Genomic DNA, 59704 nt, shown 5'->3' with positions numbered 1-59704 from the left:
AGGTTCTCTAACCCCCAAAAAGCATGTTTTAACCAATATGCTACTTAGTTTGAAAAGAGCCCAAGGGGCTGTACTTATCCATTGTGGAGCCCAGTGGTGCCCATCAGCAGTGAGCTCTGCTCCTCCCCACTCTTCTTCTTTCCTCCTCCCAGCAGTGGTGACATCATCATGCTACCAGACTAAAATCTCGGGCCTCTTTAAATTTTATTTTCCGTCTTTAAACTTTGAAGAAGATTTTCATTATTCCATGCCTGTCAGATTCAGGGTTGAAAGTCCATTTGCACTAGACCTTGGTACTTGGTTGGTCAAAGCCAACTTGGATAGAATTGTCTCAAGAGGCAGGAGGCGACCAAGTATCACTTTTCTTTATTAAAACCATACGAAATCTCCCATATTAAGGTATTAACTTTACATTTGTTACATTATATCTTGCACTGATGAGTGCTACAAAAACTTGAACCAGCTGTAAGAAAACAGCAATGTCCATAAAAAGTTATATCTGTATATCTGAATTATGTACTCCTTCAAAGAAAGAAAGGCCAACTTGCGACTCTTCTCCTATCCTAACATGAGGAATAAACCCCTTATTTTTGGGAACTGGAAGCGATGACCTGTAATAACTTTCTGTTCAAGAAGATAGCGCTGTGTACTGCTATCATAGAAATCCTTGTCTTGTTCTCTAGGCACTATGCTATTACTATCATGTGGTAGGTTTTCTTCTCCAAAATAACATGTAATTATTATTTATACACAATAACTAGACCAATGTACAGGGTTCATAGTGATTAAAGGGAACAAAGACCTCCCACTGCATACCACAGGCACCAGTGTCTCATCAGAGGTGGGAGAGGGAAAGAACCCAAAGACATCTTTGACAGAGCTCTTTTCTTGGCTCCTACTCTCTACAGATTTTACAGAGCAAAGTACGAAACTGAGATTCCTTCGTCAAGTTTTATTTGTAAAATTACAGGTAAGATGTGATTATTATTAATGTCATTTTCCATTCTTAGTATATTTTGGAAGCTTTTATTTTTTTAGTGTATACACATTTAGGAAATGGTATATATATTATTACATATTCATGTGTATGACTTGATACATCTTTGCTGTTTATTATTACTATTATCATACAGGTCAGTCAATATTTTCTGTAAATATTTGTATCATTCTGATGTCAGAACCTGATGATTATACAGAGACATAATTCCTCTCTTTCTTCAGAAGTAGTTGCTTTTGGAGGAATTTTTTTCTTCTGTGCCAGCAAATCATTGGCTTACAGTAGACGTCACACTTCCTCTCTCTTTAAAAAAAAAGGAGGTTCTTCAGCAGCTGCAGCTCGGATTATACAGTTCTGTGTCCGCTGCTGCAAAACATCATAACATCAATCAAATACTGAAAACCTGCATTTTCAAAGAGATAAGCATTTTGTATTAATCACTGGTGGGCAGTGAGAAAGAGGTTATGCAGCAGCTGAGGTATGAATAATGTACTTCCCACTAGAAATGATAAAGAGTGTAAGTACTCATGTTGCAGTTCCTTAACCTGTAGATGGACTCAGCCTTCTGCGTCGTGCTTTTATATAGCCATGTAACTACTCAGTTACTTCTAATATCCTATCTTATAGTTACTGTATCTCATATTTCAATATCATTGTTATGTTACTGTTGATTGTACAAAGTTATCACTGCAAAGTCAAGCAGGGTTATTGAGTATGCCCCTTATTGACATGTAAGGCTTTTTCCTGACCAGTGGGGTCTACAAATACAGACCACAGCAGCATGGTGACGCTTTTTGGGGATGTATTTTGTGCTGGTGGTGGTATTTTGTGATGGACCGTGGTATTTGGCTCTCCTCGGGTGGTATAATGTGCCACAATATGCTACTTCTGGTCCAGCCATCCATCAATACAACCGCCATTGTAGTTATGTGCCTCACTTCTACGGTAGGTACTGCTCTGCTCTACTTACCATCAGATAAAAAGTCAGTGGATGCCGGAGACTCTGATTTTCCACCACTGTCAAATGTCAAAGAAAAATTTAAAATGATGCAGTTGACTATGAATTATTCCGTCCTAGTTGTATGTGGCCATCTTACAGCCACAGAATCTAGCTGCCTAAGGCTACTTTCACACCTGCGTTCGGGGCTCCACTTGTGAGCTCCGTTTGAAGGCTCTCACAAGCGGCCCCGAACGCATCCGTCCAGCCCTAATGCATTCTGAGTGGACGCGGATCCGCTCAGAATGCATCAGTCTGGCACCGTTTGTCCTCCGCTCCACTCAGCAAGCGGACACCTGAACGCTGCTTGCAGCGTTCGGGTATCCGCCTGGCCGTGCGGAGGCAAACGGATCCGTCCAGACTTACAATGTAAGTCAATGGGGACGGATCCGTTTGAATTTGACACAGTATGGCTCAATTTTCAAACGGATCTGTCCCCCATTGACTTTCAATGTAAAGTCTGGACGGATCCGTCTGAACAACTTTCAGACTTAGAATTTTTTCTACAATATAATGCAGATGGATCCGTTCTGAACGGATCCAAAGTCTGCATTATATGAGCGGATCCGTCTGGGCAGACCCCAGACAGATCCGCTCTGAACGGTAGTGTGAAAGTAGCCTAATTAGTTTAAAAATAAATTAAAGGTGTTGTCAGTTGCAGCTAAAATGTATCAGCTTTTTATCCGATTTTTTAGGTTACAGCACCACTCTTGTCCATAGGTTGCGTCTGATATTGCAGCTCATTGGAACTATTCTGTATAAGCTGCAGCACCAAAAGGGCTGATTCACATCTGCATTTAACTGATCCAGCAGGCTGTTCTGGCAGAGGAACACCCACTTGGAGCTCACCGGACCCAACTGACTATAATGGGATCCGGCAGTGATTATTAATGCTAGGAGCACCAAGTATTTATGGGGTATGCACTGTGGTATTTGGTCCTGCTAGAGCGGTATTTTATGCTGCACTATGGTATTACCAGACCCAACTACTTCTGTTGTCCCTGCCTTCCTATGTTGCCTGTTCTTCTGTCAATTTGGACCCACCTACAACATGAGGCCTCTTTTTGTTTTTTTTTGTTTTTCAGGCCACTTTAAGATTCCAGTACATCGCTATGTCTGGCTATGCTGGATCCCGTGAAGTTCAGCAGACTGTTCCACTGCCAGATCAGTTAAACACAGATGTGAATCAGCACATATAGCCCATCAATAACAGCTGATTCTGGGGGGGACCTTTTTGTTATCATAGAAAACCCTTTAAACCAGTTTCTCAACTCCGGCCCTTGGGATCCACCTACCAGTCATGTTTTCAGGATTTCCTTACTATTGAGCAGGTGATATGATTAGTGTCCATGCATCAGAACTTACCACAGGTATTCATTCTGTGGGATATTCTCAAATCATGACCGGTAGGTGGGTCCCAAGGACTGGAGTTGAAAAACCCTGCTTTAGGGCTCATGCACACGGCTGTTACGTGCCTTGGGGACCGCAATTTGCAGTCCCCAATGCATGGGCAACATCCGTGCGGCAGCCGGGACGGATCGAGACTCATTCAACTTGAATGTGTCCGTGATCCGTCCGCACCGTAAAAAAAATGGAACATGCAAAATTGTTTTGTGGTGCGGAGGCACGGAGAGAAACACCACGGAAGCACTCCGTAGTGCTTCCGTGGGCTTCCGATCCGTGCTTCCGTTCCACACCGCACCGCATCTCCCGGATTGTGGACCCATTCAAGTGAACGGGTCCGCATCCGTGATGAGGGGTGCACACGGCCGTTGCCCGTGCATTGCGAACCCGCTGTATGCGGGCCGCAATACGTCCACGGGCGGGCAACGGCCGTGTGCATGAGCCCTTAAAATAGTCATTGCTACAATATAGAGATCACAGAATGTTTTGTATTTTAGAATAAAATGCACCAGTTTTATTGTTACACCCACAAATGTCCTGCTCCAGCGGTGTACTGTAGCTATGTGCAGGTGTCCACAACGGGACAGAGAACAGGAAGGTCATGTTCATGCTCATCCAGAAATAAGATTAAATCTTCCAGAATCTTACTGATGCGGGGCAAATAAATCAAATGCATCTTGTACGTGGGCTGGCGCTCTGCTCCAGTGAATAATACGCTTCAGGTATTTCTGAAGATCGTCTTTATATATAACTTATTAGAGATGTATATGGTACTGTAATATCGTGCCACAAATACATTATTATTATACGTGTTTAAAGGGTCACTGAACCTTCCAAAAGACGTTTACTATGTCAAAGTGACATATTAATGGATTTGATCAGAGGGAGTCTGAGTGCTGAGACCCCCGGGATCGCTAGAACGAGGAGAGAGAAGTGTTCTCTTCCCGCTGAAGGAGACGAGCTCAGGAGAAAGTCTATGAGCCCGTCTAGATTCCATCTCCTGCAGCGAGGAGAGACAGCACCTTATGTGAGCTCTTCACTCTCCTTGTTCTAGCAATTGGCGGGGGTCTCAGCACTCAGATCCGCATCCACACTGATCAAATCCTGTAATATGTCGCTATGACATATCAAAGGTTTTTGAAAGTTCAGTACCCCTTTAACGCCTTAAAGGGGTTGTCCCAAGACTGGATACATTTTTAATTGATGGGGTCTGACTGCTGGGACAGTGATCGCAAGAGTGGAGGTCCCCGATCCCCATATTTGAATGGAGCAGTACTTGAGCATTAGGGAACGGCCAGAGGTAGGCAAATGCTGTACTCTGCTTCATTCATACAGGGGGGAGGACTTCCATTCCGGAAACTTGTCCCAGTGGTCAGAAGTGATACTCTCCACAGGATGGGGGGTACGTTCCAATCTTGGGACAACCCATTTCATGATGCAGCTGCTTTGTGCATTACAGAGAACCTTTCAGCAGAGAACCTAACTGCCGGTTAGGCCTCTTTCACACGAGCGTGGCGGATTGGCTCCAGATGCGTTCAGGGAAACCCGCACCATTTTGCAAGCAAGTTCAGTCGGTTTTGTCTGCGATTGTGTTCAGTTGTTCAGTTTTTTTTCCGCGCGGGTGCAATGCGTTTTTTACTGAAGCCCCATTCACTTCTATGGGGCCAGGGCTGCGTGAAAAAACAGAATATACAAACCGGATTCTAAAAAAGTTGGGACACTATCCAAATCGTGAATAAAAACTGAATGCAATGATGTGGAGGTGCGAACTTCTAATATTTTATTCAGAATAGAACATAAATCATGGAACAAAAGTTTAAACTGAGAAAATTTACCATTTTAAGGGAAAAATATGTTGAATCAGAATTTCATGGTGTCAACAAATCCCCAAAAAGTTGGGACAAGGCCATTTTCACCACTGTGTGGCATCTCCCCTTCTTCTTACAACACTCAACAGACGTCTGGGGACCGAGGAGACCAGTTTCTCAAAGTTTAGAAATAGGAATGCTCTCCCATTCTTGTCTAATACAGGCCTCTAACTGTTCAATCGTCTTGGGCCTTCTTTGTTGCACCTTCCTCTTTATGATGCGCCAAATGTTCTCTATAGGTGAAAGATCTGGACTGCAGACTGGCCATTTCAGTACCCGGATCCTTCTCCTACGCAGCCATGATGTTGTGATTGATGCAGAATGTGGTCTGGCATTATCTTGTTGAAAAATGCAGGGTCTTCCCTGAAAGAGATGACGTCTGGATGGGAGCATATGTTGTTCTAGAACCTGAATATATTTTTCTGCATTGATGGTGCCTTTCCAGACATGCAAGCTGCCCATGCCACACGCACTCATGCAACCACATACCATCAGAGATGCAGGCTTCTGAACTGAGCGTTGATAACAACTTGGGTTGTCCTTGTCCTCTTTGGTCCGGATGACATGGCGTCCCAGATTTCCAAAAAGAACTTCGAATCGTGACTCGTCTGACCACAGAACAGTTTTCCATTTTGCCACACTCCATTTTAAATGATCTCTGGCCCAGTGAAAACGCCTGAGCTTGTGGATCTTGCTTAGAAATGGCTTCTTCTTTGCACTGTAGAGTTTCAGCTGGCAACGGCGGATGGCACGGTGGATTGTGTTCACTGACAATGGTTTCTGGAAGTATTCCTGAGCCCATTCTGTGATTTCCTTTACAGTAGCATTCCTGTTTGTGGTGCAGTGTCATTTAAGGGCCTGGAGATCATGGGCATCCAGTATGGTTTTACGGCCTTGACCCTTACGCACAGAGATTGTTCCAGATTCTCTGAATCTTCGGATGATGTTATGCACAGTTGATGATGATAGATGCAAAGTCTTTGCAATTTTTTGCTGGGTAACACCTTTCTGATATTGCTCCACTATCTTTCTGCGCAACATTGTGGGAATTGGTGATCCTCTACCCATCTTGGCTTCTGAGAGACACTGCCACTCTGAGAAGCTATTTTTATACCCAATCATGTTGCCAATTGACCTAATTAGTGTTAATTGGTCTTCCAGCTCTTCGTTATGCTCAAATTTACTTTTTCCAGCCTCTTATTGCTACTTGTCCCAACTTTTTTGGGATTTGTTGACACCGTGAAAATTGGAATCAACGTATTTTTCCTTTAAAATGATACATTTAGGCCTCCTGCACACGACCGTTGTGTGCACCCGTGGCCGTTGTGCCGTTTTCCGTTTTTTTTTTCGCGGACCCATTGACTTTCAATGGGTCCGTGGAAAAATCGGAAAATGCACCGTTTTGCAGCCGCATCCGTGATCCGTGTTTCCTGGCCGTGAAAAAAATATGACCTGTCCTATTTTTTTCACGGCCAACGGTTCACGGACCCATTCAAGTCAATGGGTCCGTGAAAGAACACGGATGCACACAAGATTGGCATCCGTGTCCGTGATACGTGGCCGTAGGTTACTTTTTATACAGACGGATCCGAAGATCCGTCTGCATAAAAGCTTTTTCAAAGCTGAGTTTTCACTTCGTGAAAACTCAGAACCGACAGTATATTCTAACACAGAAGCGTTCCCATGGTGATGGGGACGCTTCTAGTTGGAATACACTACAAACTGTGTACAAGACTGCCCCCTACTGCCTGGCAGCACCCGATCTCTTACAGGGGGCCGTGATCAGTACAATTAACCCCTTCAGGTTAATTGTGCTGATCACGGCCCCCTGTAAGAGATCAGGGCTGCCAGGCAGCAGGGGGCAGACCCTCCCCCCCTCCCCAGTTTGAATATCATTGGTGGCCAGTGCGGCCCCCTCCCCCCTCTATTGTAATAATAGGTTGGTGGCCAGTGCGGCCCCCCCCTCCCTCTATTGAAATAATTCGTTGGTGGCACATTGTGCGCTCCCCCCCTCCCTCCCTCTATTGTAATAATTCGTTGGTGGCACAGTGTGCGCCCCCCATCGCCCCCCCCCCCCTCTATAGCATTAACAACATTGGTGGCCAGTGTGCGGCCTCCCATCTCCCCTCTCCCCTCTCCCCCCCCCCCCCCATCATTGGTGGCAGCGGAGTTCCGATCGGAGTCCCAGTTTAATCGCTGGGGCTCCGATCGGTAACCATGGCAACTAGGACGCTACTACAGTCTTGGTTGCCATGGTTACTTAGCAATAGTACAATAGTAGAAGATTCATACTTACCTGCTGCTGGCTGCTGCTGCGATGTTCGTGTCCGGCCGGGAGCTCCACCTACTGGTAAGTGTCATTGCTAAATGAACTGTCACTTACCAGTAGGAGGAGCTCCCGGCCGGACACAGACATCGCAGCTCCCAGGTAAGTATAAATCTTTTACTATTGTACTATTGCTAGTAACCCGCTGCCACCAATGATCAAGGGGGGGGGGGGTAGATGGGAGGCCGCACACTGGCCACCAATGTTGTTAATGCTATAGAGGGAGGGGGGGCCAATGGGGGCGCACACTGTGCCACCAACGATTTATTACAATAGAGGGAGGAGGGGGGGACGCACACTGTGCCACCAACGATTTATTACAATAGAGGGAGGAAGGGGGGGGGGGCGCACACTGTGCCACCAACGATTTATTACAATAGAGGGAGGAAGGGGGGGGGCCGCACTGGCCACCAATGATATTCAAACTGGGGAGGGGGGGGGGGTCGGGGGGGGTCTGCCCCCTGCTGCCTGGCAGCCCTGATCTCTTACAGGGGGATATGATAGTACAATTAACCCCTTCAGGTGCGGCACCTGAGGGGTTAATTGTGCTGATCACGGCCCCCTGTAAGAGATCGGATGCTGCTAGGCAGCAGGGGGCAGTCATGTACACAGTTTGTAGTATATTCTAACTAGAAGCGTCCCCATCACCATGGGAACGCCTCTGTGTTAGAATATGCTGTCGGAAATGAGGTTTCACGATTACTCATATCCGACAGTATATTCTAACATAGAGGCGTTCCCATGGTGATGGGGACGCTTCAAGTTAAAATATACCATCGGATTGGAGAAAACTACGATCCGATGGTATAAAAGGGACTCCAGACTTTACATTGAAAGTCAATGGGGACGGATCCGTTTGAAATGGCACCATATTGTGTCAACGTCAAACGGATCCGTCCCCATTGACTTGCATTGTAATTCAGGACGGATCCGTTTGGCTCTGCACGGCCAGGCGGACACCAAAACGACTTTTTTTTCATGTCCGTGGATCCTCCAAAAATCAAAGAAGACCCACGGACGAAAAAACGGTCACGGATCACGGAAAAACGGGACCCGTTTTTGCGGACCGCAAAAAAATACGTTTGTGTGCAGGAGGCCTTACTCGGATTAAACGTTTGATCTGTCATCTACGTTCTATTACAAATAAAATATTGACATTTGCCATCTCCACATCATTGCATTCAGTTTTTATTCACAATTTGTTTAGTGTCCCAACTTTTTTGGAATCCGGTTTGTAGAACATGCTGCATTTTTCACGCAATGCAGAACTGATGCATGAAAAAAAACGGTCATGTACACAGGCCCATTGAAATGAATAGGTCAGGATTCAGTGCGGGTGCTATGCGTTCACATCACACATCGCACCCGCACGGAAAACTCGCTCGTGTTAAAGGGGCCTTAGAGCAGTGCTCCAGACTAAAAAAAATATCAAGGAGCCATTGGCTCCTAACCTAAAAAATTTAGGAGCCGGTATCTTCATATTTTCGGCTCAACTGGGTGGAGCCTGCCGGCGTCTCCATCTCCCAGGCTGTAGCGCTGGCCAATCGCAGCGCTTAGCTCATAGCCTGAGAGGAAAAAAAACCTCTGGCCAGCGCTACAGCCTGGGAGAAGGAGACGCCGGCAGGCTCCACCCAGTTGAGCAGAAAATATGAAGATACCGGAGCCTATACCGGGAGAACAGAGCGGCGCCCGGGGATAACAGTAAGTGCAGGGAGATCCCTGGGCGCCGCCCTACATGTCTGTATGCTTAGTTTAGATTTTTTATTGTAGTGAAAGGTCCTCTTTAACCCCTTAAGGACCGGGCTCATTTTCACCTTAAGGACCAGGCCATTTTTTGGAAATCTGACCAGTGTCACTTTAAGTGCTAATAACTTTAAAACGCTTTGACTTATCCAGGCCATTCTGAGATTGTTTTTTCGTCACATATTGTACTTCATGACACTGGTAAAATGAAGTCAAAAAAAATATTTTTTTTGCACAAAAAAATACCTAATTTACCAAAAATTTGGAAAAATTAGCAAATTTCAAAGTTTCAGTTTCTCTACTTCTGTAATACATAGTAATACCCCAAAAAATTGTGATGACTTTACATTCCCCATATGTCTACTTCATGTGTGAATTGTTTTGGGAATGATATTTTATTTTTTGGGGATGTTATAAGGCTTAGAAGTTTAGAAGCAAATCTTGAAATTTTTCAGAAATTTACAAAAACTAAATTTTTAGGGACCAGTTCAGGTCTGAAGTCGATTTGCGAGGCTTACATAATAGAAACCACCCAAAAATGACCCCATCTAAGAAACTACACCCCTCAAGGTATTCAAAACTGATTTTGCATACATTATTAACCCTTTAGGTGTTGCACAAGAGTTATTGGCAAATGGGGAGGAAATTTGAGAATTTAATTTTTTTGTCTAATTTTTCATTTGAACCCATTTTTTCCACTAACAAAGCAAGGGTTAACAGCCAAACAAGATTGTATCTTTATTGCCCTGACTCTGCCGTTTACAGAAACACCCAATATGTGGCCGTAAACTACTGTACGGCCACACAGCGGGGCGTAGAGGGAAAGGTGCGCCGTATGGTTTTTGGAAGGCTGATTTTTATGGACTGGTTTTTTGACACCATGTCCCATTTGAAGCCCCCTGATGCACCCCTAGAGGAGAAACTCCCTAAAAGTGACCCCATCTAAGAAACTACACCCCTCAAGGTATTCAAAACTGATTTTACATACGTCGTTAACCCTTTAGGTGTTGCACAAGAGTTATTGGCAAATGGGGATGAAATTTGAGAATTTCATTTTTTTGCCTAATTTTCAATTTTAACCCATTTTTTCCACTAACAAAGCAAGGGTTAACAGCCAAACAAGACTGTATCTTTATTGCCCTGACTCTGCTGTTTACAGAAACACCCCATATGTGGCCGTAAACGACTGTACGGGCACACAGTAGGGCTTAGAGTGAAAGGTGCGCCGTTTGGTTTTTGGAAGGCTGATTTTGCTGGACTGTTTTTTTGACACCATGTCCCATTTGAAGCCCCCCTGATGCACCCCTAGAGTAGAAACTCCATAAAAGTGACCCCATCTAAGAAACTACACCCCTCAAGGTATTCAAAACTGATTTTACAAACGTTGTTAACCCTTTAGGTGTTGCACAAGATTTAATGGAAAATAGAGACACAATTTCAAAATTTCAAATTTTTGGCAGATTTTCCATTTTAATATTTTTTTTCCAGTTACAAAGCAAGGGTTAACAGCCAAACAAAACTCATTATTTATGGCCCTGATTCTGTAGTTTACAGAAACACCCCATATGTGGTCGTAAACAGCTGTACAGGCAAACGGCAGGGCGCAGAAGGAAAGGAATGCCATAAGGTTTTTGGAAGGCAGATTTTGCTGGACTGGTTTTTTTGACACCATGTCCCATTTGAAGCCCCCCTGATGCACCCCTAGAGTGGAAACTCCAAAAAAGTGACTCCATTTTAGAAACTACGGGATAGGGTGGCAGTTTTGTTGGTACTAGTTTAGGGTACATATGATTTTTGGTTGCTCTATATTACACTTTTTGTGCAGCAAGGTAACAAGAAATAGCTTTTTTGGCACGTTTTTTTTTTTTGTTATTTACAACATTCATCTGACAGGTTAGATCATGGGGTAATTTTATAGAGCAGGTTGTCACGGACGCGGCGATACCTAATATGTATACATTTTTTTTTTATTTATGTAAGTTTTATACAATAACTTCTTTTTTAAAACCAAAAAAATGTTTTAGTGTCTCCATAGTCTAAGAGCCATAGTTTTTTCAGTTTTTGGGCGATTATCTTGAGTAGGGTCTCATTTTTTGCGGGATGAGATGACGGTTTGATTGGCACTATTTTGGGGTGCATATGATTTTTTGATCGCTTGCTATTACACTTTTTGTGACGTAAGATGGCAAAAAATGGCTTTTTTTACACTGTTTTTTTTTTTATTTTTTTACGGTGGTCATCTGAGGGGTTAGGTCATGTGATATTTTTATAGAGCCGGTCGATACGGACGCGGCGATACCTAATATGTATACTTTTTTTTTATTTATGTAAGTTTTACACAATGATTTCATTTTTGAAACAAAAAAAAATCATGTTTTAGTGTTTCCATAGTCTAAGAGCCATAGTTTTTTCAGCTTTTGGGCGATTATCTTGAGTAGGGTCTCATTTTTTGCGGGATGAGATGACGGTTTGATTGGTACTATTTTGGCGTACATGCGACTTTTCTGATCACTTTTATTACCTTTTTTGGGAAGTAAGGTGGGCAAAATTTCAATTTTCTCATAGTTTTTATTTTTTTATTTTTATGGCGTTCACCGTGCGGGGAAAGTAACATGACCATTTTATAGATCAGGTCGTTACGGACGCGGAGATACCTAATATGTGTAGTTTATTTTATTTTTTTAATTTTTATTCAGTGATGAATGTTTTTTTTTTATCTTAACTTTTTTCACTTTTTTTAAAAAAAAATTTGACCCAGACCCGCTTGGTTCTTGAAGATCCAGTGGGTCTGATGTCTGTATAATACAGTACAGTACAATATATATTGTTCTGTACTGTATTTTACTTACACTGAACAGATCTATGCTTTCAGCATAGATCTGTTCAGCACCATGGACAGCAGGACGCCTGAGCAGGCGTCCTGTTGCCATGGGAACCCTCCCCGTCTGCTCAGAACTTCGCAGACGGGGAAGGGTAAGCACGGGGCTAAGGGGGGCTCTCTGGGGGCTCTCTCCCTCTCCATCGGGGGGCTGCAAAGGCACAGCAGCCCCCCGATGGAGAGGGAGGGAGCTCCCTGACCGATGACAGATAACTTTTTCCATACAGCGGTCCGTACGGACCGCGGTATGGAAAGGGTTAAACGGCTGACATCTGCACAGATGTCAGCCGTTTATACCAGGGTGCCAGCAATGTGCTGGCACCCTGGTATAACCACTAGAAGCCAACGATCATTCATGGGGAGGCGGGCGGGGGATCGCGATCCCGCCTGCCGCACCGCCCGCCTCCCGCAACGCCCCCACCGCATGCGACACCCCCCCGCACCACCCGCCGGCATCAAATCATGCAGGGGTGCAGGGGGGGTGAAAAATATAGATTATAGGCACTCAAAAGTTTCTGATCCCCGCGGTCAGGGACCGCGGGCATCAGAAACTGCAAAAAGCGCAGCAAACCGCAGGTCTGAATTGACCTGCGGTTTGCTGCGATCGCCGACACGGGGGGGTCACATCACCCCCCCTGGCGTTGTCACAGGATGCCGGCTGAAGGATTTCAGCCGAAATCCCGTTCCGTTTAACCCCTCGGGCGCCGGAATCCCGATTTAAAAGTTAGGACGTACCGGTACGTCCTTGGTCCTTAAGGACTCGGGAAATAGGGCGTACCGGTACGTCCTATGTCCTTAAGGGGTTAAATGGGGTTGTACACTCATTTCCATGACCTATCAGACTAGCCAGATTCGCGTTGGTAATCCCTAGGTGCTGGGTCCTGGCTCATTCGCTTCCAGGCCTCCGCTGCTTGCCTTGAATTTCTCCATGAAAATGTTTGGCTGCAGTGGCATCAAGACAATCACTGGCCACAGTGTGAGGGGCGGATCTGCACGCAGCAGACGTCAGCAGCGTATGTCTGCTGGATGAAAGCCTTTTTTTCTTAAAGAGGCAGAGCAGAGGGTCTAGGCGCAAATGGCGACAAGACAACAAAGTCTTGTCGCCATTTTGCAATTATAAGCCGCATTGGCGACCATTTTGGTCGCCCTCTGGAGCACTGGCGTCCGCAAATTGCAGCTCCGCAAAACAAAACGGATGACTTCTGAATGGCATCCGTTATTTTTGACGGATCCATTGTAACAATGTCTATCCTTGTCCGCAAAACGGACAATTTCGATCTTTTTTGCGGGACTACGTAACAGACATACAGACACGGAAACAAAATACGTTCATGTAGCCTAAAGGTGTATTTACACGTAGCAGATTTGTTATAGAAATTTCTGTGACCGAAAAGCACTTCACAATCATCTGAATGGGGTTGTTCCTGCAGCAGGTGCATAGTTTACTGCCTTCAGTTGAATGGGACAGTCACAGAAATGTCTCCAATAAATCTGCCATGTGTGAACACACCCGTAGACACCAGAATTACTGTAAAGGATTTACTAAGAATTAAGGGGGTTCATCAAACTGGTGTAAAGTAGAACTGGCTGAGTTGCCCATAGCAGCCAATCAGATTCTACCTTTCATTTTTTAGAGCTCCTTTGGAAAATGAAAGGTGGAATCTGATTGGTTGCTGTGGGCAACTAAGCCATTTTTCCTTTACACCAGTTTTAATAAATCTCCCCCAAAGACTTTTTTCCTGCAGATAAGGGCTTCAGTGCACTGTGGGGTGGGGCCAACTCCAGCAATGTTTTTGGGGTTTATTTTTAATGATTTATTTTATGGATCAGTACAATTTCAGCAAGAGCATATTTATACAGCTTTTTTAGGGCACGTTCACATTAAATTTAAACTGCATAAAAAAAAACAAGGGGTTGACTCGCAATGGCGATTCCTGACTATATATCCTATTGTTCCCCCGTTCATCAGAGCAAAGCGCTAACAAAAAAGAGCGTTTCCCGCTCTTCATTACATGGTTACCCATTCATGTACCATCTACAAGAGAACTGCGTGCTCAGCGCCAACTTTCCGCAACACAGACCTTTCTGTTGATGAGAGTGAAAAAAATGCTGAATGCACACAGAGGTACATATTTTGCGGATCAGTGGTTTGCGGAACGAAATATGGATGTGGTTATGTGCATGAAGCCTAAGGCCCTTTCACATGAACGATACAGATTGGGACAGGATCTGTTCAGGGAAAAACCGATGGTTTTGCATGCAAGTTAGGCCTCATGCACACGACCGTTGTTTTGGTCCGCATCCGAGATGCACTTCAATGGGGCCGCAAAAAATGCGGACAGCACTCCGTGTGCTGTCCGCAATCGTTGCTCCATTCCGTGGCCCCGCAAAAAAAATATAACATGTCCTATTCTTGTCCGTTTTGCAGACAAGAATAGGCATTACTACAATGGGCCGCCAGTTCCGTTCCACAAATTGCGGAAGGTACACAGGCAGCTTCCGTTTTTTGCGGATTGGACAGCAAAAAATGGAACGGTCGTGTGCACAGACCCATTGAAATGAATGGGTCAGGATTCAGTCCGGATGTTATGCATTCACTACATAATTAAAGGGGTTGTCCATACTCTTCCGCCTTATCTGACATTGAGTATGGAGAGACACAATTGCACGTTGGGCAGTCAGGTTGCAAACCTGACTGCCTTAGCATGCAGTTGAATCACTCCATGCTCAATGACAGAAAAAGCGAAGGAGTATGTATGGACAACCCCTTTAAAGAGCACCTGTCAGCAGGATCAACAAGATTAAACCAGGCTTACTCTGGTGGGGTTGATCTTTCTGATTAGAATGATACCTTTCTTGTGAAAATTGGTTGAGATGTTCCCAAGAAAATAAATGGGGGCTTTGGTGCAGCAAGGGACAGGCCCAAGCTCCTCAGTGCATCTAAGCTCCTCAGCTTTTGAGGGCTGGCCAAACCTCTTGGTCCACCCCAGATCCTTGGTTTTTCAGGGCTGGCCACATCCCTTGGTGCACTGAAGTCCTCATTTCCATAAAGAACTCTTTTTTCTCAGGAATGTCGCCACTGATTTTCACAGGACAGGTATCATATTAATCAGCAGAGTCAACCCTATCTTGGTCGGCTCTGCCAACGGGTCTTCTTTAATAAGCCCGGACAACCCATTTAAAGGGAACCTGTCACCCAGACAGAAAACCCGCTCGTGTGAAAGAGGCCTAATGGTGAGTTTACACAGCCAGAGGAGCAGCCGATTATCGGGAAGGTGGTGAAGCGCTACCTATACATACAGCTGCATCGTTTCTGGGCAGTAGAGTGCCGTTTAGACCGCGCAATCTGCTGCCCAGAAACCATCATTTACTTGCGTGCACGAAAAACTGTTTCACTCATTCATCGAGTGATCGGCTACACCTTTAGACGGGCAGATTGTCGGGAATAAGCATTCGTAGGAACGTTCATCCTCAATAATCTGCCTGACAATCAGCCATGATTGATGAGAGTTTAGGGGCTAGCCACACAGCAGTCACTGTGTGAAGATACTTCTTATCGCAGTGGCTTCTGTGAGGAATGATACATTTGGCGCATCTGTGTCCTGTCCAGGCTTATACTCCCTCTTAGCTGACTACTTTACACTAGAATTTTGCAGAAATATTTTGGCGTACATTGTTGCATCTTGAGCCATGCCCCATTTTACGATAAACCATGACTGCAGGGAGCGACCCACTATCTTACAATGAAACCATCCAGGCTCAACCAAACCTTGTAAATAAAACCATCCCACTCTTATTGGGCAGAATTGTGGGGTGGCCACGGCTTTATTTAACCACATCTAACAATGTGAGCCCTGAAAACAGTCATTTAACGCAACCCAACTTTCTGTTTTCCAAAGACACATAACCTCCTATTATGCCGACCGCTGTAGGCAGCGACGCGTGTAGGATTTCCCACTTGTTTCAGGGCTACCTTTCGCCAGCTGTGACAATTCTGAAAGAAAAAACCACCACAAAAACCACCAACAAAATCAATTGATATTCCCAAACCAAATCCAGGCGGGCAGGCGGGCAGGCGGGCAGGTCCTGTCTGCCCCTGGTGAGCTCTGCCTTAGCCCCTCCTGCTCTTTTATATCTCCCTCCAGGCACTCCTCTGGTTGTGCATTAATCAACCCTTTGCCTGGATTTTCCCGCCAGAGCATCAACCCCTTTGTCGCCACATGCTCCCTTGTCAAAAAAGAATTACTTAATGTGATGCAAGGTATGTTACACCAACTTTCTGGATCCTTTTGATTAGTAAATTTCCCCCATTTTTAAAAGTGGAAATGTCGTCTCTCTGTCCATCTCTGTTGTATTCGTCATAACAGCTGATTCTATTGTAGGAACTCTGGAGGGAATTTATCATTTGAGGTGTTTTTGGTGTCAGCTTTAAAGTGGTTCTTCGGCTTTTACTATTGATGACCTATCCTCGACGGGGGCAGAACACCGGCCAGCCTCAATGATCGGCTGTATCACCAGTGCGCATATGCCATCTCCCATCGTTCTTCCTGTTCACCACTGCTGTCTATGGCAAATACATAGACGTACAGCAGCGGAGAGGAACAGAGAAGGGAAACGGCAAATGCACACTGCACCCGCCTTCTCCTCATACAACTGGTCAGCAGGGGTGCCGGGTGTCGGGCCCCCGCCGATCTGATATTGATGACCTATCCTGAGGATAAGTCATCAATAGCATAAGCCCGGACAACCCATTTTAGGCTACTTTCACACCTGCGTTCAGGTGTCCGCTCGTGAGCTCCGTTTGAAGGGGCTCACAAGCGGCACCGAACGCAGCCGTCCGGCCCTAATGCATTCTCAGTGGAGGCGGATCCACTGAGAATGCATCCGTCTGCCAGCGTTCAGCCTCCGCTCCGCTCAGCGAGCGGACACCTGAACGCTGCTTGCAGCGTTCGGGTGTCCGCCTGGCCGTGCGGAGGCGAGCGGATCCGTCCAGACTTACGATGTAAGTCAATGGGGACGGATCCGTTTGAAGATGACACTATATGGCTCAATCTTCAAACGGATCCGCCCCCATTGACTTTCAATGTAAAGTCTGGACGGATCCGCTCAGGCTACTTTCACACTTAGAAATTTTTCTAAGTTTGTAATGCAGACGGATCCGTTCTGAACGGATGCAAACGTCTGCATTATAGGAGCGGATCCGTCTGATGAAACATCAGACCGACCTGCTCCGAACGCTAGTGTGAAAGTAGCCTAAAGGGAACCTGTCATGTGGATATTTGATTATAATCTAACTAATTATATACAATCATTAACTACTAAAAAGTGCCTTATATGTATTCACTTACTGGTGTGACAGATGGTTACCTCATAATATACACACAAAGATGCCGCATGCCAATGAGCTGATTTGAGTCCAGCGTGATGTCATTGAGTCCAGCGTATATTTAATTCAGAGCTATAGCCACTCCCCTGCCCACCTGCTGCTGATTCATATGGAAAATAACTGTCATTCAGCAGCAGGTGGGCGGGGAGAGTCAGGAGCTCATGAATATTCAGGACTCATGATTATGAGCTGGAGCTTTTCAATACAAGATGTTGGCAGATTGACTGGATCAATTAAAGAAAGTGACCCAGCATTGTGCTAAGAGAATGTGTCACTTATTTTTGTTGCCCTTAGGACACCATAAAACTGGTGACAGGTTCCCTTTAAGTCTGTCTTTGGTTTGTGTTGCTGCACCAAGTTTATAAAGTGGCGCTCAGTCTTATAAAATTTTGGCGCAAGTGCTATGTCGTTTCACAACTGTCAATGAAAGTACACCAGGGGGTTGACTGGCGTGGAGGTGCGACTTTTTTTAAGACTTTTTAAATAGTCACACAGTATAAATGAAACATAACACTTTTTCTAATCTCTAACCCTGACCAACTTTTCACTTCACTTGTGAAAGTGGCGAGGCTCACCAAATGTCGCAAAAATAAGCACAAAATGTTGCACATGACATAGCTTGCAACATTTTTATGCCACTGGCTAGCAGATTTGATAAATGTCCCCCTCTATGTTGTCCTGTTCTTCTGTTATTCCACCTACAAATGAATAAATAAATTGACAACTGGGCATTTTCATTATCTTTGTCAACACCTATAGTCTTCAACATAAATATTCTGCAGTTTGTGTATACAGTGTCTATGCAGACCTACACATCTCCATGGTCAGACTAAGATTAAAACCATATGTGCAGTCTGATCCTGCAGTCATATGTTACTTCTTTCTATCTGCCCTCCTCTAATACTGACTAAAACAGAAGGTGCAGATGGAAGGCCACTGTAATGCCGTCATAGCTGGGTCTGTTCCACTTATTTTTCTAATTCGACAAACCTCTTACAAATGGATAAATCCAAATTTCTAATAACAAATTTTTTATTACAAAATTGAGGAGAGTAAGAATATGGGAGAGGATAACTTGAATATCCCAGCCACACAGGTGTATAGATTAGTAAAGACTTGTGATTATAGCAGCCTCTGCACTGTTTCGGGCAGACAGACTCTGCTGTGTAAAGAAAAAAGTGTACTAACAGCGGAAAGAGGAGTGACGAGTCTACTGTGAGTTAGCATGTTTGTACAAATAGGGAACGGCGGCTGGACTGCAGCAACACTGTGTTTATAACATGGAAGACAATCATACAATCGAATTAGGAAGGGGCAGTCTTCAGCTCAAATGGGTGAACTTAGATGAAAAGGGCTCCACAAGGTACTACATATCTGGATCTAAGACCACTATAAAGTTTTTTTTTCACTATAAGTACTGTTTAAATAAATGTAATAATGTTTTTTTAATTTTTTTTTATTTTGCTTTTGCAGGTTTGCATTTAATTTATTGGCAACCCCCGGAAAATGTTCACCTTGCTGCTGCTTTTGATTAAGATGGGGGGATTAGTGGCTCTTCTCAACAGCACAGACCAAACAGTTACCGTCTCCAAAAATCTAGCAGAACAAGTAAATATTACCGACCCTGGGGAGCAATGCAATGTCAAATGTCACCTACGGAATCTAAATTTAGATGCGTTTCCAGCATGTCTTTCTCAAACGATAGAGGAGTTGGATTTGAGCTTCAACAGCATAACTGTAATTGAGGACCATGACGTGGTTGACCTTTCCAAGCTCCGCATCTTGTCTTTAGCACACAACCAAATCAAAGAGATTCACTGGGGAATTCATGTCCTGCCTGAACTGGAGTCACTGGACCTAAGCAATAACTTGTTAAAAGTTGTACCAAAGTGTCTAATGTTGAAGAATCTCAGAAAGCTATCCCTTGCTGAAAATCTCATATTTCACATCCAACCATTTGCCTTTTCCTGTTTCCCAAATCTGATGTCACTTAATTTATCATTCACGTTGATTGGAGCCATTCGGAGCACAATGGGAGACATTGCCGAGTCAGCTTTTGCACTTAATGCAACACAAGCCCAAGAGGATTCCTTAAAGTCACTCCAGTTACTTGATCTAAGTGGTACAGACATTAGAAGTGGTGAGTCAAAATGATAAGGGGAAAAACAAGAATAATTCAGGCTTCAGAAACTTTATACTATTAAAAGAACTTTAGTGTTCACCGTGGGTAATAAGCTGACAAGAGTAATTAATACCTGCAAAAAGTTTGCATTTTCTCCTTTATTTCTATTACTTTGTTTTTGCGCTAAGTGATCATGCTTAAAGGGGTTGTCCATACTCTTCCGCCTTATCTGACATTGAGTATGGAGAGACACAATTGCACGTTGGGCAGTCAGGTTGCCAACCTGACTGCCTAAGCATGCAGTTGAATCACTCCATGCTCAATGACAGAAAAAGCGAAGGAGTATGTATGGACAACCCCTTTAAAGAGCACCTGTCAGCAGGATCAACAAGATTAAACCAGGCTTACTCTGGTGGGGTTGATCTTGCTGATTAGAATGATACCTTTCTTGTGAAAATTGGTTGCGATGTTCCCAAGAAAAAAAATGGGGGCTTTGGTGCAGCAAGGGACAGGCCCAAGCTCCTCAGTGCATCTAAGCTCCTCAGCTTTTGAGGGCTGGCCAAACCTCTTGGTCCACCCCAGATCCTTGGTTTTTCAGGGCTGGCCACATCCCTTGGTGCACTGAAGTCCTCATTTCCATAAAGAACTATTTTTTTCTCAGGAATGTCGCCACTGATTTTCACAGGACAGGTATCCTATTAATCAGCAGAGTCAACCCTATCTTGGTCGGCTCTGCCAACGGGTCTTCTTTAATTTAACTTAGGAAACTGAACCCACATGTGCTTGCCTGGAGCACGGAAATAAGACCAGGAGCCTCACTGAGAACAGGTACGAATGGAGGGCATATACAGTGTGTATCATATTTGGAACACATTGATGTAACATAGGATAATGTATGCCCTGTATAACTCTCTGCTCACAGTGGCCCAGAATTACTAACGTGTCTGAGCCAAAAAGTAGCGCAAATTGGCACATCGACAGTTTGTACACTTTTTTCCGATATGCTCAACAAGAGGATGGAGCTGAGCAGAAAGGAGTAAAAGGGGCGAGCCATAAGTTGTGCTATTTTGTGCCAAAATTGGGCCACAATACTAGCATAAAGGTCTGTCTTAGGCGTCTTTCACACGTGGCCGATTGCGGTCCACAATGCACGGGCACCGACCGTGGGCTATCCGCATACGGATCGCGGACCCATTCACTAGAATGGGGTCCGCGATCCGTCTGTTCCGCAAAAAGATAGAACAAGTTATATCTTTTTGCGGAATAGAAGCACGGAACGGAGCCCCACGAAAGCACTCCATAGTGCTTTCGTTTCGTGGTTCCGTTCCGCACCGCATCTCCGGATTTGCGGACCCATTCAAGTGATCGCTAACAAATTGCGGAACGGATGCGGACTCATTCATATGGTCGTGTGAATGAACCCTTCTGTATATTGTGTGGTTTAAGTGGTTTACCTGTATATTGTCTGGCCGATGTGATGACTAGGGTTGAGCAAATACAAGTATCTGAAGAGGACTTCAATCCGAATTTCAGGGAAAATTCAATTTGCTGACGAATTTCGAACTTCCTTGTGCTTCGTGGTTTCGAATAAATTTTCCCTGAAATGGTATTAAAAAAAATAATAAAAAAAAATACACACTCACCTCATTTGAGTGCGCCACGGCCATCTTCATTGAAGATCCCAAGCAAAGTATGACGTCACCACGCCGACCAGTGTGAGGACGTCATCACGCACCGAATGGATAAGGTAAGTTTTTTTAACTGATTAACCCCTGAAGTCCTTATTTTTTAATCTCAGATGCTATCAGTGATGAATGCAGTTCAATAACAGGAATGGGGGGGGGGAGAGGGGTGCATCATTGCGCCCGCTACTTTCAAATAAATGCACTTTGTGATGAAGTAATTCGTCCCGAAGAGAATTTCTTTGTGAAATTTGGTGAAGCAGCCAAATAGAATTTTCGTAAACTTCTCTCAACACTAGTGATGACGTCAATTTCGCGCAGTTTCTTTAATCAAGATGGCCGCCTCAGACTCTCCGCGAACAAACGGATAAGGTAAGGTGAATATATATATATATATATATATATATATATTTTTTTTTTTTATTATTATTTTTTTAACCCTGATTAACCCCTGAAAGGCTTCAATTTTAATATCAGATGCCGCGATCAGCTATGAACGTGGCATCTGAGGGAGTCAATGACGGGGCGGTGCAATCGCAGTTTTCTGTCATTGCGCATGCAATGGAATGGGATTCTTGACAAAGTCAATTGTTACAAATCTAATTTCTTTGTGAAATTCTGCTAAGTAGCAAATCCAGTTTTGCTCATCACTAGCAGTGACATTCAGGTTTACGACACGTGACCACTGCAAGCAATCACTGCTGGAATCGAAGGTATCTCTGATTCCGGCAGTGAGAGCTGGGTGCCTGCTGTATAATACAACTGGCACCCACAAGTAATGGTGCGATGGTATAGCAAAAGACTGTGATTGGCTGCAGTGGTCATTTTGGTAATTAACTTGGATAACCACTTTAAGAAGGTTACAAAAAGGATGAAATAACAATGACATTCATATATGAGCAAAACAGATCGAGTAATAAAAAGGGATAAAATAAAAGAATAACAGACCTCTCACTTATAAGCTAGATCTGCAGTGAACAGTCGCTGGAAGTTGGACAGATCTGCAAAGCTGGGTCGCATCTCTCGAGTTTCACAGTATGAGCTTTTTAACCCATTGCCACTCTCTGATGTGCCATAATAGTGTGTCACAGTGATGGTGCAGGCTCAGGAGCTGGGCCGACACCATCGCTTGTGGTTGCCAACTGTATAATACAGCAGCCAGTCACCCAGCTCTCACTGCCGGGATCGGAGATAACCCGATTCCATAAACACAAAAGAAGTGTCTAGGTTCCCCGATCATAGGCAGATCATAATAGGTCTCTTAGGGCTACATAGCAAAATTTTGCATAGGGCCCACGTCTTTATCCCATGAGATTTCTAAAAAATGTTTGCGTTCACCCGGCTTCTATGTCAGAAAAAGCGGAACACCATATTTCTCAATGTAGTTACACCAGACAACTGGTATAAACACGTAAATCTCAGCAGCTCTTTGTCTCCTTCTTTCCCTCATATAGTATATTATAAAACTGTCTGCCTGCAGCCACCACTAGGGGGAGATCAGTTCATAGGAATATAGCTGCCACTGAAATTAATGGAGGCTCTCTTTGCACTGAGCTGCCTCTAGTTGTAGCTACTGTAAGCTGTTGTTTTATAGCTCCCCTCCACCTGGAGCCCATAGCAGTCGCATGGTCTGCGTCCATGGTAGTTACGCTACTTACATAAAGTTCATTTATTTTATTTTTTTATTATTTTATGACAGGGCTTTCTTTGGAGGATGTATTTTCCTTGACTTTGACTCCAGCCATTTTTACTAGTATTGAATGGCCAACGAGCTGTGTAAGATACTCATCAGTGTTATATAAGACACAGAGAGGAACAAACCTATACACAAAGTCACCACGCACAAGACAGGTGCACAACAATTTAACCCCTTCTTGACACAACTTTCCTGCATCAAGAAGGGGTTAAATTGTTGTGCACCTGTCTTTCCTTTTTACTCCTTGCCTCACTCCTTGTAGTGAGAAGCTAGAAAAAATATTCTAAATGCATGCAGTGGAACTAGGAAAAAAAATGCAATTCTGCCATTGTTATATGGGTTTCGTTTACGGCATTCCCTATGCGGTAAAAAATGACTACTCATCTTGATAAGTTTTACTGCTCAACAGACTGAACTAGCCTTACATATATTTTTTAGCATTACCAAAATCTGACCCCCATAACATTTAGTTTATGACTACGGAGCAGCGTGAGGGCTAATTTTTGATTTTTGGGGAGGGGCGTATCAACCAAACAACAAATCAGCCATTTTGATTTTTTTTACTAAAAATGTTTTCAAATTTATTTATTTTATGCTTTTATATAGCGCTACTATATTCCACAGCGCTTTACAGATGTTATCATCAAGCTGTCCCTAATGGGGTTCACAATTAGAGATGAGCGAATCGAAGCTGACATGGAATTCGATCCGAATTTCAGGAAAAATTTGATTCGCACCAAAGCGGAATTTTCTCATGTTTCATGGTAACGAATCGCATTTTTTCCTAAAATGGCTGCTGCATGTGTGAGGACATGGAGCAAAGAACTCTGGGAACGCGGGATCAACCATAATGCCATGCATGCAGCCAATCAGCAGCCAGCCAGCCCTGTGATGTCACAGCCCTATAAATAGCCTCAGCCATCTTGGATTCTGCCATTTAGCAGTGTACTTAGTGCAGGGAGAGAGGTCAGCAGGCGCTAGGGACAGTGCTAGAAAAAACTTCATTGTGCTAAAAAAAACGATTTACAAGTTCAGGGAAAGATTATTCAAGGTGTAGGGAAAGGATAGGGAGGAATCATTCCATAGCATTTATGTAGAACAGGGTTCAGTCGGGGAGGTTACAGTCTGGATAATAGGAACAATCCTATTACACCTTGCTGCACTGACTGCGGATACAAATTGCCATTATATAGCTCTGTAATTCCAGCAAACCGTTCTTGTTATCGGGGTGCAAGTGCTGTTTGATACAGGCATTAACAGGGTTTATTACAAGGAAATATTTCTACGTCTTATTTGCCCTTGTGCAGTTATATGTTCTAAAGCATTTTTTGGCTTTTATTAGTGGGAAAAAAAGGGGCTTATTAGCCGTTGTATGGTGAAGTCAGAAAATTACAGCGCTTTTTGTCATGTATTTGTGGCAAAAGAAAAATATATTTGCCGTTCAGCTGTGCAGTTATATATTCTAAAGGCGGATGCTCAACAGACAGGATCAGTTTTTTGTGGGCTATTGTTCTGACGGATCAGAGGAAGGGCAAAATAATCAGTGACGTCAACACAAACTTACTGCTGACACCCTCTCCACAGTCGGGGGGCTCTACTTGTATAAGCGTTTACTAGAACAGGTTCTGTTTACATCTATGTGGAATCAGCTGCCGGCGGTGTAAAAGGAGTCTGCTTCATCTTGACGCTAACATCGACCTGTAAGGCTGAGTTCATACTTGAGTTATTTGGTAAGATTTGGCCCCGTAACTGCCCAAATAAGTGAAGTGTGCTGTGATTCTAAGAACAACGCCTGTCATCTCCATGTCATACGGACTCACAATATTGTTTCACTACCACAGCAGACTCCCTATGTGTGTTACTGCAAGGCTCAGTGTTCTACACCACTAGAAAGGCTCTCTGCAGCCAGGAAATAGCTGTTTTTTAACTAAATTCACATCGAACCAAATTTTTTCCCAAAAATTTGGTTAACCGGGTTTTATGAAAAATTCGCTCATCTCTACTCACAATCTAAGGTCCCTATCATTATATCTTTGGCGTGTGGGAGGAAACCCACACAAACACGGGAGGGTATATATACGCAGATGCACATGCTGTCTTTGGTTGGATTTGAACCGAGGACCCCAACACTGCAAGGCACAAGTGATAACCACTGAGCCACCGTGCTGTATAGGTATTCATAGAGGTGCCATTACTAGTGATGTAAAATGGGGAAAGGGGCTAATTAGAATTTTTTTTTTTCTATTTTTCTAAACTTTTTTTTACACATACATTTTAGTTCCCCTAGGCGCTAACCATAGACTGAAATGATTTACTACTGCAGTCTATGTAAGACTTCACTATGGCAGGCCTCGGAGCCTTCAGAAGGCCCAAGTTAACCAAACGTCTCCCGCAATCTCGCCATGGGGGAGCAATTCAAACGCCAGAGCGTAATTGACCACTCAGGTGCTGTGGTCACAACTGACCACAGCATCTAAAGGGCTAAAAGTCCATAATCAGCATGATCGCAGAATCACTGACTATGCCACCAAGTGTCTGCTGAGTGCCATCTCCTGAGCTGGTGCCATCCAAAGACCTTGCATCTGGGGCAAATGAACACCTGATGTCATGAAGGGTGTTCTGATTAAAAGGTAAGGAAAAAAGCTTCTGGTGGGAACGCACACACGGGATGCATTAAATCATCTGGAAGTCTGCAGCAGCAAAAGGATGAAGATTTTGTTGCAGAATACATAACCAAAATGCTGCAGGTTTATGGTTGATTTCACTCTCTGCATTGCAAAGTGTAAAATCTGTGGCGAAAATTTAAAATCCACACGCACATCAAGTTATGTGCGGGATCCATTTTTAAAAATCTCATACAAGTTGCTGCTACTATAAATGCTGCAGATTTTCAACACACATGCGAGGCTGTACCCTAAGGCTGAGTTCACACGGGCGTGACGGATTTGTTCAGGATGCGCCCCGGGTGTACTGCGGCAAACCTGCGCGAGTAGGTACCCAATTGCAGTCAGTTTTGACTGCGATTGCGTTCCGTTGTCCGTTGTTGTGCAATGCGTTTTGCACGCGCGTGATAAAAACCTGAATGTGGTACCCAGACCCGAACTTCTTCACTGAAGTTCAGGTTTGGGTTCGGTGGTGTGTAGATGTAATTATTTTCCCTTATAACATGGTTAAGGGAAAATAATAGCATTCTTTAATACAGAATGCTTAGTAGAAGGTCAATTGAGGGTTAAAAAATAAAAAAAAATTAACTCTCCTCCAATTGATCGCATAGCTGCCGGTCTCCTGTTCTTTCTTCAGGACCTGTCAAAGGACCTGTGGTGACGTCACTGAGATCATCACATGGTCCAATCACATGGTCCATCACCACGGTGATGGACCATGTGATTGTACTATGTGATGTGACGTCACCACAGGTCCTTTAGCCAGCAGCTCATGATTAAAGAAGAAAGAAGAGATCGGCAACTATGCGATCAAGAGGAGGAGGTGAGTTAATTTTTTTTATTTTTTAACCCTCAATTGACCTTCTACTATGCATTCTGTATTAAAGAATGCTATTATTTTCCCTTATAACCATGTTATAAGGGAAAATAATACAGTGAATAGACTGTCATCTTAGCAACCATGCGTAAAAATCGCACCGATTCACTTCTATGGGGCCTGCGTTGCGTGATAAACGCACTATATAGAGCATGCTGCGATTTTCACGCAACGCATAAGTAATGCGTGAAAATCACCGCTCATGTGCACAGCCCCATAGAAGTGAATGAGTCCGGATTCAGTGCGGGTGCAATGCGTTCACCTCACGCATTGCACCCGCGCGAAAATCTCGCCCATGTGAACTCAGCCTAAGGGCGCTGGTCATATGGTACATGTAGTGCACCGTGCTGGCTAGTAGCCTATCGGGCAGTCATATAATGTTAGATAAGACAAGATGCTCAGCATTGTGGGCACTCTACACAGAGTACTGGTAAATATGGCCTTTGTTTTTTATGATTTGTGCATTTATAGCCTTTGTAGTCTTCACTTTCATGGTTGTCCTTCAAAACCTGAAAAATGATCCGTTAATTTTTCGCAATTATACGTTTTGCACCCATCTGTATTTCAGAGAAGGAAATAATGATTGGGTCAACAGTTAAAGGAGTTGTCCCATTATGAAGACTTATCTCTTATCTACAGGATAGGAGATAATTGAATGATCTGCAGGTGTCTGACTGATGGGGCTCCTGCCGATCCCAAGAATGGTGACCCAGTGTTCCCCTTTTGAATGCAGCGGCAGTCAGCATGTGCTCTGCCACCCCATTCAGCTCTGTCGGACTGCCAGAGATAGCTGAGTACAAGCATTCTGATTTCTACCAGTCCCAAACAGAATAAGGGCTCATGCACACAAACATATTTTTTCTCCATTTCTGTTCCATTTTTTACAGGTCCGTATACAGAACCATTCATTTTAATAGGGCTTGAAAAAAATATAAATAATTCTGTGTGCATTCCGTGTCCGTATGTTGGTTCTTCGAAAAAAATTTATATGTTATATTCTTGTCAGTTTTGTGGACAAGGACGGGCATTGTTACAATGGATCCGGGAAAAAAATGGATACAACACGGATGTCATCGTTTTTTTTTTTGCATATCCATGTTTTGCACACCTCCAAATACATACAGTCGTGTGCATGAGCCCTAATAGAGCGGTGCTGCACACGCCTGACCATTGCTCCATTCAGACATTGAAGACTGGGTCGCTGTGATCGGTGGATGCCCCAGCAGTCTGACCTCCACCAACCAGATACATCCCAAGAGCTGCCGTAGATTTGTACTTAGGTGCACAGACTGCCTGAGTATGCACCTAATATATGACGAGGCATGCGCCTTGTCATAAATTGGACACATCCTCAGGCAGCGCTGGGGATATCACTGGCGCAGAAGGCGCCAGCCTTTATATATCTCCTGCATGGTGATTTTTATCTTTGCATTTTAGTGAATCATTTATGGAGCAAAGATCTACCAAACCTGAGGGAGCTTCGCATGAAGGAGATGACTGTCATGGAAGTTCTAGAAGATGATCTGATCACATCATTTCCACACTTGACTCTTCTAAACTGCGCCAATTCAAAGGGAATCCATGACATCAGAACAGAAATATTTGAAAATGCAGCAAATCTCAAGTATCTTAATTTTCAAAAGTAAGTGTTTGTAAAAATAAAAGTGTAATGTCTGTATAGACAGTGCAGCACAATGTGTGCGCTTAGAGTAACCATAAAATGCAGTATAATCTACAGGCAGCATGTTATAGAGCAGGAGGAGCTGAGCAGATTGATACAGGTATATAGTTTTATGGGAAAAGATGCAGCAAAACTTGTAATTTATTCAATTCAATCTCTACTCTTTTTATGGGTCATTTTGGCAGTCCTACTTTTGGCAGTCCTACTTTTGGCAGTCCTATACACTGATTGACAGCAATCTCTGCAGGGGTGTAGATAAAGGCTAATGGGTCCTTCCCTCAGTGTTTTGTGGCAAGGGGTAGGTGAGCACCTAGCCTTTCTGCTGCCTAAGGTGAAAAATTAAAACAGCACCTCACCATGCCAAATTCTACCAAAACCTAACCCCTTCCCTCCTAACATTACATACAGCACTATAAAACATGCAAGGTATTACAGTGCCACATACTACTCTGAGCTAGATGTTTTCTTTCCTTGTCTTCTCCATTCAAAACAGACCACCATGATGATTTCTTCCACCCATCTCATGTCTCTGCAGAGTTTGACAAACAGACTGTCACGGCTGAGGATGGGGGAAACTCTCAGCCGTGCGATGCCAGAAGATGTTTAGTCGCTGCTCGGCCAGGACAACAGAATTAGGGAGCAGGTCACCTCCTATCGCGTCCCTAATACTGACCCTGACTCCTAACCGTATGAGCCGACCCTGATGGTAGGAGGGCTCATACTCTGAAACCTTGGGGTGCCTACTAGCCCTCAGGGTGGCCCTGAACTAGGAGCAGGGTAGGACAACCTGTTCCTCCTAGGCACGGACGAACAGGAGTCTCACTGGCCAAGCTGCAAGGAGAAGGGGAACATAAACAGACATGGATATGACAGGTGAACCAAGCAGTTCCACACTAACCTGCCACAGCCTTGCTGACTGGAACCCGTGCTCAAATACGCTGTCCACACAAACACTAGGGAGACAGCACACACATCAAAACACACAGGTAACCAGGACATCCATAGCTGCAATAAATATCAAGAGCATAAAAACATCAACTTAACATCAGACATACTTTTTATGACCGCAAGGGTGGCCCTTACTGGAAAGATGGTATATGAACCAGGAGGATGACTCCAGCAAACCACATGGCTGAAGTACCCCTTACTACTGCCTTCCAGCAGGAAGCTAAATAGCCCAAGCGGCTACACCCACACACACACACACACACACACACACTAGGAAAGGGGTTAACCCTTCCATCACCAAACAAGGTAAGTGTAACTTAAAGGGGAAGTGTACAATAAACCATTACACTGCAGCTGTTACCGCAGGCAACGACATGCGTGGCAACCATGTCCTGGGAGTCAGCCAGAAGGCCGAGACACTGCCACCACATGTACACAATACCAAACGTTGCCACGGGCAGCCACAAGTGAAGGGAAGTGTCACAGTGCACACCTACATAAACTTCGTGCACACCAGACATAGAAAGTGAACACTAAAACCACACTTTACCAAAGGAAACCGTATGCCGTGACAGCGAGCGCCTAGCAAGCGCTCAGGCCGCTCCACTGCCAACAACCTTATATTGCCAACGGCAACCACACGCGAGGCAAGATACAGAGCCCACACCTGTGGTTGAGAACATACAACAAACCGCTGACAACAGCATGCGAACCAAGGAGTCACGACCACAACCATGGTCGTGACACAGACATCTTAGTTTCCTACTTTTCCATCGTCCTCCCATTTTCTGAACACCTCATCCTGCCACCCCCAAGACTGTGCCCACTGTGCTCCCCAATACTATACTGTAGAAAGAGCCCCCCTGAAAATACTCGTACCACGCAGATAGTGCCCCCTTCAAAAATTATTGGCACTCGGTGCCCTAAAAAATAACTTCATCCAGCAAATAGTGTCCCTGGCACTAATAGTGTAAACATATCCCCCAAAAATAATTGTGCTACGCTGATACTGTACAAGGATGCCCCCACAGTAATAGAAGACCCCAAAAGTGGTCACCAATAGAAATAACTATCTCCCAGAGTGCATAGTGTTAACAGTGCTCCCAATGTCCCATTGTGCATATGCCCTTACTATGTGTGTCAGTACAAAAAAACTCCCTTATATTGTGCGTCAGTACAAAAAATACCCCTTTACCTTTCAGATCAGACCCCCATATCAGACCTTAGATTAGATCCCCATATCACACCTCAGATCAGACCTCCATACCAAATCCTCAATCAGACCCCCATATCAGATCCTCAGACCCCTAATATCAGATCCTCAGATCAGACCCCCATATTAAACCTCAGATCAGACCCCCATGAGACCTTCATGTTAGACGTTCATGTCATACCCCCATATCAGAACTCAGATCAGACCCTAGTTTCTGATCACAGATCAGACCCCATTAGACCTCCATGTCAACCCCCCCCCCCCCCAATATTAGACCTCAGAGCAGACTCCCTTTAGAGCTCCATGTGAGATCTTCATATCAGACCTCAGATCAGACCCCCTTTAGACATCTATGTCAGACTCCCACATCAGATAGATCAGGACTCCATGTCAGACCCCCTTCCCCCGTATCAGACCTTAGATCAGAACCCCATTAGACCTTCATGTCAGACCCCCAAAGCATCAGATCTCAGATCAGGCCTCCATTTCAGATTATCCCATATCAGACCCCCATTAGACCTCCATGTCAGACCCCCCCCAAGTATCAGACCTTAGATCAGACCTTAAAATAAATAAATTAACTTACCTCTCCTGCTCCGCCACTCATCTACAGGTCTAGCTGTCTCCCTGCATTCTCAGCTCCCAGTCTTATTCTGCAGCGTCAGGCCATAGTGCATGCCTACAGTATTTCCTGATGCTGTACAGGGTCAGGACAGTGCAGCGTGGCCTGCAGGAGACCAGGGAGGACCAGAGGTGACCAGCAGCGCTTCACTCCCCCCACGTCCTGCAGACTAGTGTGCGCTTCCATAATGGAAGCGCTCACTATTAACTGCTTTGCATCCTATAAAGTGAAAAATACAGTGCCACTGGCAAGGGGGCCCTATGGGTCCCCCTGGCTTAGGGGCCTGATCGCAACTGTGACCCCTATAGCTACGCCACTGTATATCTGTATGCCTAGTTAATTACTGATCAGAATCAGGACCACCCACATGGCTCCTAAGCCCAGAATGAGCAGAGGTGGGAATGAATAGGTTACAAGTTACACTGAATCTTTTCCCACATCAATCTTCTCAGCTCTTCCTGCTCTACAACATGCTGCCTGCACAATGCACAACATTTCACTGGTTCTCTTTAATGGGCAAAGAAATAATGCCATGCAAAGTCCAGGAGGTGATGGAGTACAGTTCTCTGTGAAGTGACAAGGAAGATGCATACAAAAACGTATCCATAGGACAGAGCTGCCATTAAAGAGTTATTTCCATCTCAGCCATCTCAGTTTTTCACATCTGAGACTGGAGAAACCTTAGTGAACGTCAGCCGGGGTTTGCTGCCATTATGGAACATCCCAACTGACTGCGCTCCATTGCTTCTGATAGCTGTGAATAAGCAAACAGTGTAGAACAGTGAGTTATACTGGTCCTGTTAACTCAGGAGTTATAGAAGCAGTCCACTGCTATGGGAGGTACGGAAATATCGGGGCACAGCCTACTCAGCCATTTTTCAAACTCTGCCCAAGCCTGGCTGGGGCTCACTAAAGTTAAAAGAATGCAAATGTGCAGAGAAAACAGGGTGCAGCACTGCTGGAGCCCACAAGGATTGGAAGCTTTTATTGTTGCAAGAGGAACAAAGCGTTTCAGGAACAAACTGTCTCCTTCACCAGGAGAAAAAAGAAAAGCCTTGTTCCTCTTGCAACAATAAAGACTTCCAATCCTTTACCATCCTGGTGGGTTCCAGCAGAGCTGCACCCTGTTTTCTCTGCACATTCTTTGTACGGACATAGGCTGTTGTCCAGACTTGGAAGAAAGGTGTGCAACACTCTATAAGGTGAGCAGTTGACCACCTACTGAAGTCCTCCACAATATGCGCTTCTCTTTCTTGCTCTGAGTGCTCACTAAGGTTATCCAGATATCAGCCATGATTGCGGCAATGGGAACAACCATTTAAATACCTACCATCTGCTTATTCTGTCCCAGTCTATAGAGGAAAGCCGTTGTAAGAATAAAACATTGAGTTTGCTCTTGAGGCCAATGTGAAAACTGGATATTTTACAGTTCAGTACTGCATTATTTGTAATGACAAGGAGTTGACTGTTTTAGACAATCCCGTGTGCGGTGAACTAACATGCACACTGTAGCTCTATTCAGAGAGGGGAATCAGGGACCCTCATTCTTTGGATCATGGGTGGTCCAACCACTGGGACCTTTGGATTGGTGATTATCTTTGTGGGATAATCTCCTTTAAATAACTTATTGAAGGGGAATGTACAGAAAAACGTAGCAGCTTATTTCCCAAAACAGTACTACACCTGTCCACAATTTACCAGTCCTCTAATACTGACAAATTATTTTTTTCATTTTTATACAAATAAGGTTTTGGTGCACTGTGGGCAGGGCTGCTCTGTTTAGTGCACCATCACTCTGACATAACGCCGCCCAGCACCTCCCCTTCTTATTTGATTGCCAGTCCACGAGATTTCAGAGCTGGTAGCGATGCCACAGGGGAAGCCAGGTGCACCAAACAAAGTGGCCCTGCCCTCCATGCACCGAAAACCCCAAAGAAGCATTTCTTAGGATTAGAACACTGGATGTTCACAAGAAAGATATGGTTATGTTTTGGGGCACCTATGCTTACTTTGAAATTGATTTTGCAGGTGACAAACGAAATATGGATGCAGTCTGTGTGCAGTCAGCTTTTTATTTGTGGACCCATTGTTTTCAACGGGTCCGTGGTCAGCATTTTGTGGAACAGACATACACATGCAAAAAGCACACGGATCATCCATGTGCTCTGCATCCATATGTCCGTTCTGCAAAAAGATAGAACATGCAGACCGCATGAATGGGTCCGCAAAATATAAATGCGGGCCGTGTTGCATTTTGTGGACCCATTGATTTTAATGGGTCCATGGTCTGCATTTTGAGTTTGCAGTTTGATTTACGGACCTCAAAATGGATATGGTCGCGTAAATGGGGCCTAAGTCTTCCTGTCTTAGGCCAGTGGACAGGAGGGACCCCACTGACATATATGGCCGAGTTTTCTAGGCATGCTCTGTGACCTGCGATATGAGCTGTAATATCATCTATTGTAAATGGTGGATCCTATGTTATCTATATAGACGTGTTACTTGTCTTTGTAATTCTACCTGTGATGATAATGATAAAGGCCACTTAGAATTTACCTGTACAGTACAGAAAAACATGACCTTATATTAGGCCTAGTGGCCAGTGTGAAAATTGCAGGATTATATACATTCTTTTAAATATAGTGACGTAGAAAAATAAAAAATAATTCTAAAAAAAAATATGTTTCACATTAAAAAAAATGTGATTTAAACAATAGGTCATTTTTGATGACAGATTCCCTTTAAAGCATACACGTGTACTGAGGTGATGGAGTGGTATTCCTGATTAGGTCCTATGCATTAACTGAAGCTGAAACAGCTTTATATTTTAGCTTTCATTCACTACACTGGATTCTTCATGCTAATTGTGTGGTGCTGAAATAACTTCCTATGGCCTCTTTCACACGACCGTTGTGTGCACCCGTGGCCGTTGTGCCGTTTTCCGTTTTTTTTCGCGGACTCCATGACTTTCAATGGGTCCGTGGAAAAAACGGAAAATGCACCGTTTTGCAGCCGCATCCGAGATCCGTGTTTCCTGGCCGTGAAAAAAATATGACCTGTCCTATTTTTTTCACGGCCAACGGTTCACGGACCCATTCAAGTCAATGGGTTCGTGAAAGAACACGGATGCACACAAGATTGGCATCCGTGTCCGTGATCCGTGGCCGTAGGTTACTTTTTATACAGACGGATCCGAAGATCCGTCTGCATAAAAGCTTTTTCATAGCTGAGTTTTCACTTCGTGAAAACTCAGAACCGACAGTATATTCTAACACAGAAGCGTTCCCATGGTGATGGGGACGCTTCTAGTTAGAATACACTACAAACTGTGTACAAGACTGCCCCCTGCTGCCTGGAAGCACTCGATCTCTTACATGGGCCGTGATCAGCACAATTAACCCCTTCAGGTGCGGCACCTGAATGGGTTAATTGTACTATCATATCCCCCTGTAAGAGATCAGGGCTGCCAGGCAGCAGGGGGCAGACCCCCCCCCCCCCCCCCCAGTTTGAATATCATTGGTGGCCAGTGCGGCCCCCCCCCCCTCTATTGTAATAATAGGTTGGTGGCCAGTGCGGCCCCCCCCCCCCTCTATTGTAATAATTCGTTGGTGGCACAGTGTGGCCCCCCCCCTCCCTCCCTCTATTGTAATAATTCGTTGGTGGCACAGTGTGCGCCCCCCATCGGCCCCCCCTCCCTCTATAGCATTAACAACATTGGTGGCCAGTGTGCGGCCTCCCATCTCCCCCCCCCCCCCCCATCATTGGTGGCAGCGGAGTTCCGATCGGAGTCCCAGTTTAATCGCTGGGGCTCCGATCGGTAACCATGGCAACCAGGACGCTACTACAGTCCTGGTTGCCATGGTTACTTAGCAATAGTACAATAGTAGAAGATTCATACTTACCTGCTGCTGGCTGCTGCTGCGATGTTCGTGTCCGGCCGGGAGCTCCACCTACTGGTAAGTGACAGGTCTGTGCGGCGCATTGCTAAATGAACTGTCACTTACCAGTAGGAGGAGCCCCCGGCCGGACACGAACATCGCAGCTCCCAGATAAGTATGAATCTTTTACTATTGTACTATTGCTAGTAACCCGCTGCCACCAATGATCGGGGGGGGGGGGGGGAGATGGGAGGCCGCACACTGGCCACCAATGTTGTTAATGCTATAGAGGGAGGGGGGGCCGATGGGGGGCGCACACTGTGCCACCAACGATTTATTACAATAGAGGGAGGAAGGGTGGGGGGGCGCACACTGTGCCACCAACGATTTATTACAATAGAGGGAGGAAGGGGGGGGCCGCACTGGCCACCAATGATATTCAAACTGGGGGGGGGGGGGGTCTGCCCCCTGCTGCCTGGCAGCCCTGATCTCTTACAGGGGGATATGATAGTACAATTAACCCCTTCAGGTGCGGCACCTGAGGGGTTAATTGTGCTGATCACGGCCCCCTGTAAGAGATCGGATACTGCCAGGCAGCAGGGGGCAGTCATGTACACAGTTTGTAGTATATTCTAACTAGAAGCGTCCCCATCACCATGGGAACGCCTCTGTGTTAGAATATACTGTCGGAAATGAGGTTTCACGATCTAACTCATATCCGACAGTATATTCTAACATAGAGGCGTTCCCATGGTGATGGGGACGCTTCAAGTTAAAATATACCATCGGATTGGAGAAAACTCTGATCCGATGGTATAAAAGGGATTCCAGACTTTACATTGAAAGTCAATGGGGACGGATCAGTTTGAAATGGCACCATATTGTGTCAACGTCAAACGGATCCGTCCCCATTGACTTGCATTGTAATTCAGGACGGATCCGTTTGGCTCCGCACGGCCAGGCGGACACCAAAACGACTTTTTTTTCATGTCCGAGGATCCTCCAAAAATCAAGGAAGACCCACGGACGAAAAAATGGTCACGGATCACGGAAAAACGGGACCCCGTTTTGCGGACCGTGAAAATATACTGTCGTGTGCAATAAGCCTATATGTAATAAAATCATGGTAATGGAATAATCATTTTTCTTTTACTTTTGCAGCTGCAACCTCAAAGATCTCTCTCCTTGGAATATCACTTCAGAGTCTTTAACTATTGACCTTCGTGGCAATCCATTAACGTGCGACTGTAAACTCCAATGGCTGCTTTCAGACCAAAGAAATCTCTCCTTGATAAGGTAATGTGAAATCTAGAGATGAGCAAAAAATTTGATTTGGCAGCTTCGCCGAAGTTCGACAAGAAATTTGATTTGTTATGAATTGATTTGTCATGAATTGCTATAAATCAGGTATACCCAGGCCAATCTAGCTAAAAGTAACAGTGGCCTGTAATGCTGATGCACAGTAATTATACAGCTAACAGAAAAGATTAACTATGAATATTGGTGCACTGCACACTTATGTACACGGCGAGAAATTAGACCTGCCTGTAATACTGACGGCACAGTAATGCCTCATTCACACATCACGCTGGACCCACAGGGAAGAAGGCAACAGCAGGCAGGTACAGACCGCCGGGAGAGGTTATGTAAGCTGTGTACCGGGGTGGTCTCCCCAGGATACAGCGACGTCACGAACGAGAAAAGCAACTCTGACCAGGGCCGGACTGGGACAAAAAATAGGCCCGGGCATTTTTGACTGAGCAGCCCAATCACATGACCCCCAACAGGCCACACCCCCTTGCAGTCTAGGGGTGGAGCCAAAACCGGAAGCACAATTGAGAGGCAGGGCCAGTCACCAGTAAGATAGGAAGGCTTCAGCCAACACACAAGCTTCTTTGGGGGTCCCCAGGTGACATTAGGGGTCTTAGTACGATCCGGCCACCTAATCCGGCAGAAAATGAAAGGAATCGACTGGACACAAAGCGCAGCATGCAGCGGTTTATGTACCGCTGATTCTCTGCATTTTTCCCAGATTGTGGCCGGATCTCTGCCGTACCCCATTATAGTTACTGGGGCCGGCGGGCATTCTGTCTGCATCCAGCAGTGCCGGATCCAGTGAATTCTCAGCTGGAACAGCCGCCAGGATCACTAACGCAGATGTGAAGGTAGCCTAATACAGCGCCACATACCTCTTATATCCAGTGACGTCTCCTCTGATGTAGATGTTCTCTTTCCTTATCTTCTCCATTCAGACCAGACCACCGTGATAATTTCTTTCAGCCATCTCACGTCTCTGCAGAGTTTGACAGACATCTTAGTTTCCTACTTTTCCATCATCCTCCAATTAACATCCCATCATGCACCCCCAATACTGAGAAGCTGTGCTCCCCAAAACTATACTGCAAAAAGAACTGTGCTAAGCTGATGCTGTGCCAGGGTGCCCCCAAAGTAATGGTGCTCCCAAAGTCCCAACAATAGTAATTATTTCTTTGCCAGAGTGCATTTAGTAGTAATAGTGCTCCTACAGTGCCCCCAACAGTAATTGTGTCCCACAAGTAATAATGCTCCCATAGTCCCCCAGTTGTAATTAAGCCCACCATAATGCCCCGATAGTAATAATTCTCTTTATAATGTGTGACAGTAGAACCCCCCCCCCCTTATAATGTGCAGTAAAAAAAGAAATACCTCCTCTTAGTGCCCCCAGTAGAGCCAATGTCCCCAGAGTGCCCTTATGTGTTCTAATGACCCTTACTGTGTGCCACTACAAAAAAACACTTAGTGCCACCAGTTGAGCTTAGGTGCCCATAGTGACCTTATAATTTGTGCCAGTATAAAATACTCCTATATAGTCCCCCCAGAAGATGCCCCCATAGTGCTCCTTCCCTGTCTCCATAGTGCCCTCCATAATGTGGCACTATAAAATGCCCCTATAGGCTGCCCCACATAGATACCCCCATAATGCTCCTTTCCTCCCTTCCCCATAGTGGCATCAAAATGGGTGCCAGTATTAAATGCCCCTATATAATGCTCTCATAGCGCTCTTGTCCCCCACTTCTCCATAGTGCCCACCTATAATGCGTGCCAGTATATAGGGCCCCCAGTAGATGCCCCCATAGTGCTCCTTCCCCTCTTCTCCATAGTGCCCCCCCATAATGTGCCAGTATATAGGGCCCCCATAGTGCTTCCCCTCTTCTCCATAGTGCCCCCGTATTGTGCCAGTATATAGGCCCCCCCATATTGTGCCAGTATATATGGCCCCATAGTGCTTCCCCTCTTCTCCATAGTGCTGACCCCCCCCATATTGTGCCAGTATATAGGGTCCCATAGTGCTTCCCCTCTTCTGCATAGTGTCCCCCCCATATTGTGCCAGTATATAGGGCCCCATATTGTGCCAGTATATAGGGCCCCATAGTACTTCCCCTCTTCTCCATAGTGCCCCCTCCATGTTGTGCCAGTATATAGGGCCCCATAGTGCTTCCCCTTTTCTCCATAGTGCCCCCCCATGTTGTGCCAGTATATAGGCCCCCCATATTGTGCCAGTATATATGGCCCCATAGTGCTTCCCCTCTTCTCCATAGTGCCGACCCCCCCATATTGTGCCAGTATATAGGGCCCCATAGTGCCTCCCCTCTTCTGCATAGTGTCCCCCCCATATTGTGCCAGTATATAGGGCCCCATAGTGCCCCCCCATATTGTGCCAATATATATGACCCCATAGTGCTTCCCCTCTTCTCCATAGTGCCGACCCCCCCTATATTGTGCCAGTATATAGGGCCCCCACCCCCCTTCTTGCCACAGTATAGTATAAAATTAAATAATAAAAACAATAAACTCATATACTTACCTCCATGCTGCTGTCAGCGATGCGATGCAGGCCTCTTCCGGCCTGTGTCCCGCGCTGTACGGCTCGGGCGGCGCGCGCGATGACGTCATTGCTCCGCCTGCAACGGCCTCTGATAGGCTACAGGCACTAGGCCTGTAGCCTATCAGAGGAATGGGCAAGGGAGACGCCTCTCCCCTGCTCCATTCATCTGTATCGCTGTCCTGAGGACGGCGATACAGATGAATATGGAGATGAGCGCTTCCACATCTCCACTCCTGCCCGGCTGCTGCCACATTAATAAAAAAATAAAAAAACTCAGCTGGCGGCCCGGCTGATTGTGTTCGGCCCGGCCCACCAGGCAAATGCCCGGTCTGCCCTATGGCCAGTCCGGCCCTGCTAATACCGTGTACCTGAATTGAGGGGAACTATATCCCTAACTCACTATATTAACACGATCCTGCTATTAACCATCTTTGCTGTCCACCTATTACCATTTGGATTCTATTTATGGGACACAGCAGGTCTGTGTAATCTGTGAACTATACCCTGCCATCTTATATAATTGTGGATTTATCAGTTACACTATTGTTTTCTATGGAAAGTGTGGACCTCTAATTCAGCTTTTGTCTGGATCCTATTCAGCGGGTCGTGTATCATTAGGTTTGTGCAATCATCAGGCAGCGTATTTAAGATTGCGCATACATTTGTTTTCATGTCTGGTGTTTGATATTGTTGCGCCATTATATTATATTATTTTATCATCATCATTGTTTTATCTTATTGTTCAAGTGGATATTTCTATGCAATTTTATAATTTTTCCCATTTAGTGAGTGCCCTTCCACATTCCAATGAATTTTTTAGCTTCTCTTGGGACGGGCGAGTCCAGTGAAGTGTGCACCCATTTTATTGTACCCAATTGGTGAGCCACCGAACACACATAACCTATAAAAAAAATATGATGTTTTATTTAGTGTCTCCATATTCTGAGAGCCATAGTTTTTTCAGTTTTTGGGCGATAGGGTCTCATTTTTTGCAGGATGACTGTTTGATTGGCACTAATTTGGGGTGCATATGACTTTTTGATCGCTTGCTATTACACTTTTTGTGATGTAAGGTGACAAAAAATGGTTTAATTAGCACAGTTTTTATTTTTATTTTTTTACGGTGTTTATCTGAGGGGTTAGGTCATGGCCTATGTTTATAGATCCGGTCGATACGGACGCGGCGATACCTAATATGTCTACTCCCCCCCCCCTATTTTTTACCAATTTTTTTTAACTTTATTTGGGAAAAATGACGTTTTTGTTTATTTTTACTTGAAACTTTTAATTTTGGGGGGGGACTTTATTTTTTCAACTTTATTTTTACTTTATTTTTTGTCCCACTTTGGGACTTCAACTTTTGGGAGTCTAATCCCTTTTACAATGCATTCCAATACTTCTATATTGGAATGCATTGGCTGTATGAGTAATACTGTGTGTATTACTCATACAGCTTGCGGCCTGTGAGATCCAGGGGCCTGGATCTCACAGGCTCGTCACCGGAAGGCAGCGCAGATGCCTAAGGAAGGCATCGCGCTGCCTTCCATGCCATCGGGTCCCCCCTACAGCCGCATGGGGACCCGATGGCACCTCCAATCACAGCCGTCGCATAAGGTAAAAGCTGCAGGTCTGAATTGACCTGCGGTTTGCGGCGATCGCCGACACGGGGTGGTCACGGGACCCCCCTCCGGCGTTGTGACAGGATGCCCCCTGAATGATTTCAGCGGACATCCTGTTCCGATCACCGCCCGCAGCGCCGCAATCTAGTTTTAAACTTAGGACGTACCGGTACGCCCTGAGTCCTTAAGACAAACATGGTGTACCGGTACGTCCTAAGTCCTTAAGGGGTTAAGGGGAACCTGTCACCGGGATTTTGGGTATAGAGCTGAGGACATGGGTTGCTAGATGGCCGCTAGCACGTCCGCAATACCCAGTCCCCATAGTTCTCTGTGCTTTTATTGTGTAAAAAAACGATTTGATACATATGCAAATTAACATAAAAGAGTCATATCTTACTTGTGTGACCAGAGAAGAGTCATATTTTCAAGCTCTGACTCATCTCAGGTTAATTAGCATATGTATCAAATCGTGTTTTTTTTTTCACAATAAAAGCACACAGAGCTATGGGGACTGGATATTGCGGATGTGCTAGCGGCCATCTAGCAACCCATGTCCTCAGCTCTATACCCAAAATCCAGGTGACAAGTTCCCTTTAAGGCAATGCAAGCCCAGGAGGGGACAAGCAACCAAAATGCACTTTAGAGGCAGGGCCTCTGGAGCTAGCAGAGCAGGCAGCGCTCTGCTAGCCAACATAGAACCTTTCCCCAGGAGGGGGTAGGCTAGACTGACTCACCAACACTAAACTCCCCCTCTCTCTCAGAGAGGGTTAGAGACTGGAAGGAAAAGTTCCAGACTCTGCTAAGGCTCTGCAAAGTGTTTGCTTCCACCTGCTGGCTGGCCAGGCACATTACATGAACTATAACAGTTACATGGAAAAAATATGCACATTATTCTGAGATGACATAAAATACATTAGATGACAGGTATTAGCACATAGGAGACAGTAGCAAGGTGTCCAAAGGAGTGGTAGTGGCACTCCGGGACATTACATATATACTACAGAGGACAGTATACTGTATATTTAGGTATATATATATATATATACACTCACCTAAAGAATTATTAAGAACACCTGTTCTATTTCTCATTAATGCAATTATCTAGTCAACCAATCACATGGCAGTTGCTTCAATGCATTTAGGGGTGTGGTCCTGGTCAAGACAATCTCCTGAACTCCAAACTGAATGTCAGAATGGGAAAGAAAGGTGATTTAAGCAATTTTGAGCGTTGCATGGTTGTTGGTGCCAGACGGGCCGGTCTGAGTATTTCACAATCTGCTCAGTTACTGGGATTTTCACGCACAACCATTTCTAGGGTTTACAAAGAATGGTGTGAAAAGGGAAAAACATCCAGTATGCGGCAGTCCTGTGGGCAAAAATGCCTTGTGGATGCTAGAGGTCAGAGGAGAATGGGCCGACTGATTCAAGCTGATAGAAGAGCAACGTTGACTGAAATAACCACTCGTTACAACCGAGGTATGCAGCAAAGCATTTGTAAAGTCACAACACGCACAACCTTGAGGCGGATGGGCTACAACAGCAGAAGACCCCACCGGGTACCACTCATCTCCACTACACGAGCTCACCAAAATTGGACTGTTGAAGACTGGAAAAATGTTGCTTGGTCTGATGAGTCTCGATTTCTGTTGAGACATTCAAATAGTAGAGTCCGAATTTGGCGTAAACAGAATGAGAACATGTATCCATCCTCTGATGGCTACTTCCAGCAGGATAATGCACCATGTCACAAAGCTCGAATCATTTCAAATTGGTTTCTTGAACATGACAATGAGTTCACTGTACTAAAATGGCCCCCACAGTCACCAGATCTCAACCCAATAGAGCATCTTTGGGATGTGGTGGAACGGGAGCTTCGTGCCCTGGATGTGCATCCCTCAAATCTCCATCAACTGCAAGATGCTATCCTATCAATATGGGCCAACATTTCTAAAGAATGCTATCAGCACCTTGTTCAATCAATACCACGTAGAATTAAGGCAGTTCTGAAGGCAAAAGGGGTCCAACATCGTATTAGTATGGTGTTCCTAATAATTCTTTAGGTGAGTGTATATATACTACAGAGGACAGTATACTATATGCATAATACAGAGGACAGTTTACTGTATATACTGTAAATATATCACAGAGGACGGTATACTGTATTTTATACTACAGATGACAGTATACTGTATATATATGTACTACATAGGACAGTATACTGTATATATACTACAGAGGACAGTATACTGCTACAGATGGATCTGGATAGTTTGGACTATTGGGCAGAGAAGTGGCAGATGAGGTTTAACACAGACAAATGTAAGGTTATGCACATGGAAAGGAATAATGCAAGTCACCCGTACATACTAAATGATAAAACACTGGGTAAGGCCTAGTTCACATGAACGTTTTTTTTGCGGGTGTACGGGCCGTTTTTTTGTGTTCCGTATACGGTCCGTATACGGAACCATTCATTTCAATGGTTCCGCAAAAAAAACGGAATGTGTTCCGTATGCATTCCGTTTCCGTATTTCCGTTCCGTTGAAAGATAGAGCTTGTCCTATATTTGGCCGTAAATCACGGGTCGTGGCTCCATTCAAGTCAATAGGTCCGCAAAAAAAATGGAACACATACGGAAATGCATCCGTATGTCTTCCGTTTCCGTTCCGTTTTTTCGGAGCCATCTATTGAAAATGTTATGGCCAGCACAATTTTTTCTATGTAATTACTGTATACTGTATATGCCATACGTAAAAACGGAACAGAAAAACGGAAAGGAAACGGAAACACAACGGAACTCAAAAACGGAACAACGGATCCGTGAAAAACGGACCGCAAAAACAATAAAAGCCATACGGTCGTGTGAACTAGGCCTAACACTGACATGGAAAAGGACTTAGGAATTTTAGTGGACAGCTTTCCGTTTGTGAGATCCGTCATGGGCTCTCAGAAGCGATCCAAATCGGATCAGTTTTGCCCTAATGCATTCTGCATGGAAAAGGATCTGCTCAGAATGCATCAGTTCGCCTCCGTTCAGTCACCATTCCACTCTAGAGGCGGACACCAAAACACTGCCTGCAGCGTTTTTCTGTCCGCCATGTGGTGTGGAGCGAGATAGATCATGACACACAATGCAAGTCAATGGGGACGGATCCGTTTTCTCTGACACAATAGAAAACGGATCCATCCCCCATTGACATTCAATGGTGTTCAAGACGGATCCCTCATGGCTAGAGTTGAGCGAACTCTGCGAGTTCGAGTATCCAGACCCGAACCCGGACTTTTTCACGGAGGTTCGGGTTCGGTGTTCGGGTGATTTTATTATTTTCCGTTATAACATGGTTATAACGGAAAATAATAGCATTTTTAAAACAGAATGCTAAATAAAATGTCTACTGAGGGGTTATAAAAAAAAAAAACTCACATCATCCACTTGATCACGCAGCCGGTATCTTCTTTTCTTCAGGACCTGCAAAAAAACCTGCGGTGACATCACCGCGCTCACCAGGTGACGTCACCGCAGGTCCTGCTGAATGAAGATAGAAGGACCTTCAGTGATGTCACCGCGCTCTACATGGGAAAATAATAAAGTGAAGTTCGGGTCCTCATTGACTTAAATAAGGTCCGGGTTTGGGGTGAAGTTAGGGTCCCGAACACGGCAAACCCGAACTTCCACGGGTTCGCTCAACCCTAGTCATGGCTATAGAAGACATAATAAACTGGATCCATTCATGATGGATGCATGCGGTTGTATTATTGTAATGGAAGCGTTTTTGCAGATCCATGACGGATCCGGAAAAATGCTAATGTAAAAGTAGCGCTATTCAGTTTAAAAAAGATGACTGAGGGGAGATCTAATAACTATGTATAAATATATCAGGGGTCAGTACAGAGATCTCTCCCATCATCTATTTATCCCCAGGACCAGAGAAGGAAAGAAGGTTTGTACACAAACATAGAAGAGGATTCTTTACGGTAAGAGCAGTGAGACTATGGAACTCTCTGCCTGAGGAGGTGGTGATGGTGGAGTCACTAAAAGAGTTCAGGAGGGGCCTGGATGTATTTCTGGAGTGTAATAAAATTATAGGCTATAGATACTAGAGGGGGGTCGTTGATCCAGGGAGTTATTCTGATTGCCTGATTGGAAGGAATTTTCCCCCCTAAAATAAAGAAAATTTGTTTTCACCTTGTAGTTTTTTTTGTCTTTCTGTGGATCAACTTGCAGGATAACAGGCTGAACCAGATGGACGTATGTAGCACATGGCCGATGCCAGGCGTGACCTTTTATCGCGGCCCACAAACAGCAGGTCCGCAATATGCGGGCCCCGGCCATGTGCTCACCGCATCACGGATGCAGACTCATTCACTTGAATGGGTCCACAATCCGGAAGGTGTGGTGCGTAACGGAACCCCATGGAAGCACTATGGGTTTTCTGTCCGTGCCTCTGCGCCGCATAAAAATAGAACTTGTTCTATGTTTTTATGGAGTGGACAGATCACGGACCCAATTAATTTGAATGGGTCTGAATCCATCTCGGGAGTCGCGCGGATAGTGCCCATGTCTTGGGGACCTCAAATTGCGGTCCCCAATGCATGGAACGGCCGTGTGCATGAGGCCTTAGGCTGTGGCTACACTGCAACTTTTTGTTGCGCGACTAATTGATTTTAACTATTGAACTACAGCTGCAATCTAAATGAATGCATTCAGTTGAATACAATCTTGTGGACTGCAGCTGTCATTCAATAGTTAAAATCAATCAGTCGCGCTACAAAAAGTCGCAGTGTAGCCCTAGCCGTACACACTATATTACTATGTTATTAATATATGGGGGTAATACTGATCTTCCTACAGTGGTCTGTTAGTAACAGTACGGTGGTAATATTCAGTCACTATTTAGCTGTATTACTAGTAGTCATAGTGCGGCATTATCTGGATTGGGGGCCAGTTCAGGTGACGGGTGCTGACCCCCTATCTATGCCCCGCAGTCATGCCACTGATTATGACACTCAGACTCTCTAGCCGATGACATCACAGATAGTGTTTCTAAGGAAAAAAGAAGCGTTATCGTGCCAGGATTCTAATGTTGACGTCACAAAAAGTGTAACCATGCCAGGATTCTAATGATGACATCACAAAGGATGGCTTAGCATCAGAGCAGCCATCTTGAATGTAATGGGCTCACAGTTTATTAACATACCCTTAATTAATGGAGATAAAACTAGTGGATGGAGTATTACCTGGGGGGATCAGTTATTTTGAGACTTGTACTAGTTTTCCGGCTATAATAAAAGTCACAAACTTTAGCACTTGCAGATTGTGTGCAAAAATGTGTGACTTTAAATATAACGCTTTTAAATATTGGTAGCTCACCTCTTCAGGATCCAGCTCTGAGCCTACTTAATATACCCTTAGGATACCCATAGAAAATAGATGCTGAGTACGATTTATGCAATTTGATAATTAAGAAATAAAACACAATTTTTTCTTTAAAAAAAAACACTATTTTTATTTGTAAAAGGTTTTAGGTTTTAAATTATTCTTTTGCGGCTCTGGCTCCGTCTTCAGCATTGGCTGGATTCAGGTCCGCTAACTTGTAGAGAGGAGGTCGGAGGTCGCACCTCTGGCAGATTTTCAGGGACAGAATATTGTCACCAGAGGTTCCTGATGTTATTTTGTAATCGGATCCTAGAAGAGAAAATACCCAAATAAAAAAACGGTTTACAAAAACACAAGGAGAAGACGGAGGGAAGCGGCCAAACTTACCGGACCTGGTTGTGCTCTGCTCGTCTTCACTGGAATTTCAGATGGTTTGGATGGCAGAAACCATCTATAGATGGTAAGTGGGCCCCAAGGGCTAGATAGTAAGTGGGCCCCAAGGGGTAGATGGTAAGTGGGCCCCAAGGGGTAGATGGCAAGTGGGCCCCAAGGGGTAGATGGTAAATCCCCCCAAGGGGTAGATGGTAAGTGGGCCAAAAGGTGTAGATGGTAAGTGGGCCCCAAGCTGCAGATGGTAAATGGCCCCAAGCCGCAGATGGTAAATGGCCACAGGCGGCAGATGGTAAGTGGGGGCAAGCAGCAGATGTTATATGGTGGCCAAGGGGCAGATGGTATAGTAAGGGCCTATCGGCAGATGTTATAGCCGGCGGCAGATGATACAGCTTGGCCGCTTTCTCTTCCGGGTACTTAAGGCCCTGATGTTGGTGGTACTCCTCGGAAGGTCCTCCATCTCCACATCGTCTGGATATTGGCGAGGGCCAACATCCATTTTCTCATCATCACCGTGATCAGACTTCATATCCACATCATCGGGATACTGTCGAGGGCCGACATCCATTTTCTCTACAGCATTCACCACAGGAATCGTCTTTGGCACCAACCTACTCTTCTTCCAGGACTTCCCCATGGTGAGAGACAGCTAGAGATACTGACACTGCTGTCAGGGCGTGACCCCAATTTATAGGATTAGACCACACCCCCTGATTATTATGTCATAAGTAAATGAGTCATGCCCCATTATGACATCACAAGTAAAAAGGTCATGTCAGAGGAGGGGGGGCCAGGGGGACAAGCATCTATTGATGACATCACAAGAAGTGCCTTAGCATGAGAGCGGCCATATTGGATGCACTGGACTCACACTTTTTTTAATATCATATCATGTACATACATGTTCTTGTCTAAAATTTTCTTCATGTTTTTTCATTCTTTTCACATAGAATTTGGGATGAGGGGTGGGATATATGACTCCAGAGGACTTTGGTCCCTGTAGCAGCCAATCACAGTGCAGATTTCATTTTGTATTCTGCTCTTGGAAATTGATCTATGGGCAACAATAACTGTTTTTCTTATTGACCATTTCACCACATCTGTCCCATCTCCATCTAAATCTCTCAACCTCTCAGTTTTCACTAATAAAATTGCTTTGGACAAATAAAAGCAGCGCTGTGATTGGTTGCTAGGGACTGTTTTACTGTTAATCTGACCCGATTTGTGAGATGATGGGAGTAATAGATTGTGTGAGATGATAGGAGTAATACATTGTGAGATGATGGGAGTGATATATTGTGTATGAGAAATAGATGACGGGAGTGATACATTGTGAGATGGTGGGAGTGATAAATTACATACAAGATGATGGGTGTGACATACATTGTGTGTGAGATGATTACAGATATTTAACTATAATGTAACATCTGATGTAGATGTTCTCTTTCTTCATCTTCTCCATTCAGACCAGACCACCGTGATAATTTCTTTCAGACATCTCACGTCTCTGCAGAGTTTGACAGACATCTTAGTTTCCTACTTTTCCATCATCCTCCAATTAACATCCCATCATGCACCCCCAATACTGAGAAGCTGTGCTCCCCAAAACTATACTGCAAAAAGAACTGTGCTAAGCTGATGCTGTGCCAGGGTGCCCCCAAAGTAATGGTGCTCCCAAAGTCCCAACAATAGTAATTATTTCTTTGCCAGAGTGCATTTAGTAGTAATAGTGCTCCTACAGTGCCCCCAACAGTAATTGTGTCCCACAAGTAATAATTCTCCCATAGTCCCCCTGTAATAAAGCCCACCATAATGCCCCGATAGTAATAATTCTCTTTATAATGTTTGACAGTAGAACCCCCCCCCCTTATAATGTGCACCAGTACAAAAAATGCCCCGTTGTGTGGCAGTAAAAAAAGAAATACCTCCTCTTAGTGCCCCCAGTAGAGCCAATGTCCCCAGAGTGCCCTCATGTGTTCCACTACAAAAAACACTTAGTGCCACCAGTTGAGCTTAGGTGCCCATAGTGACCTTATAATTTGTGCCAGTATAAAATACTCCTATATAGTCCCCCCAGAAGATGCCCCCATAGTGCTCCTTCCCCGTCTCCATAGTGCCCTCCATAATGTGGCACTATAAAATGCCCCTATAGACTGCCCCACATAGATACCCCCATAATGCTCCTCTCCTCCCTTCCCCATAGTGGCATCAAAATAGGTGCCAGTATTAAATGCCCCTATATAATGTCCTCATAGTGCTCTTGTCCCCCACTTCTCCATAGTGCCCACCTATAATGCGTGCCAGTATATAGGGCCCCCAGTAGATGCCCCCATAGTTCTTCTTCCCCTCTTCTCCATAGTGCCCCCCCATAATGTGCCAGTATATAGGGCCCCCATAGTGCTTCCCCTCTTCTCCATAGTGCCCCCGTATTGTGCCAGTATATAGGCCCCCCATATTGTGCCAGTATATATGGCCCCACAATGCTTCCCCTCTTCTCCATAGTGCCGACCCCCCCCCATATTGTGCCAGTATATAGGGCCCCATAGTGCTTCCCCTCTTCTGCATAGTGTCCCCCCCATATTGTGCCAGTATATAGGGCCCCATAGTGCTTCCCCTCTTCTCCATAGTGCCGACTCCCCCCCATATTGTGCCAGTATATAGGGCCCCATAGTGCTTCCCCTCTTCTGCATAGTGTCCCCCCTATATTGTGCCAGTATATAGGGCCCCCACCCCCCTTCTTGCCACAGTATAGTATAAAATTAAATAATAAAAACAATAGACTCATATACTTACCTCCATGCTGCTGTCAGCGATGAGATGCAGGCCTCTTCCGGCCTGTGTCCCGCTCTGTACGGCTCCATTTCACAATGGAAGCGCTCATCTCCACTCCTGCCTGGCTGCTGCCACATTAATTAAAAAAACTCAGCCGGCGGCCCGGCTGATTGTGTTCGGCCCGGCCCACCGGGCAAATGCCCGGTCTGCCCTATGGCCAGTCTGGCCCTGACTCTGACACCAGCTTTTGCAAAATAGGCTTTTTACTGCAATATGACACTAAAGCAAACCCCAACCTCTGGAAACATAAAATAGATTCCATACATTCAGTTCACAGGCCGAAACCCTTTTGCTGCACAGCACGGCGCCCTGCAATGTATGGCAGAAAGAATTGCACTAGTTTGCCTACCGGCCGGCACAAATAAAGCAGCCTCACCGTACCTGTTATTGCCCTAGAAATGACACGACTGATTAGGTGGGTGTATGATATGGGCTGGCCTGCGGTGCAGCACCAAAGTTCACAATCTTATAATAAACTACTATATTCCCCCTCCCGTAACTGGTCCTATGGCACATGCCTGCTTATTACTCCTGCAGAACACGCTGAGCTGGATTGAGACGGTAAGACGTCTATCAGTTCTCAACTGTGCAATGTCTCTTTTTATCATGGGGTCCTATTGTGAACCGTAAAAAAACTTTTTGGCCTGACACAGGAAACAGAGACCCTAACTAGCTAACTACAGGCCAGGTCTAGTCTCTAGGCGCCAATATTGCAATGAGATGCGAGCACAATCTTACCGACCCGGGTCTGCTCTGTCTCCGCCGATGATTCTGAACCGAACAAACAGTCTATTCAACAAACATGCGGTACCTCAGAGCAAGCAGTTTGTTCCTCAGCTCTCATCAGCACTCCTGGCAGAAGTCCTTGGTCCCCTGGACAGAATCCGGGTCCTGAACAGCGATCAGCTTAACTTGACTGTAGCTGTGGTTGCACAATGTTGATCCCACGCTTGGATGTGACTGGATTCACTCCTCTCTGTGTCCTCTCAAAATGGCGACTTCCTCTTTCTCCTTCAGCCTGGCAACTCCACCTCTCATGAATATGGAAATATATATATCCAGTCAGTAGCTGTGCCTGGGAAACGGCGACATCTTGTGGCTAAACAGCATAACGTCAGTCCAGAACATTTAATTCAATCCACATAAACAGTGTTCAACAATAATAGCTGTTTCCCCATCTCACAGTTAGAAGAGCAGCAGCGTCTCACAGCCACTACTGTAAAACTTAGTTTCAGTTCTTTACTATTTTCAACATATTTTTGGCCACACAGATGCAGACAGCACATGGATTAGATATTTTTTGCAGTTTTATAGAAATAAATGGGTCTGTGTGTGATCTGCAAAAAAAAGTGCATTAGACGCTGACCCAAAATACCATCATGTGCATGTGGCCTTACAATAATCCATCAGAGAACAGAGACGGCTCCATGTCTAGCCCTTATCTCTGATCTTCTGACAGCTCATACATACTCAATATATCTATACTGTTATCAAATTGATAATGGATCCCACAACAGTTTGTAGGCTAAATGCAAAGTTTTTAAACTTTAATGCTTGCTTGTTTCTGCTCCATTTTTGCAGGCAAAACAGTAGTTTTAAATGATGCATAGCTTATAAATTGCAAACAGATCCCTGTTTAGTGTTTGTTTCCAATAGCCAAGGCCACTTACAGCACCCACTTAAATTCCTATTCTGTCACGTTCGGGTGTGGGAGGAAAACACCACACCAAACATAGGAGGGAAAGGGGTGAGGGAATAAGACCTGGAAACTAGGGAAAGGAGAAGGACACCTCCTATTAAAACCCTAATCAAAGTCCTGACTAACTACGAGTATGAACAGACCCAAGAGGTAGGTGAGTTTATACACAGGAATACCTAATGTCCTAACTCACCCTATAGGACCCTGGTACTAATGTCAGAACTGAGACAACCTGTTCCTCCAAAAGGAAGGACGAACAGGAGTCTTCCTCATGCCTTAATACAGTGGTCGGCAAAGTGCGGCTCGCGAGCCACAAGCGGCTCTTTAGACCCTTCAATGCGGCTCTTTGGTGCGGGCTCCCACGCAGTGGCGTACATACAGGGGTCGCAGTTGCGACCGGGCCGCCTGTGGACCCCCCTGGCCCCTGCAGTCAGTGTTCCCTTACGTCTAAGTGGCGCGGGAGGGCGGCCGCGCAGCCATATGGCGCCGCTCAAGCTGCTTGCAAAATGTCCATCATGCGCCTCCTGCCCCGTCTGTCTGCTCCTTCCACTTTATGAATGAAGCAGGCAGGCGGGGCAGGAGGCGCATGACGGAGGGAGAGATGTCACGCTGCGCACAGCAGCAGAAGGGCGGGCAGCGGCGCTCTAGTTCGGCTGCCCACTGCCGGCCATGTGAGGAGTGGTGGAGTGGTGAAGAGGCCGCCGCTCAGGAGACTTGGAACGAAATGTCCTGCAGCAGAAAGGTAGGAGCTGCCCCCGGTGTGTGCACAGCGCCGGGCACTGCACCGGCCCCGCCGCAATGTCCCTGCCTCCTCCCTTCCCCCCACTAATACATTACTTTACTTACTAGAAGGCACTTATGGGGGATATCTGTGGAGGGCACTTATGGGGGATATCTGTGGATGACACATATATAGCATCTTATGCTATATATGTGTCATCCACAGATATCCCCCATAAGTGCGTCATCCACAGATATCCCCCATAAGTGCGTCATCCACAGATATCCCCCATAAGTGCGTCATCCACAGATATCCCCCATAAGTGCATCATCCACAGATATCCCCCATAAGTGCGTCATCCACAGATATCCCCCATAAGTGCGTCATCCACAGATATCCCCCATAAGTGCGTCATCCACATTACATCCACATCTGTCTGCAGACAAGTTTAATAAAAGTAAAAAATGATAAAGATAAAATGAAATAATAATCAAGATCCAAATAAAAGAAAGTACATATAAAAGTATGTAAAAACACACTCTGGGCTCATGCCCACGAATGTAAGGGTGCCGTGCCTGTGCTGCGGACCGCAAATAGCGGGAATCTATCAACTTGGTTTTCTGGCATACAAAAGTTGCAAATGTTTCCTCAAGTATCACTTTGCACCAGAATTTGCAACTTTTTGCCTTCCTCCTCCATCCTTGCCACTTTTAAAAAATGTGAACAGGTTGAGGGTGAGAGGAGTGGATGGGACCTCTGATGACCAACTCATTTAACAAAAAATATCTGGCGCACATTAGACCAGAAATTTACCCTAGCTTCCTTGCTCTTTCTGCCATATGGATCTCCCGACAATGCGCCAGAGTCATCAACTCTTAATAATTCTGGCACATTGCATGCCAGTGAAGTAGGCTGTTAAGACTGGCACAAGATCCGCCAGTCATAATATATTCTCCCCACAGTTTGCCAAAATTGTGGTGCAAAGTAAAGCTTCTTTCACACCTGTGGCGGGTGTTCCATCCGGCCGTCATTGCTGGGAATCAGCCGAACAAAAAACACTGTGTGCAGCGTTATCTGTCTGGCCGAATTCCAGCATATTTGCCGGGTAGCAGCTACATCTCTGCCAGAACCCATTATATTACGGTACAGTTTGGCAATGTCAGATCCAGAAAGCCCTAGCAGGCTTTTCTCTGCCAGAACAGCCTGCCTGAACTCCTGCTGGCAGTGTGAAAGTAGCCTAAGCCAACTAATAGGTGGTATAACAGTGTAAAGATGCACCAAATGTATCATCAAGCATCAGTCACTAAAAATCTTGCCCATGTTTAGACTATCCAAATCTTCTACAGGATTACAGCATATATTAATCCATCAGAAACAAATTCTCCTTATGCCTCTGTAGAAAATCTGAGGAATGCCAAGATACGGTATGGCCAAGGTACAGACCTGATACAGAGCTCCAAATACCTGACATATACATGGATTTAAAGTTTAAATCTTGGCTGCCTGCAGCCTCCACTAGAGGGAGCTTACCCGCTTGTCATTGAGTTCACTGTATAACAGAATGCAGTGAGCTTCTATGCTCCCTCTAGTGGCGGTGTACATTTCAGTAATTAATGTATTATACTATATCCTATTTTATTTTTTATCACATCTACACCTTCTTGTTTTTTTTATCATTTAGACCAAATGAAACTTTCTGCAGTTACCTGAAAGGAGACGTATCAAGCATTTCATTACTTGAGCTACACAAGCAATGCAAGTTAATGCAGACTGAGCCCAATATTGAAACTCAGGACTCGGTGACCTCCAATACTGCAGTAACGGAATCCGATTTTCTACCAGGAACAACAGAAGACTCATTGACCTCCCCAATAACACCACCTACAATAGGACAAAAGTATTTTCTCTTAGAAAACACTACGGATTTTACGGCCACTGTTTCTGAAAATAACTCAGCAACTTCCTTCCCCATAACACAATCTGGTATGAACACCCCAGGAACAAGTGAAAGCGATTACTTACCTAAAGAAATCACATTGCCCATTAATGCCACCGACAGAACATTAACTGAACACAAGTTTCCAGAAAGTGGAAGTTCCAATGGGGAACACTTGGACATCCCAAGAGACTACCCAGAGGAATATGAAGAAGAAGAGACTGTGACAACAGTAGAAACCAAAATGACTGCATGTGACTACAACCATTGCAGACATCTTCAAACACCTTGCTCTGAGCTTCAACTGCTAAGCCCATGTTTGTGTCCAGGTCTTTCGAGCAATAATATCATTCCAGATCCACCTTATGTACAAGGAGTATTTGAGATAACAGACACCTCAGCTCAGATTCTTTGGTGTTCCCCAAATTCTGTAGTGGAAAAGTACCAGCTAGTTTATCAGCCCAAAAGTGGCGCTAGTGAAACGGTTGATAACATTTACATGACAATGAGACAGTACACGCTATATAACTTAGTGCCCTATACGACATATAAGGTTTGTGTGTTGGCTTTTAATAAGAAGGGGCATAGTGTGCCGATAAACACCACATCAAGCACTTCATGTACTGAATTCGAGACCAGACCCAGCTACATTCTCATACTTTCCATAGTGAGCACGCTAGCTGGGCTCTTTTTAGTCACCATTGCTGTGCTTTCTACTTGTCTATACAAAGCTTGTAAAAATAACATGGTCGGCAAATATGATACGCGACTCGTGTCCTATAAGAACCCTGCTTTTGAATATCAATGCACTATCCCATCATATCATTAAAATATTGTTACAAATCCTGTTCTCTGGAGCAACTCCTTTGGTAATCCCTATATGATCATGTGTGGATATCAGGTCCTCAGAAAACCAATCTGAATGATAGCATTCTGCAAAAAGTAGGGGGGAACAGCACCACATCTACAGTATATAGCGGTTGTGTCTGTTTTTCCAGCACATCCTCGTTCAAACGAGTCCATGAACAAACACTGCTACATTTCTGGTAAAAAAACAAACAAAAACAAACTATAGGATTCTTTTTTCTTTAAAGGCTACGCACATTTTGAGGGCAATTTTTTTGCACTGTATTTTACTCATTTTGGGCTGAAAAGGCATTTTGCTCAGTTGGTGTTAGGTCTGCAGTTCGTGTCTGCCACCCTCTTGCTGTCCCTTGTGAGTGTGGACTCTTCATCATTTACCATTCTGCCTGTGTACTCCTGATCTCACAGTTCAGATTTCAGTTAAAGTTCTCCTAGTCTGTCTGCCCTGTCTCCAGTTCTGTGTTATTTTTATCTGCAGTTCCAGTATTGTGACTGTCCAAACTGCTTCTACGATTTTGGTGCAGTTTCCCTGTGTCTCTGCCATCCAGCCACATTTCCTACAGTCAAGTTCTGCCAAAAAACATGTAATCTGTATAAGTGACTGTTTAGACTTTACCGGTGGTTTTAATGGTTTAGCCCTACACCAAAACAGTTAGTTGGCGCAGTGGGTTCATACCCCCCTGATCAGTAACAATTGCTCTTTATTAACAAAATATTGGATTACACTTACCGGCAATCGGTTTTCTTTGAGCCTATGACAGCACCCCTGGAGAGGCTGCCTCCACCTCCTCAGGACAGGAAACCAGAACTAGAACTGACTTTTAAAAGAGGGACCATCCCCTCTACCTCCAGTCCATTTCCAAGAACTAAGAAACATAACATCTTAAACCTTAACATTATATATTTGTCTTTTTTTTGGGGGGGGAGGGAATTATTTGGGTGCTGTCATAGGCCCAAAGAAAACCGATTACGGGTAAGTGTAATCCAATATTTCTCTTTTGCCTATGACAGCACCCCTGGAGAATAGGCAAGATACTCTATCTAGGGTGGGACAACAGCATGAAGCACCTTACGGCCAAAGGTAAGGCCCTCATTAGAAGGTATCTGAAGTCTATAGTGCCTAAAAAAAGTATGTGGAGAGCTCCAGGTGGCCGCTCTACAAATCTGCTGTATGGAAGCAGAAGATCTCTCTGCCCATGAAGTGAAGACCGATCTAGTAGAGTGAGCCCCAAATCCCGAGGGCGGAACAACCCCCCTAGAAGAGTAACTAAGGAGATAGCCTGCTTAATCCACCTAGCAATAGTCTGAGAAGAAGCCGCAGATCCTTTCTTTGCTCCCTGAAACGAAAGCAGCAGACGTGAGCAGGACCTCCTAGGCTGAGTGAACTGTAGATATTGCATAATATACCTCCTAACATCTAAACAATGGAATTCCGATTCCTTCTTATTTTTAGGAGAGGCACAGAAGGAAGGTAACACTACACCTTCTTGTTTTTTTTATCATTTAGACCAAATGAAACTTTCTGCAGTTACCTGAAAGGAGACGTATCAAGCATTTCATTACTTGAGCTACACAAGCAATGCAAGTTAATGCAGACTGAGCCCAATATTGAAACTCAGGACTCGGTGACCTCCAATACTGCAGTAACGGAATCCGATTTTCTACCAGGAACAACAGAAGACTCATTGACCTCCCCAATAACACCACCTACAATAGGACAAAAGTATTTTCTCTTAGAAAACACTACGGATTTTACGGCCACTGTTTCTGAAAATAACTCAGCAACTTCCTTCCCCATAACACAATCTGGTATGAACACCCCAGGAACAAGTGAAAGCGATTACTTACCTAAAGAAATCACATTGCCCATTAATGCCACCGACAGAACATTAACTGAACACAAGTTTCCAGAAAGTGGAAGTTCCAATGGGGAACACTTGGACATCCCAAGAGACTACCCAGAGGAATATGAAGAAGAAGAGACTGTGACAACAGTAGAAACCAAAATGACTGCATGTGACTACAACCATTGCAGACATCTTCAAACACCTTGCTCTGAGCTTCAACTGCTAAGCCCATGTTTGTGTCCAGGTCTTTCGAGCAATAATATCATTCCAGATCCACCTTATGTACAAGGAGTATTTGAGATAACAGACACCTCAGCTCAGATTCTTTGGTGTTCCCCAAATTCTGTAGTGGAAAAGTACCAGCTAGTTTATCAGCCCAAAAGTGGCGCTAGTGAAACGGTTGATAACATTTACATGACAATGAGACAGTACACGCTATATAACTTAGTGCCCTATACGACATATAAGGTTTGTGTGTTGGCTTTTAATAAGAAGGGGCATAGTGTGCCGATAAACACCACATCAAGCACTTCATGTACTGAATTCGAGACCAGACCCAGCTACATTCTCATACTTTCCATAGTGAGCACGCTAGCTGGGCTCTTTTTAGTCACCATTGCTGTGCTTTCTACTTGTCTATACAAAGCTTGTAAAAATAACATGGTCGGCAAATATGATACGCGACTCGTGTCCTATAAGAACCCTGCTTTTGAATATCAATGCACTATCCCATCATATCATTAAAATATTGTTACAAATCCTGTTCTCTGGAGCAACTCCTTTGGTAATCCCTATATGATCATGTGTGGATATCAGGTCCTCAGAAAACCAATCTGAATGATAGCATTCTGCAAAAAGTAGGGGGGAACAGCACCACATCTACAGTATATAGCGGTTGTGTCTGTTTTTCCAGCACATCCTCGTTCAAACGAGTCCATGAACAAACACTGCTACATTTCTGGTAAAAAAACAAACAAAAACAAACTATAGGATTCTTTTTTCTTTAAAGGCTACGCACATTTTGAGGGCAATTTTTTTGCACTGTATTTTACTCATTTTGGGCTGAAAAGGCATTTTGCTCAGTTGGTGTTAGGTCTGCAGTTCGTGTCTGCCACCCTCTTGCTGTCCCTTGTGAGTGTGGACTCTTCATCATTTACCATTCTGCCTGTGTACTCCTGATCTCACAGTTCAGATTTCAGTTAAAGTTCTCCTAGTCTGTCTGCCCTGTCTCCAGTTCTGTGTTATTTTTATCTGCAGTTCCAGTATTGTGACTGTCCAAACTGCTTCTACGATTTTGGTGCAGTTTCCCTGTGTCTCTGCCATCCAGCCACATTTCCTACAGTCAAGTTCTGCCAAAAAACATGTAATCTGTATAAGTGACTGTTTAGACTTTACCGGTGGTTTTAATGGTTTAGCCCTACACCAAAACAGTTAGTTGGCGCAGTGGGTTCATACCCCCCTGATCAGTAACAATTGCTCTTTATTAACAAAATATTGGATTACACTTACCGGCAATCGGTTTTCTTTGAGCCTATGACAGCACCCCTGGAGAGGCTGCCTCCACCTCCTCAGGACAGGAAACCAGAACTAGAACTGACTTTTAAAAGAGGGACCATCCCCTCTACCTCCAGTCCATTTCCAAGAACTAAGAAACATAACATCTTAAACCTTAACATTATATATTTGTCTTTTTTTTGGGGGGGGAGGGAATTATTTGGGTGCTGTCATAGGCCCAAAGAAAACCGATTACGGGTAAGTGTAATCCAATATTTCTCTTTTGCCTATGACAGCACCCCTGGAGAATAGGCAAGATACTCTATCTAGGGTGGGACAACAGCATGAAGCACCTTACGGCCAAAGGTAAGGCCCTCATTAGAAGGTATCTGAAGTCTATAGTGCCTAAAAAAAGTATGTGGAGAGCTCCAGGTGGCCGCTCTACAAATCTGCTGTATGGAAGCAGAAGATCTCTCTGCCCATGAAGTGAAGACCGATCTAGTAGAGTGAGCCCCAAATCCCGAGGGCGGAACAACCCCCCTAGAAGAGTAACTAAGGAGATAGCCTGCTTAATCCACCTAGCAATAGTCTGAGAAGAAGCCGCAGATCCTTTCTTTGCTCCCTGAAACGAAAGCAGCAGACGTGAGCAGGACCTCCTAGGCTGAGTGAACTGTAGATATTGCATAATATACCTCCTAACATCTAAACAATGGAATTCCGATTCCTTCTTATTTTTAGGAGAGGCACAGAAGGAAGGTAACACTATCTCTTGGGAACTGTGAAAATGGGAAGAGACCTTTGGCAAAAAAGGATTAGGAGAAATCACCAACCGATCCTTCAAGATTACCAAGTAGGGAGGGTTAATGGAGAGCGCAGCGATCTCACTCACCCTCCTAGCAGAGGTAATGGCCAGAAGGAATGCAATTTTAAGGGAGAGCATTTTTGGGGAGATCTTATCAATAGGCTCAAAAGGATCAGAAGTGAGAGCTGAGAGGAACAAATTTAAATCCCAGGGAGGAACTCTACTTTTACAGACAAGGGACAACTTGGATACAGCTGTCACAAACCTCTTAACCCAAGGATGTTCGGCTAACTTAAACTCAAATAAAGCGCTTAATGCTAGGCCTAAGCTTTTTCTTCCATCCCTCTTGTAAAAACTCTAATACAAGCGGAATGTCAGGAACATCTAGCACATCCACAGGTCTATTGGCGAATCTGTAAAAGGCCTTCCAAACTCTTAGATAGATATCAGAAGTGACCTTCTTATGACTGGCCCAAAGGGTAAGGCCTGGAACTGAAGATGAAGAACTTCCACTTCTAGCTGGACTGCTACCCTTAGAAACCTCTGGTGGCTGGGATGGATAGGGACATGATAGTACGCATCCCTCAGGTCTACTGTAAAGAAAAAGGGGGTTAGTCAGCACACAGACGGGCCCAAATAATTTTGTACAAAATGTATTTGCCAAGTATCTCAAATTTACTAAATAAGCGTAGCATTAGCACAAGAATATTTTCTTTTACTATGACATTATTGTAGTTTATTTGGTTTGCAGAGTGCTGTTGCATTGTGTTTTTTTTCCTCAGGTCTACTGTGGCCATAAAGCAGTCTGGGAAGAGATTGTTTACAGCCGACCTGATGGATTCCATTCGAAATCTCTTGTACAGCAGATACCGGTTCCAGCACTTTAAGTTTATTATAGTTCGAAACGAGCCATTCGTTTTTTTGACCAGAAAAAGGTCGAGTAAAATCCCTCTGTCACTTCCTGCTCTGGAACCTTTACCAACACCTTTTTTTCTAATAGGGAAAAAACCTCTGAGATGATGTTCGACTGCTTTGTGGGATCTGAACGGTAATCACAAACTGTTATCACAAATCTCCCTCCTGGAATACATTGAAACCTTAGTTTTAAGCCCTCCCTTATCATAGAATTTATCCAAGGGCTGTTGGAGATCTTCTGCCACTGATGAGAAAAGAGAGACAGACGACCTTCAACTGGGGGCTGGCGTCATTGGGACTGCTTTTTTGAGGCATCAGACCCGGAAAAAAGAAACCCCTTAGACTTCCTAGCAGCTCCTGTA

General features: G+C 44.8%; 2 protein-coding genes across 2 annotated transcripts; both read left to right on the top strand.

The window, feature by feature from the left end:
• The first annotated feature begins 845 nt into the window (after nt 1-845).
• LOC120998896 (leucine-rich repeat neuronal protein 4-like) lies at nt 846-54263 on the top strand. The gene is made up of 5 exons (XM_040429775.1): nt 846-970; nt 19073-19739; nt 28077-28281; nt 36143-36277; nt 53166-54263. The coding sequence occupies exons 2-5, from the start codon at nt 19106-19108 to the stop codon at nt 54247-54249; spliced, it is 2058 nt and encodes a 685-aa protein (XP_040285709.1). The 5' UTR covers nt 846-970; nt 19073-19105; the 3' UTR covers nt 54250-54263.
• Nucleotides 54264-55795: 1532 nt separating this feature from the next.
• Nucleotides 55796-56889, top strand: LOC120998897 (leucine-rich repeat neuronal protein 4-like). Its single transcript, XM_040429776.1, has one exon. It carries the CDS (start codon nt 55874-55876, stop codon nt 56873-56875), a length of 1002 nt encoding a protein of 333 aa, XP_040285710.1. The 5' UTR covers nt 55796-55873; the 3' UTR covers nt 56876-56889.
• Nucleotides 56890-59704: the final 2815 nt, after the last annotated feature.

This window comes from Bufo bufo, chromosome 4 (assembly GCF_905171765.1).
Source record: "Bufo bufo chromosome 4, aBufBuf1.1, whole genome shotgun sequence".
Lineage (NCBI taxonomy): Eukaryota > Metazoa > Chordata > Amphibia > Anura > Bufonidae > Bufo > Bufo bufo.
The sequence above is the reverse complement of the archived record's forward strand: the minus strand, read 5'-3'. Positions and strand labels throughout refer to the sequence as shown.

Bases quoted from the DNA above. Each gene is read 5' to 3' on its own strand.
- LOC120998897 (XM_040429776.1), top strand. From the start codon at position 55,874: ATGCAGACTGAGCCCAATATTGAAACTCAGGACTCGGTGACCTCCAAT.
- LOC120998896 (XM_040429775.1), top strand. From the start codon at position 19,106: ATGTTCACCTTGCTGCTGCTTTTGATTAAGATGGGGGGATTAGTGGCT. The intron at 19,740-28,076 runs GTGAGTCAAAAT...TTTGCATTTTAG, and splicing joins TGGTACAGACATTAGAAGTG to TGAATCATTTATGGAGCAAA. The intron at 36,278-53,165 runs GTAATGTGAAAT...TTTATCATTTAG, and splicing joins AGAAATCTCTCCTTGATAAG to ACCAAATGAAACTTTCTGCA.